Below are 70,979 nucleotides of genomic sequence, written 5' to 3' on the forward strand. Positions count from 1 at the left end.
AACTTTATATATATATATTTTTCCATCTTTCTATACATGCGAATAGGGTTTGATCAGTATTATTTATAGTGGCCAATGCTCATACTGATATATATGGAGAGCAGAGTACAATTTAATAATAACAATTAAGATGCTGAACTCTAGCTTTATACTATATTAGAATTCACTAAAATTGTTAAAAACAGAAATTGTGTGAAAATATGTAATGCAATCATACGTTATATAATTCTGTGATGTTACATTAAACATGGTAAAATGTGTGTGTACTTATATGCTTGACTGAAAGGATAATCAATTTACTCTGAATATGAATATATGATTAAGCAAATACACGAGGATCGGAAATGTGAATTATGAATCTGGATCAGCCAAATCTAGGTCAGTTAGTCAGCCTGGCCATTGTTTCGCTGTGTAATGTTTAACACATATGTGACCCTGGACCACAAAACCAGTCTTAAGTCGCTGGGGTATATTTGTAGCAATAGTCAAAAATACATTGTATGGGTCAAAATTATCCATTTTTATTTTATGCCAAAAATCATTAGGATATTAAGTAAAGATCATGTTCCATGAAGATATTTTGTCAATTTCCTACAGTAAATATTGAAACTTAATTTTTGATTAGTAATATGCATTGCTAAGATCTTCATTTGGACAACTTTAAAGGCGATTTTCTCAATATTTAGATTTTTTTTGCACCCTCAGATTCCAGATTTTCAAATAGTTGTATCTCGGCCAAATCTATCCTATCCTAACAATCCATACATTAATGGAAAGCTTGTTTATTCAGCATTCAGATAATGTATAAATCTCAGTTTCAAAAAATTGACCCTTATGACTAGTTTTGTGGTCCAGGGTCCCATATGTAGATTATCTTGAGTAAATCCCTGCAGGTAACGTAAGTATTTTAGCTGGGACATTTAAGAATTCAGGCTTTTGTTATATGATGATATCTGATCTCATGTCAGGTGTGTGGATCTCAGTGTGGTGACTGGTGCTGGCAAAGCCGTCAGGATGATGCGAGCAGGAGGTTTGTACCGTTTCTTTCAGTATGAACTCTGCCTAAGTATACATTACATGTAACCAATGGCAAATATTTGCTCTTTTGTCATTGACGATATGTTGTAGTAATGTATGTGTAATAGCAGTGCAAAAAAAAAAAAAGGTTTTGCTTTAAGACATTGAAAATTTACAAATTTTTTTGTGTGTAAAAGTGAACAAAATAGTTGAAATGAAGTATTATTTTTTTTTTACAGGCCTTTTGAAACTGGCAGTGCTGATTTCTATCTTATTTTTAGCTGTATTCCTGGCATTTGAGCTATTAGAGAGCAATATGAATTTTAATTTGGGGAAAGTACTTGGTGAGTTCATGCATGCATCCATTTTCTGCAACATACACAGAACATACTGATCTGAAACTGCACACGTCTTTTGTTAGTAAAGTAAGATAATACACTTGTTTGGTTAAGGAATGAGTTCGTGTTTTTCAGTGTTTGACATGGCACATTGCTATTTGCTAATCGACATATGTTTCTCTACAGCACGATACGCACCTGCAGAGACTGTCCGTGAGTACATAGTTTTTTTTGACTAGATGGAAAAAGCTCCTCCTGTATTTTTGATTAGAACTGCGTAGATATAAATGAGAAATTAAAAACATGTAACTTGAACCTGTGCAGAAATCAATCATTGGTTAAAGGTGTGCGTAGTTAAACTTTCCGGCAATGACATTAATAGCATGTAGGAGGTGTTAGATTCTTGATATTAGTTCCATAGTTGTCACATTAGATGTGTTGAGTTGCTGCCAGCTGCCATTTACTTTAGATAAAGTAGGTGTGTTTGGGTGTGATCTTCTTTTTACAACTTCAACCACTTAAGAAGTCTGTTGTAGATATAATTCAGTGTGAAGACACTTGTCTGGTATGTGTGTAAATAATATAAACAATTAATAAATCATGCAGACAGAAAAATGTAGCCCCCCCCCCTCTCAAATAGTTAAGCCATGTGTTAATGAATATATTGATGTTATTTTTAGCCACCAAGCCTCCACGCCACAAATGCAACCTTTCTAAATCATGTCCCGAGGACCATTTTGCTTTTAAGATCACCAGTGGAGCAGCCAGCGTTGTCGGCCCGAAAATGTGTTTTCAAGACAATGTGTAGGTTTTACACACATCTCTAATTGCGCCGTACTACAGACAAACATGAGAAGAATTTGAGTGCTGCTGTTGAACTCTTTCTTCTTTATCTTTTATCAGATTAATGAGTGGAGTAAAGAACAACGTTGGACGGGGTATAAACATTGCTTTGATCAATGGTATGCCTCCTTTTTTGTCTTTAGAAACTTGGAGATGGTGAAACCTTATAAACTGAACAGTTACCGAGAGAAGTTGGACTGCATTAATCTGCATTCTTTTTACAGGCAAGACCGGTGAGCTCACCAAGACTGATTCCTTTGACATGTGGTCTGGAGGTAAATCTGTTTCTAGACCTCATATCTAGTTTCCATTTGAAAATTTTGCACGTGTTATATTTGCATTGTATTAAAATCCGTCTTAGGTGTGATCACCTTACTAAAGCTGTTAGGTACACAGTCTTTTTGTCCCATTTTTATACACACATTCATATATACTCCGAAATGCATATGATTGCACATTTGTATTGTAATGTTGTCCTCTAAAAAAGTATTCATAGGAGAATTGTGGGTATTAATGGAGTCTCGCCTAACTGCATTTTATTCAACAGTACCCAAAATATTTTGGACTCAGAGGCCCCGTTATCCAACATTTGAAGGCCCCCATGTAGGCTAAGATATTTCAGATAATTCTGCTGTAAAGACAAAGCTTCTCATTTTCAGAAATTAGGATTGGCAATATATTAAATTAATTAAAATGATTGTAATACTTTAGTATAGGGACCAACTCTCACTATTAACTAGTTGCTTATTAGCATGCTTATTATTAACATATTGGCTGTTTATTAGTACTTATAAAGCACATATTCTGCATGACCATATTCTACATCCCTAATAATACCTAACCTTAACTAACTACCTTACTTAATATCAATAAGCCACAAATTAGGAGTTTATTGAAGCAAAAGTCATAGTTAATGGTTTGTTAATAGCAAGAATTGTACCTTAAAAGAAAGTGTGACCAAAATTATTTTAGAATTAAAATGAGAATCCTTAAATCCTTTCAAGAACTGATATTTATGACAAATTAATTTGCATGACAGGATAAGCTTTTTCTAAATAAATTTTACTCGCAGAGAGCAATTTTCTGATTGAATATTTAAAAAAAATAAAATTCTTCAATTCATTAATTCTTCAATTAAAATGACAGTTGTCAGGGGAAAAAAATTAAACTCAATTTTTAAAGTGTATTTTAAAGCTCCTTTTGTCTTAATTAAATAATTTTAAATGATCTCGTGGCCCACTTGGAATGAGCTGAGGCCCCCTAGTGGTTTCCGGCCCCATGGTTGTGTTTTAATTGCATGGCAAGAGACTAATTTTAATGCCAGTTGAAAACAGGGCCACTGTGTTACTGTTGTATTGTTAAGAGCTTGTTTGTATTTGCAAACTGGAGCGGGTAAAGAATTTGACCCTTTTTAAATGTTTATTCCTGTCTAGATGTGAACCAGCTTATCAAATTCTTGAAGGAAATAGAAGACGGAAGCATTGTCATGATGGCCACTTTTGATGATCCTGCAACAAAGTGAGTCACTTCTCTAAATATTTGATCAGACTTTTACAGATCTGTCAAAGCTTTTCTATTTAATGCTTTTTTTAAAATTACGAACAGGCTAAACGAGGAGGCCAGAAATCTGATAACAGAATTGGGCAGCTCAAGCATCAGCATACTGGGATTTAGAGATAACTGGGTGTTTGTTGGAGGCAAAGGGATCAAGACAAAGAGCCCCTTTGAGCAGGTAAATTTGCCTTGTTGCCTTTTCAGGCCGCAGCCCCTACTAATGAGAGGGCATGTCCTGCTCAAATTTTCGGTTAATATTTTAAATATCTAATTTAATAAACCATCTCTTATTTCTCCAGCACATCAAGAACAACGCAGAGACCAACAAGTATGAAGGCTGGCCAGAGGTTTTGGAGATGGAAGGATGCATTCCTGTAAAACATGAGTAGAATCCACCTCTTACTGTATTTCAGATTATTTAGCATTTTCATGTACAGCCTGGTGAGTTGAAGAGTTCAAAATTGAACATATGCAATGTTGCATTGTTCGATTAGCATTGACAATGATGCAAGTAAGAGTAGAATATAGACTTTAAATTTGTTGTTGGACTTCCTGTATTTTGAATCTTGCCATTAGTGCTCCTGAGCATTTGCAGCTCTATTTTTGTATTTATTTTACAGGGTTCCCACTACTTTTGACCAGTGAGTTTCCATTACTTTTCTTCCAATTGTCCATGTTCACTAAATGGATTGCACTCACAAAGACCAATATGTTGCCAGGTCAATATTTTACAGTTGAAAATCACTATAAAAAATGTATATTCACCATAGAAATATCCACAACTTCATTAATTGTTGTGAATTTTCCAGCCCTGGAGTTCAGTCTTAAAATTCCATGCCTGTGGGAGATCTGATTTGTAGGGTTTGTTTTAATAACTGGTCCATAAACAGAAAGTTTTTAGCCATTTGTGAGGTTTCAGTGTCAAAGAGAGATATTGAATCAAACGATTTACTGCATGTTTTCTTGTCTACTGTTTTTTTTTCTTTCCTCCAAAAAAATAAATGGAGAGGGTTTGCGCTCATATTTATCACTGCACTATGACACTCGAAATGTTGATCATACTGGATTGAAGTTAAATGGCTGAGGGCTGCTGTCACCAAAATGTATTTATTTCTTTGTTAATGGTAATATTTATTTTTCTACTGGCAAAGGTATTTTGACTGCTGGACTTTATTCCTGAAGGTAAATAACGAAGAATCTTATTTGAAATCCTTGAATTTAAAAACTGCCCATATTTGTGGTGTGTGATGGGTTGAGTTATTGATTTGTGTTGGTTTTTGACCGTTTGCTGTTTAACTACTGTTTTCAGCTTTATGCCATTTATCCTGAGCTTTTGGGAATGTTGTTACATATGGGAAGTTCAAAAATGTATTGTGTTGATAGTTTGTGTGGTTTCTGCACATTCTGAGATTATTTAAGCGGTATGTTTTAGTGTTTATAGCAAGCAATAACAATATATCATACAATATAACTGCTTTTATTCCTAATTGTGCCTTCTGCAGTGTCAATAATGTTGCTTTTCCAAGTAGTAATATGTACCATAATTATTAAGGAATTATAATTCAAAACTGATTTCTACTTGTTAATTTTATAATTCCCTGCACAATTTTAACTAAATACTGTGAAGTTGTGGATTGAAACTCATTCCTTTTGTGAGAAAACCAGTTGTGTGCCTTATTTACCACAATTATCAAATGATTTTATCTACTTTTTTTTTTCTTTTTTTTTTAAGAGTTTTGTGAGAAATCATTGTTGCTGCATGTCATACACATTAACATGTAAAGCTGTTTTAAGGATTTCTTTTAGTCTAAATGAAATTTAAATCAAGTAAATTGTGTGATTGCCGAGTCTTTCGTAATGGCTGTAAGATTTTTTTTTTGTAAACAAATGTTTCATATTAAAACGAAGCTGAGCAAATGGTTGTTGCTTTCATTCTGGGTTTTGTTTTACCTCTGTTTAGATTAAGGCTGAGAACCCCCAAGAATAACCCTAGCATCTGTTCTGCCTCATCAAAGCATGATGCACACATCCAAAATGGTACATGTTTATAAAGGACTTTGTAGATTCTTGGAAGGTGTCCATTCGGATCTCATTAGCCTAAGAAAAGACCAGAGTTTCAAAGCACACAGCTGCACAAGAAAGGGATGGTAAACTTCACTCTGCCATCTTAACTGATGAAAATCATTTCTCTCAATAACAGATTTATTCCATTCTGAAAATATCAAAATATATAGGTACTGATGTAGGCAACAATATAATGTACAGACCCAGTCTATACAAATGTCAATGTGCTGAGAACTACCTTTTATGCCATCAATGAATACCTTATATTCTGACAAACTCGTCTCAACATACTAATTCTCTAAAACGAATGACTAAGCGGGAAGTTGTGAACTTGAAGTGCTCTGAAACATGGTAATTCATTTATCCTGCAGCATGTGTCCTTCCCCTCCAACTGCTCAAATCCAGCATCATTATAATGGCATGGAGATATATAACCACTATTTACAAGTGCATGAAATACATCCATGAGATCCAATTAAGGTCACTGTATTCGTGGGAGAGAACTGTGGGGAGCTTGTACAGCTGTACAAATATTCCATTCCAGGTTCGATGCTATTAGTTACCAGATGATAATTTCGAGCTCTTTCAGTTTCTAATAAACAAAATTAAGGTTAACACTGTTATTTAAGACATTTTTCAATAGGACCACTGTTTGTCCATTTGTTCGTTATTTGCCAGGCAATTCTTGTTTACACCTAAAAAAACAAATACGCGAACTTTAAATAAGGATGTATTAAAATTATATTTACCTGAATTATGTCTTTTTGCTACAAGAGATAACAGACACAAGATGGCGCCATTTACGTTCTTGTATGACCTGTAAGTGAGCAGTTTCAGTTACAGTTACCCGGATGAGCGTTCTAATATACAGCGATTGGCCAACCAGAATCAAACATTTTGGGTTTATCGTACTTGTCCCGTATTATAATCAACACATCTAAAACTATACTTTAAAAACAGAAAGTGTACAAATTTATTCCAGAGCCGTGTCTTTAAGTTAACTTTCACCGTAAGTGGATGACTTGCTTGTACAATCTGAAGAACGAGTCAAAATTACGTTCGGTTGTAATAGAATCGAACCCGGAACATTCTTATTAGAATTAAAATAAATGTTTGGCATCTTTTGAAAACAACAAAACCAACATCTGTTAAATATCTATAGCTGTGTAACTGAGACTTCTCTTGGGAAAATAAATGAATACAAAGCTTCAAACTCCCAACTCCGCTGTAAATGTACAGACACAGTCCAGACACAGGAACAGAATTGAACAGAGCAATATTTTGGTTGCTGAAGATCACATAAATTAGAATCTCTACAATATGTAAAATAATATTGGTTAAAGTTAAAAATAAGATTTTTTAACAGTTAAAGAAAAAAGGCAAATACATACTTTTGGCTTTGGAAACAAACCTATTTGAACATGTCATAGATATAAGAAGCAGAGTCAATGGAGAATTTAAACACTCCAGAGGCAAAGATCATGAAGAGCGAGAGAGAGAGAAAAAAACACGGTGTTCCAATGCATGATGGGAGACCAGGTCTCCATACTAACACCTCAATAAGTGCAAAATAAATAATGCAATATCCCAATCCTGTAATCCAACAGATTTGGTACCATAGTAAGCTTGCAGAGATATGATACGTGAAATGTGATAGCCAAAAAAATTCCTGGAAGAAAAAATAATCACATGATGTTCAGGATGAAATATTAAAAGAGGTGGATCTTGGTATTTCCAACGAGAGCTACCGGAAGGTTCTGAGACAAGTCTGAAAAGTCTTTCTGACAGCATATAACAAGAGTTCTGGTTTAAAAAAAAAAAAAAAAAAAAACTGATGATGCATAACACTGTCCTGTGAAGTATTTCGTATTTGATATCATACTACAGAATTGGGGCAAATTATCTTGGACTCTGGGGGGAAAAAATCATGTGTGGCGTTGGCGCTGGACAGGGATACAAAAAAATATTGTGGGGGCGGTTTTTTCGAGACCAGCTGACATTTAAAAACAGACAAAAAAAAAGCCTGTTTGCTTTGAGGCAAACCCTTCTGTCCTTTAACAGGGAGGATTTGAAGGATTTGTAACTTAAGGCAAAGGTTATTACGATTACTTTAAGCTTTTTGCTTTAAACCCATGATTCAATTTTTGGAAAGCTTAAGCATAAAATGAAGAAAATTAGATAGAAACTGTTTAGTTGATCTGAGGGGAGGGGGGAAAAAACGGACAAAAGTAATTCAATACAATCAGAAGGTCTTGACTAACTAGCTAGAACGTTGTTGGGAAAAACAAACTGCTTGTATATGCTTGATAAATAATGTTTTGCATGCAATGAAAAAGTCCAAAAAAATTCAAAGAGGCACACCCCCACCACTAAATGTATAGTGTCCGAATGAGTCAAATTTAAATTAATTGACTAAACATTACTGCACAGGTGCCGACGTGGACACCGTGTCATACATTTCTGCCCCAAAGCACTTCAGAACATTCAAATACATGATTTAATAAGATTAGGCCATAATAATGTTTAAAAAAATCTTAAAAGTGAACTTGGCAGGGGCGGTGACCTGTGCAGAAATGTGTCAAGCATTACAGAACAATTCAGTTGTGCTTCAACATACAGTAAATTGTTGCAGAGGCTGTTGTCAGACAACAAGGCTTTCGATTTTGCATGAGGATGTTCAAGACGTTAAGCCGTGAAGGATGAGCCTGTGCTTTCCAATTAGGACCTTCACATCCTTGTTTTCTACCATCCAAGGCTGCGAGCGAAAAAAAAAAGAAAAGCGAATCCAGGAAAATTAAGGGAGGGACACAAACCGAGGAAAAAAAGAAGTCCTGACAGATCCTGTAATCACACGGTCACTGCTACATTTAAAACTGTGCATATCTCATACAAAGTTGAAAGGATTAAAAGACTAACACCTCTGAGCACTGTACTGGTTACTGGTTTGTTACATGCCCCTGGCTTCCTCCTCCAATTATGGGCTGATTGGCAGTATCCAGGACCAATAACATGGCAGCATTCTTTATTTAAACACCAAAAGTGGTATTGAGGTTTGGGGGTTCAGAATGGAAGAGGCGGAGAGTGGGTCGGACTCCTATTCAGAGCCTTCAAACCGGTCCGTTAGGTGTGATCTCAGCTGAAGCAGGTGCCTCGACTCTGTAGAGGTATAAGAGAGTAAGAGAGGGTGGACAGCGCTCATCTCATCTCTCAAATAACATCTGGTTAATACACATTCACATTTACCTTGTCTCCGTCACAGTGGTAGCGTCTGACTCTTCTGTAGACGCTGAAGACTCACTATTGTCTGTGATGCTGAGCTTCTCCAGAGCTTCAGTAGGCACCTCGCTACAGAGAAAAGAGTGCAAGAGAGCAGCACAAACGCTTACCACTAAATACTTCTAGTCTTTACAGAATCAAAATCGCTTTCACAATTACGACACTGAAAGTGATCACTTTTCATCATTAAATTGTTTAAAACTTGATTGAATCAACTGGACAAGTGGAGTAAGAGGCATTCTAAAGGTGCAGTCAACATTAGCAAAATTTTGTGGGCCAAAAAAACATCCACTGTCAATAGTATAGCGATGAAGCATCACAACAAAGTCACATTCAAAACAAGCAGCTTTCTGCTGGTCAAGAGCAAATTCACAACCAATTTGAACCCTGCAAAATCTTTCACCCTCACACAAAGTTTCCAATTGTGTGAATAACTCAACTAATTGAAATGACTGGATTTTGTCTGCGAAAAATCCCCAAACTAGGGTAAATTTGACCTTAAGTCATGGATGTACTTTGATATAGGGAAGTGTCTGAATGGGATTCACTTTTCAGTCTGGCCTGTCAAATTTTTCCTCCCTTTGAGTGGTTTGTTTAGAGAGCATAACTAAACAATCATCACGGTACAGGTCTTCTGTCATTGTTTAAAAATGGGGATATTATTCCCTTCCTGAAGTCATGAGAATCCTTTTTTCCTGGAAATATATTAAAACACTAATGCTGCAATTTCTTCGCAGTGTTCTTACCTCGAGGGTGCTGTTGTCTGGTTGGCAGGTGGTTTAGGGGAACCCTCTGTCTTATTTTCTCCCGGGTCCTCTTCACTGTCTGAGCCTCCAGACGAGCTGCTGTCTGAGGCCACCAGAGGGGCTTTTTGCCCAGGACTTCCTTCCCACGCTCCTGTAGCCGAACCACTGCCAGCCGCTAAAAAAATAAATAAATAAAAACAATTAAGGGTCTATGAGACAATTTCAACCTTCTTCTTAGTTAAGTGTTTTTTTTTTTTTTTAAGTGTATTCCATATTACTGCACCATGCCATCGCCATGTAAATGTAGGCGGTCATGCATTAATGTTTTGGAGTTTCTGATGTCAAGGACTTTAGAATGAATGCATTTCTGAATAGGAAGTTTTGTATTCTAAAAGTTTTTATAGTACTGAGAAGATGTGATTCCCCATGATATTACCACTTTAAACATTTCATCAGGCAAATTTAAGACAGAAAATTGGCTGTTGGTGGTCGACTACTTTCCACGTTGTGTATTAACAAAGTTAATATTCAGACAGACTCAAACACAGCATACTCACTGTTCTTCTCTTGGCCTTGTTGAGGTTGTCCCTCAGTCTGGCTGGACTCTGTGCTGTAATGTAAAAGCCAATGGATCAGCACTGATAAAGGTATTCCCATAATTCAAACACAGCCCAACCAATATTACCTCACTTTAACAAACATTCCAAAACAGTACCGTAAGTAGAATTATACAACTCTTTACCTGCTGAAAGGCTGGAACTCAGTGAAGGAGGCCCAGCTTGTGTCCTGTGGACCCTCACCTCCCTGCTGAGGGGAGGTACCCCAGGAGCTAGAGGAGCTCACCTCTGTCCCGCCAAAACTCGCCGTCCAGCCTGCATCTGTACACAAGCACAAAGAATGTTCAATAAACAAATTCATCTGAAAGATTCAGAGTTGTGGGTGATGTTATAGCACTCACTTTGAGTCTGAGCTGCTGCAGACTGCTGAGGACTGGCCTCTTCCTCAACTTCCTCTTCCTCAGAGGCCGACCCGCGGCCTCCACCCCCATTCCTCACTGCACTCTTGGGTGAACTATCTGAAGAAAGAGACACCCCAAACCTGGAAAGAATAAATAGAGAATGTGAATTCAATAAACAAAACAGGAGAATCTATTTTCTCAAGCATATTATCCATGTGCTGTACCTCGATCTGGATTTGATTTGTGTTGCATAGTTTATTTCTTTTTCATCCCAAATATCCTCCTCTTCCTCACAGTCATCGAACTGCTGGATTCTTTCTTTACAACACGCCTCAAAAGCTGCAGCATTGGCCTAAAGGAGCACAACAATCCGAATAAAGCATCAAAACACTTACAGCAGGGCTAAGTGACCATTTGAATAATGGACAGTGTTTTCAGTGGCAGACACTTACACTATGATCATCTGCATCTATATTGAAGTTAATTTCAGCAATTCGATCGAACGCAGCACTGCAAGATTGAAAGAGGTCTCAAAAACCATACAGACAATCTTTACCACAGAAACATATCAGCACAGATCAGTGCATGTCTCCGCAGTATTCTGATATATGGAAATACTTATCATTGGATCTGAGAAACATTTATAAATGTATATCTTCAGCACTCACTTGATATTTTCATCATGTTCACTGAACTCCTCATCATTAAAACCAAACTGATCCACAAAATTGGCGGTCATCTGCTGAATCTGGTAATCAGAGAACGCCTGAAAGCAAGAAAAAAAAAAAGCCAATCCAATCAGCTTTAAGGAGCTTAAAAAGCAGACTCATGCTGGCTATTTATTTGTTGATTCTTACCTGTTGGATGGACAGATCATTGGGGAAGGGGCTCTCCATGTCATCATCTTCACTAGATGAGTGTAAGTTATGGGTGCTCACCTGGAACACAGGATGAGAGCCAATCAGAAACCAGCATCAAACTATATAACATGCTCTGAATGAAAGTGAAAGTGACAAAAAAGACATTAAATAAAGTTCACGATGAATTGTGATAACTGGTTTCCTCTAAAGTAAAGATTTTAAAACCATTTTGACCAATTAGGGAGTGATGTTCTTTTTATGATAAAAATAAAGAAGCACTAAGCATCTCTGAAATATTTACTGTTTTAATCTATTACAGTGAAACATATCTTGAAAGGAGGGAAAAAAAACAAACATATGATTATTACATTGACTATTTAAATATCTTATCCAATATTATTCATCCGTCCAATGCAATGAAATGTGTGTAAATGCTTTCCTCACCAAATCCACTGTGTTTCTCCTGTTGGTCTCTCTCAGAGTCTCACCCACAAAACTCTCCCAGCGGCCTCTACAGTCTTCTGGCAGCTCTGTGGATATACAAGTGATTACGATCTCAGTTCACAAACTCTGTGGCTCTTTTGACATATTCCTGCACAACAAACCTTTAATTAGGTCATTAATTTGAGAGTGAACCAGCCCTTTCTCCAGGTTTTGAACCACAGTGTTTGCGATTCTTGTCAGGTGACCCATGTTTCCCTTTCGCCTTCCTCCTTCAGCCCTGGAGATTTAGGTAGAGAAACTACAATCAGCCAACGGCGGAAACAAACAGACAGACAACAAACATACTGACATAATGATGGGTATCAAGTTGAGCCTCATGGGACTATCACACATGCTTATAAATCAATGACAAATAAGAAATGAGAGGCTCTTACTGAATTTTGTCATTTTCCTCCCAAGCATCCAGAATCCTTTGCACCAGCCGGCAATGCTGGAAGAGCTGAGGAAAGCAAACAGCCAGACATTGAGAATAATGAACAAAAAGGAAACACAAAAGAGTGTAGAAAAAAGGCAGACAAAAAAGATAAAATATGTAAACGGACACACTTCTGCTCAACAAACCACATGACTTGAGATATCATTCAAGGAGGTGGATGAACCAAAGGTCATTACTTGGAGTCAGTGGTTTATTCAAATCCCTGAACCAAAGTGTGTGCAATACATTACCATTCAAAAGTTTGGGGTCAGTAAGATTTTTTTTTCATGAAAAGAACAGCATTTATTTGATTTTTTTTTTTTTTTTACTGTCACTTTTGATAAATTTTATGCATCCTTGCTAAATAGTAAAAAAAAAAATCTGTCTGACCCAAACTTTTGAAGAGTCATATGTGTTAAGTAGTGAAAATGATGCTTGCATTCATGAGCACCACTAAAAGGGCCCACTACCCTGTTTCCTGTAAGTCAGTATGAAAATAGGCACCAAAAGGAAGCAGTCATGATCGAAAACAGATATGAACTAAAGCAGATGACCTACATTGGCAACAAGAGCATCCTGAATGGGCGTGTTTGCTGGGTCTGAGGTGCTGTTCTGGTCAGGTGTTCCCTCCTCCGCTTGGCTGCCTGTGCCTGTTCTCTCCTCGTGGTTCTGCAGACCTGGGTTCTGGAGGTCCGCATGGGCAGAGTGGTTCAGGATGGATGCCACACACAGCTCCACTTGCAAGTGCAAGAAATTATTCCAGGTGTATTTAAAGAATAAATCCTGCAACCAGAGAGAGGTGGAGAGAGGAAGTGAGGAGGAGAGAAAAAAAAATTATGAAAAACAAGATTACCCACCCACAGCCAGATCATAGTGTTGAGTCTGCGATATTCGATGTGTGTGCGTAAGTGATTTACCAACAGCAGGTCCATGGTGTTGAGTCTGCAGATCTCTTGGCAGATGCTGAGGTCGTAAGTCTGCAGCAGAGAAGCCACCAGTCTGGCCACATGAAGGCGGGCGCTCCCCAGGGGCTGCTCCAGAACGCCCACTGTAGTGAGTATTGCACTTCTCTGTTCCACAGCAAGTGGCGGGAGATTGACACATTGTTAGAGGGCTGTCACTCTCAGCATTGCACAGTGATTGTTGAGACAGAAGCTCTGTTCCAGAACTTAGTGTGCTGCCAACAAAGACTGACACACTTTATGGCATCATTAAAATGATGCTCCTGAAGGCTGTTCCACAAAATTCAGCAGCAATATTATGTTACCTTCAAAGACTTAAAGTCACAATGCTACTGATTGTTTCTTTCGTATAGCAATGTATATCCAAGTGCAAAAGATTATTGAAAAAGGAAAAAAAAACAAAAAACAAAGGTAGGGCAGGAACTTGGTTCTGAGATGTGGGCATTGCACCCAAAAATTAATGTGAGCTTGCAATCGATTGTGAAGAGGAGTGGTTTAGCTAGAGAAGTCTGTCATTTCACAGGAAACCTGAGTTGACATTTTGATTTAAATTTTTCAAAAATTATGAAAAAAATGACATGCATGGATGAATCATTTGAATTAAGATCAATAACAGGCTTTTTCATACAGACTTTCCAGAGTGACACCGATGTAGAGTTTTCCAAATAAGTCACTTATGAGGTTTTACTTTAGTTATGAACACAGCAAGGCAGCTTAAGTTTGGAAAGAGAGCAACAAACTTTAGCTTAACACACACAAAAAAGTGGTTCAAAAGCCCTGAGATGACATTTATGCCCAGATGGAATCGCTTGTGAGTGTGTTTGCATGCTGGTACCGTAGGAGGGTTCAGTAGGAGCTGCTGGAAGTCCTTTAGATGAGGCTCAATAGCACGTAAAATACTGCTGTTGACAGTGTAAGACCTTTCACATCCCTGAGAATACAGGTCCATCAGACCCTCCAGCCTAACAACATCAGACACAGAGATAACAGAAGGTCAAAGAAAGATTAAAAAAAAAAGAAAAAAAAGGGGAAGAACAGCAAGCGCCCAGACATGGCTGTTTATTTTAGGATTAATTAGGCCCTGTAATGGATGAACTCACCCTGACCTTCGTGACTCCAGTAACGTAAGAAGCACTTGCGTTCCATTGACGACAGACGCTTCAGTCCTTTCCCCTTCAAACATGTTCTTCAAAAGCTCCGCCACATTCTCTTGTCTACAAAGACATAAACAAATGGATGAGATACAAAAACAGCAGTCTTTACAGAGTGTGTAAATTCTTACACATGGCCCACACTGTTACATGACTGTGATCTTAGCTAATCAGATTAGGCACTTACGACTCCAGGACAGCGAGTAAGGGGTCTGGTTCGGTGACCTCTGACAGCTGATTGGACTGGTCTCGACTAAGTCGAATGATGTCACAAAGAGTCTGGGATGCATTAGATTGTCTCTGCAGAACAACAATAATGTCCTTTTTTTTAAACTTCCATAACTGAAATCATGTGGGCTGGGGTTGAAAAGTTCAGCAGAGTGAGGGATATTTTGTACCTCTTCATCTCTCCCTGTGTGCATGAGCTCTGTGAGTCTCTGGATGAGTCTCTCCTCATTCAGCCACTGCAAATACATTCATTCACAGACTAGAATCACAGCCCCGTAATGATGAGTGAGGATTCAGCCAGGACTTGGAGGATAACAGTCAGGCTAAATGCAGGTCAATGTCTAATTTAAGCAACTAAATCACTTATTAATGTTCCTTAAAGGCATTATTTCTACAAATGCTTCAGGCTGCCAGAGGTAGATCAATGTAAAATGCTTTTGAACAAGATTAACCATCATATAATCCCCAAATTCACTTGTAGAGTCAACAACACATGAAATCATTCACACAGTGCATGTTATTGCATTTAGATATAGCTCAACAGAACACAGTTTAAAGTGCCCCTTTAAATTTGTTCATTCTCATTTATATATAAATATAAGTGTGCTTACATTGAGGACCTCCATCCTCAAGGGGGCAGGCTCTACACAGCTGATGAGGCGCAGCAAAAGGTCCATCATGGCCGAGGCATCAATGTGATTCAGCACCAGACTGATAAAGTTGTGTTTTTTCCTTAGGAAAGAGATTACCTGCATGTGCAATGACAGACAACTTACTAACTAGACAAATCAAACAAATAACCCCTATATTTTCTTTGTGCTATGTGTTCATATTCTGAGTTGTGTGGATCAGGTGTGCGTACCTGGTCTGTTTTACGTGCAATCAAGTTGCCGATGGTTTTGCTGAAGAAGGACGCCAGCAGGGGATTAAGGGGTGGCTCTTGCTCCAGAAAGTGGTAGAGCTTTTCCAAAAGGGATTCATCTCCACCCAGCTTATCATTGATAAGAGCCACATCAGAGGTCAGGAGCTCACAGGCTATGTTTGGAAACCTAGATAAACAAATCAAAACGTCTACATTAGTTACAAGTAACATGTGACAACACAATCAAACAGCAAATGCAACAGACCAAAAAAGGTCTATGGTGAATTGGCCTTTAGCATTACAAACTAAACCACTTTCTGAGGGTCCAATGAAGGCATTTCAAAACTAACAGAAAGTTGCTCTGTAGCACGACTTATCTTCTGTTACTCAGATAGCCTTAAAGTAATTACTGGTCAGCTTAGTGGTGCAGTGTTGTCTGAGCCACAAGAGAAGGTAAATAAACTCTGCGGCAGTGCATTACATCTTATTGTAGGATTCTGCATTTGACAAAAATATCATCAAGCTAAAAATCTGGATCATGGCTGCTGAGAACATATTTCACTCAATGTAATAACATTACAAAATACTTGGAGAGAAAAGACATTTTGAGTGAATCCGCTTGCTCATTTCAAGACAAATGATTCTGCCTCCTACACACAGAGAACCAAATGATTAGTTTTAAATGAACTCTAATGTCTTTCTCTCTCTCTAACCATATGGTCCCAACAGAGAGCGCTTAAACCGTTAGGTTTCAACCCTTCAGAACATGAGTTTTTCATATATTTTGTTAAACTGCACAACACTCACAAACAAAGCAACTCCGATTCAAAACAGAACACAAGAGTTTACACATCACCTTTCAACTCATTAATTTCTATTTTCCTGTTCCTCTTCCTTCATGTCAATTTAACTCCACTTCTCTGCACTTCTACATCTTCACTGTCAGTTTTATAGCCCTCCCGTAACCAGGAGCTCCAGACATGCAGGGCTACCAGTGAACAACACATATGTCCTTACCATCATAATTTAGCAATTCTCAGTACCAGTTGGAATACTTTTTACTGCAAGCCATATTTACATCTAGGCTACAAGTTAATTGCTGTGAATGAACATTTAAAGTGCAGTCACATTAGCGAAATTTGGGAACATTTTGCAAGTAAAATAGTACACTGTTTATTGTCAATAGTGTAGCAATGTATAAAGCCCAGCTCTTAAACCAAGCAGCTTTCTTTTGGTCAACACATCAAACACATGCAAAATCTGCACAGGGAACTTTTTCCCTCTTGTGCAAAACTCTAAATTGCGCAGTTTCTTATTTTGCTCATGAAATTTTGCTGGGCAACAGTAAATGTAGCTTCAGACACCCTGTCCCAAATTCAAGCAATTGGCTAAGCCAATGTTGCAGTGTCTGGTTGGTCAAAACTAGCAAAATATGGTGCAAAGACGTGTTTCTGTCTTACTTGAAGCGAGTTTTCTCCTCCAGGTCAGCTGGGGGCTCCTCCGTAATAAGGGTGACCAGCTCCTGCATACAGTGATCCTTGGAGAGGAAGAGCAGGAGCTTGCGGTTCTGTGCTTTGCACTCCTGCAGGACATCCTCCTCTTCCATCAACTCTCTCAGAGTCACTCCCTCTCGATCCAGCAGCTGGTCGATATGGGAGGTGTTGTTCAGGTCAAACTTCCAGAACATGATGGCGGCGGTGGCTGCTGCAGCAGGAAGCCCAGGCCTGAAGAGAAGACTTGAAAAGTGAGGAGAAATATCTATTGCAGAGAAGGTGATCCTAGACTGAGACTGCGATAAACCCAATGAAAAAAATCCAATGCACTGAACGAAAAGTAGACATGCATTTTTGACTCAAACGTCCCCCGTTATATCTACGTAAATATGTAATTACGTTTTTCTGCATAATTATGTCTTTAAACTTTTTTTTATTAACAGAAACTAGGAGTATACACAATTTTGTGTTTTCAGACATTTTTAAGAATCCTGTTAATGAAACAACAGTTATTGTTATATTTTTATTTAGAGTTAGATTATTTTAAAATATTAGTAATAATTTAAATGCTTTTTAGGGTGCTTTCACACTTGGTTCGCTTGCCTGGTCCGAACCCGAGTTCGATGGCTCCCCCCTACCCCCGTTGGACTGCGTTCATATTATTTTATTTGTGTCCGAACCGCGGTTCATTTGCATCATCAAGCCAGCAGCTGTTTACCCCGTTGCTTAGTAATGACAGCGCAGGAGAACGCGGAAAAATGCATAACATTGCTCTCTGCACTTTTATATATTGACGTTTTGAACCGTTCGTTTGGTTTACTAAGCTTCAGGGCATAACGGCACTTATGTCTGTCTTACGAATGTACTGCAAATGCTCTAAAGAACGCTGAAGGCGAACTGAAATGAGACATACAGCTTTCTGCTTGCAGTGCGTCAGTCACGCTCGTCAGGAAAATGAGTGAAACACACAAACACACATTTTTATCAAATAATACGTCATTAATAGCGGTTCACTTCCGCGATTTGGTACGACTGCGTTCACATCAGCAGCGAACCGTCCCGGAGTACACATGAACCGTACCCCAGACCACCCTTTTCAAGTGAACTGGGGTACGGTTCGCGAGTGCGCACCTGAGTTCAGAAGACAGCGTCATCCAAACAAACCGAACTCTGACATCAATCGAACCGGGGTGCGCATCAAAAGTGCTAGTGTTAAAGCACCCTTAATGATCTTGAATGACCCTTGGAAGTCTGCTGAAGCCCCTAGTGGGCCCCGGCCCCCTGGTTGAGAACCACTGTGTTCTGAATCAGTTGCTTATGAAGTTCCATTATGGTTAGGGAGTTGTCTTAAGAAGCAGCTGTCTACGTAGGCACTAGGCAGCCTAATAGGTTTTGGAACAAAGCTATAGAATGAGTGCGAGGGGGAGGAAGAATAGCGATGGAAAGCAGAACTAACAGATGAAAGAGAATCTGGAGAACAGACGAAAAGGAAAGGGACAGAAATAATTGATGGACCTTTAATGCATCCAACTAACACATCCCACTCAAAACAAAACATGAGGCAACTGGAACATGAAGAGCAACTTTCCTTCTTTCAGTACTGATTGAAATCACCTGGGCTGTGAAGATTTTCTAACAACTCTGGTCATGAACAAAGCAGACCTTTCCCACAAGATGACTGATACCCACGCATCACACCCTGGGCGATACATTTCGCACAGCCTGATAGGCTATGCTTGCTCAAAGAGATGTGATCTGTTAGTGAGCCTATATAAAAGACTTCAGGAATTTGAGCTCTGGAACATTAATAGCATTTGTTAAATAGATATATTTTTACCAGCTGATGAAACGTGTGAATCCTTAGTTACACCTCCTCCACAGGCAGACAGGCATTTGAGTGGCAGAATGCAGAGAGCACAGAATGACCTAGCATTAATCTGCATGAGGTCCACTTCCCACCAGGCCTTCCTCGAATACACGCCTCAGACGGACTGACACTGGGGAAAAGAAATGAAATCATGAAAATGCAAACCCTTCAAAAATAACGCAGGGAGAGGGTGAAAAACACTTTAAACCAAATGTAACAAATGATGCAAAGTGGGTATAATACATCAACAATGTATAAAAACACATTACATCATATAGTCTAGGAACCTTGGAGATAGGAAACACATAAACTGTGCAAGACTAAAATCAGCACTATGGAAGGTCTCGTGAACTGAAAATGCATTGTACAAACATCATTTCCTTATCAACGGTGAACAAATGCACAAACACTCTCTTCCTCAAATTTACCCGATACTGACTCTCTAGCAGACATGCAAAGAGTTATTTTAAGGGTTTGCTTAAACGGCACTACAGTGGTTTGTATAACAAATAAATGTGTCTTGAGATCAGACTTCAAGCATTAAAGGAACAGTTCACCCAAAAATTTAAATATGCTGAAAATGTACTCATCTTTAGGCCATCCAAGATGTAGAGGAGTTTGTTTCTTCATCAGAACAGATTTGGAGAAATTTAGCATTACATTACTTGCTCACTAGTGCATCCTCTGCAGTAAATGTGTGCCATCAGAATGAGAGTCCAAACAGCTGATAAATAACCACAATAATCCACACGACTCCAGTCCATCAATTAATGTCTTGTGAAGTAAAAACTGCATGTTTGTAATAAACTAATTGATCTTTAAGAAGTTCCACCCATTTCTTTCACCATACATAATTTTGCTTTCTCATGTCAAAAAGTGATCTTGTCTGAATCAAGAGATAAAAATGCTCATGATAAGCACTGTTTACAAATAAAAATTGTCCTAAACAAATATATTGGTGGATTTTGATGTGAGATGACAACAGGGGATGGAGTTTTTTCTCTGGAAAACGTGTTATGGATTATGGACTCGTATTTTATACAGAAGTGACAGTTTAAAGTTAAAATGCCTTAATGATGGATTTGATTCTTACAAACACAGAGATTTTCACTTCACAAGACATAAATTGATCGACTGGACTATGGACTGGTCTATTTTTATCAGCTGTTTGGACACATATTCTGACGGCACCCATACACTGCAAAGGATCCACTGGTGAACAAGTGATGTAACAAATTTCACAAAATCTGTTCCAACGAAGAAACTCTTTTACATCTTGGATGGCCTGGGGGTGAGTACATTTTCATTTTCACAAGAGGTTAACATTGAGGTTCACAAGAGGTTCAAGTTTTCACAAGAGGTTAACATTGAGGTTCACAAGAGGTTCAAGTTTTCACAAGATTTCACAAGAGGTTCAAGTTCAAGATTTACCGCATTAACAAACACATGGTGATTTGAAAAAAAAAAAAGCTTCATTCTACTTTATCACTACAGTACTGACTATAGACAATGGACCTTTTTAGCTGGCAAAATTTCACTGATATTTTGACCTTGAAACCAAATTCTAGGAAGTTAAAATAAAAGGTGCCACTAGACGCACGTTCTTCCTAAATGAAATGCACACCTACTGCACATCTCGTGCGCATATGGCACACTCAAAACAGCAGCTGGTAACAGCTTCTTTAAGCACTACATACTCATCTGATGACAAATGACACAGAGAACACATACCGGAAAGAATATCTATCATTGATCTGCAGCTGTGCAAGCTGAAGCACTTCTTTCATTTTTGAAAAAAATGGCCAAAAAATAGACAAGAGGACTTGTTTCCTTCTTTTCTGTGGACATGACTGTGTGCACGTGCAGAGATTACTGCGACAATAACAAGCAGAGAACTCCCCAGTGAACTCTACACAGGAAAGCAAATGCCTCTGCTCTACAATTCATCAAAAATAGTAACAGGCAGCAGCATTTACACACAATACAAGCTGCCACACACAGCAGACACGAGCGGGGATGTTGCATGAGATCCCTGACAGCAGCTGAGGTCAAATAAGCTGGCATTGATTGCACAACTGTCCAGAAGCTGCCTACTTAGGAAGTTGATCCAGCAACTTGTGCTGACCCCTGGACCCCCAGAGGGGGTGTTCCTGCATTACAAAACTACAAATGAGATTGCATTCGTCATACTGAACGATCGTGTATTACAACTCAATAGTTAAATAGCCCGAGAGGATGAACTAACTTATGAATTACTCATGTGGCAGCTAATGACAACATGATTTGAATCAAATGTTTACAACAGACGTCAATAACATACCAGAGCATTTTTCACACCTTATAAAGCCAGGACGGGTAAAGAAGACATACTACTATTAAATTCACACACAGGACGATGATTTTAAATGCAGAATAACAGTTTCAGCATAAAATCTCGGCGGCTGCATGTTTACAACTGGGCCCCGCTAGCAACTGTTAGCATAAGCGGCTAATATTAGCGACAAAACTGGTTTCCGTATTTTCAAAACAACCCCAAACTCGACCGAAACAACTCAAATAAACACTCATTTATAACTCAAAACGGGTTACTAGAGATGTAAAGCGTTATTTAACGCTAAAGAATGGGATGTTTTCGGTTTGTTTGCTAGCTCGTCTGGCTAACTTCAGCTGAATCTCTCTTACAGAAGTTTCTTCCGATCTGAAGAGAATAAAAACGACACATTTTCTAAGCGAAACATTTCGAAACAAGCATGGTTTGGCGTGAGGCAGAGAGGGTCGGCCCCAGCAGTGCTATCTGCGCATGTAAACAGGCTGTGCATGTACGCTTACCCCCGCTGTGAGTGTCTTCAGACGGGCTGCTGCTGCCCCGCGCGCGCTCTGTGAAACCCCGCAGCTGCCACGAGACCGTTTTCCTCTCAACTATCTGCCCAGAGCGCGAGCCATCGTCCTCACTAAAGTTGCTTTTCTGCTCTCTCTTATCGATAAATGAGTTTTCAGGAAATTATTCTGCTCTTAGTCACAACGCAGAGTTATCTCGGCCGCTCACGCGCAAGGCGAGGGAAAGGGGGGATCGGAAAATAAAAATCGTTCATATGTTTGTGTTCAAAATGGCGAAACTCTGTCACAGACGCGCGCGTGCGCGTGCTGTCAGATCACTGTGCCTGCGCATCGAGTGCGCGCTTCCTCTTGTTCATTCCACTAGCATTAATGAACGTAGATTAAAAAGATGATGATAACAACAACAACAACAACAACAACTGGAGTTTGTTGTCATATTTTTATTAAAATAAACTAGTGGCTACGTTAAACAATTTATTATAATTAATGTCAAGATTTTTTATGGATTTTTTTCCAGGCACAGTCTATTTAAGGATAAACAACATGAAAATTTAAAGAGACAAAATAACAAGCATGTTGACGGGCTTTGTACTATATTAGTACTAATTCATTCATTTAATTTGGGATTATCCTTTTTGCTTGGTCTTTTTGGAGTAATGTTAATGCATGTCCATTTTCATCTGACTTTATCTTATAGACATATTCTTTTGTTTGTTGGTTGGTTCTTAGGGCTTAGGGCTAGGGCTATATATATATATATATATATATATATATATATATATTTGAGAATCCTCTTGAGAAAAGCACATATTAGCTGGTTTAGAAGAAGCTTAAGAAGAAGAAGTAGTACCCCTCTTGAGAACATGAGTACTAAGTCATTCCTCCCCGCGGGAGGGCGCTGTTCAGCCTCAATGGTTCCTAAACGATGACCGAGGACGCGATCATTCACAAAAGCAAGCGGTTCTCAAATGGATTTTTAGGTCACAATGGATCCATTTGAGAGCTCCGATGCTCTGGAAGGGCCATCAAAGGCTGCGGCGACAAACACAGAGGTACCGGTGCCGTGGTCGCGCTTCTCTGCCTGGCTCGAGTGTGTGTGCGTCGTAACCTTCGACCTCGAGCTCGGACAAGCCATAGAGGTACACAAATTACGTGCATGTACCAAAATCCGATTGTGAAAAAAATGCAGTGACAGTGCAAACGTTCTGATAGCACCACTGTAACCACAGCAACAGCAGCATCACTGTGTATCTTTAACATTCTTTCTCTTGTTATCAGCTCGTTTACCCTCACGATGTCAGACTCACAGAGAAAGAGGTAAGATGAATTTGATTTACATATTTGATTTATTCGTTTATTTTCCTGCAGTATTATAAATATATAGAGCTAAATGTGTTACAACGATTTTCAAAACACTCATTTCTTTCTACAATGCCTCTAAAACCCTTCACTTCCTTCTGTCTTTTAGAAAACAAGCATCTGTTACTTATCGTTTCCTGACTCATACTCAGGTAATGTGCTGGCACAGGCTGATCTGATCAGCGCTTTCATGATAAACAGCTGAAACATGAGCATTAATCACATGAGTGTGGTGTGTGTGTCTATCCCAGGATGCCTCGGGGACACTCAGTTCAGCTTCAGACTGCGGCAATCAGTGGGCCGCAGTAGCTCTTGGTTTGGGCAGGAGGATGTGTACAACAAGGATGCACCTGTGACCCTGCAGGTTAGAAATAGACTTGCTCTGATTAACACATTTCCCAGCATCACAACTGATTGATATGTGCTTAGAACCAATAAATTCCATAAATAAGGTGTGCATGTAAATGACCGTACTGTCTTTCAGAAGGAGCATGCACATTTCCACGGGTATGTGTATTTCAGGCAAGTGAAAGATGCGTCTGTCAAAAGGGGCTACTTTCAGAAGGTGTGTAACTGAAATGAAAGATATACATGTTTGTCACAATGAGCTTTTCCAGTCTGTTTAGACTTTACACTTTGATTGAATGTATTTAGTCAAGGTCCTTGTGGGTAAATAATATACTGGAATAAATGACTGTTTTGTGCTGGAAATGATTTCAGTATTTCTATATCCCTAGTCTCTGGTGGTGGTGTCCAGATTGCCGTTTGTGAACCTTTTCCATTCGCTGCTGAAGGTCATTGCTCCTGAGTACTTTGAAAAGCAAGAACCTTGTCTTGAGACAGGTGAGACCAGCTTGACTTGGGAAAAAAAATGTATATATCCATATGAATATTCAGATATATATATTTTTTTTTTTTTTTTATGAAATTAATACTTTTATTTAGCAAGAATGCATTAAATTTAACAAAATTGACAGTAACATAAATGCTGTTCTTTTGAACTTTGTTCATCAGAAATATATCTTAAAAAATATGAAGCACCACAACTGTTTTTAACATTTATTTAGCAAAATTTTTCTTGAGCACTAAATCAGCATATTAGAACGATTTCTGAAGGATCATGAGACACTGAAGACTTGAATAATGATGCTGAAAATTCAGTTGTGCCATCATAGGAAAATAAATGACATTTTAACATGTATTAGAAAACAGTTATTTTAAATTGTAATAATAGTTCACAGTAGTACTGTTTTTTTTTTTAATTGTATTTTTGATTCAGTAAATGCAGCCTAAATTAGCATGAGAGACTCAAAACACTTTTGGAAAAAATCTTACTTGCTCCAAATTTGGAACGGTAGTTTATATAATATATGTGTATGTGTATGTGTATGTACATAAATCAACTGGGTAATTCAGTAAAGATTTACATAAACATGAAAACCACCCATGCCAGCATTCATATACTGCTTTTAAAATATCAAACAGAAAGCTCAAATCCTCAGTCATATTGATTAATATCTTTCAGTCTGTAATGAGATTGACCAATGGCCGGCACCAGTACCAGGACAGACACTCAACTTACCTGTGATGGGTGTGGTGATGCAGGTGAGATGATTTTGGATGGAAAAACTCTTCAGAAGGAACATCATTCTTATTCATTTTAGTACAATTCCACTTACAACATGTTAGTTGGTGTTTTGATGTCTTATCTAATTTTGTTATTAATCTAGATTGATTTTGGATTTGCAGGTCAGAATTCACTCAAAAGTCGAAACGCCAGCTGGAAGCCCTGTCAAACAACCACAAACAGAGGTGCCTACCTCATTCAACTATGACAATCATGCACACATGCTTTAATTTTAACATATGCTTGCATTTTTGCAGAATCTGCTCCTTGCCCCCACGGTTCTTCCATCAGTTCACGAGTTGGATCTTTTCAAGTGAGTATTACACCGGTTGTACATGTTATCTGTAATTACTAAACCATCTGTTGATTTTATAGCCCTCGCTAATAGCAGCCCTAATTGACCTTCATGTAATCAGATGTTTCCAGTCAGTCCTGATTCACGTGCAGATGCTCTGGGAGCTCGTGTTGCTAGGAGAGCCTGTGGTTGTTATGGCACCCTCTCCAACCGTCTCCTCAGAGACTGTGTTGGCCCTGGTCAGGTATGGATATTGCGTTTTTAAAGCTCTCCTTCTAGAAGCGCATAAACAACATTAAGTAATTACTAGGAACTTATAATAATGACAATAACAGCTGATAGGGTTTCTATTGGTCTGTTTCTATTAGAGTTTATGCCTATGTTTATTCATCAGCAAACTCCAAACCACACCATTTCAGAACTGTTTGGATGTTTATTTACAATTATGGTTTTTGTGAAATTGCAAAAGCTTTTTAAACATGTTAATTAGTAAAACACATTTTTAACAATTGATAGGATTGTGTAGTTTTGCATATATTTTATATGTTTTATGTTTACTGTTTAGCACTATCGCCCCACTGCATTACTGTGGTGATTACAGACCATACTTCACCATTCATGACAGTGAATTCAAGGAGTACACAACCAGAACTCAGGCTCCGTAAGCAAAAACTCACATGCCACCCAAAGTCTCTCTTTAAAGGATAATTTCTTTAAAAATTCTGTAATTGTTTACTGACCATCATGTCTTTCCAAACTCATGCTTTTCTTTAACAAAAGATGAATTTTTGAAGAATGATCGAAGCTATTTTTTCGTATAATGAAAGTGAATGGGGACTGGAACTGAAGAAGCTGCAAAGTGACACAAAGGAATGTAGCACACAAATGTATGGACCTCTGTTATTTAGTAGTTGACCAAATTGTCAGCAGCCATGATATTCTTCAAAAATTCACCTTTAGGTTTGGTCTAAATGTGAGCTACATGTGCACTGTGTGTTTCCCTGACTCTTCGGTCTGTTTTCTGCTTTCAGGCCCAATGTGATACTTGGTGTCACAAACCCTTTCTTTATAAAGACCTTTCAGTGCTGGCCACACATTATTCGCCTCGGAGACCTGAAGATGTCTGGTAAATTATGCTCCATTTTTGCAGCAACGCTCATCTTTTAATAACATATGATTTTGGCATGTTGCACGAGAGAGGTCTGAATGGAGTTTCTTTGCAGGTGATTTACCAAAGCAAGTGAAGGTCAAGAAACTGGCAAAGTTAAAAACACTGGATACTAAAACAGGTACGCAAGTAATCTTTGCGATAATCTCATGTGCTGAATAAAACGTGTGTGTGTATATATATATATATATATATATATATATATATATATATATATATATATATATATATATATATATATATATATATATATATATATATATATATATATATATATATATATATATATATTTTTTTCTTTCTCTTATACCATAAAGGTATATACACAGCATACAAGACCTTTCTACACAAAGATAAAGCCCTCATCAAGCGACTCTTAAAGGTAGGCTGCAAATGTTCATTCTTGAAAAATAGTAATATTATAGTAATATTAATATTATTATAATAATTTAAGTTAAAAGTAAAATTACGTCGAACTGTGTTTTTTTAATTTTTCCTTTTAGGGTATCCAGAAAAAAAGGCCGTCAGAGGTTCAGAGCGCCATTTTGAGGCGGCATCTGTTGGAGCAAACGCAGAGTTTCATTCTTCCGCTGGTAACAAGTTTAAAAAACATTTTTGCACCTTTGTTCAGAGCTTAATGATTTACTGTTTCATTTTATTCACTAAGCAGTATTGAGCGCCACACCCATTCTTTTCTTTAGGAACAGTATCTGGAAAGTCTCATGCCGCCACAGAGATCTATGTCTCCATGGAAGGTTGGTAAATCAGATTAAGGAGATATGAAGTGAAGTCTTGTGATTCAAGTGACAATGAAACAGTTGTATATGTATGTATGTCTCAGACCCCTCCTCAGATCCGGGCTTTCAGTCAGGATGAGTTCATGAAGACCCTGGAGCAAGCAGGGCCACAACTAACTCTGAAAGGAGATTGGACAGGCCTGTACAGGTAAAATGCCAGGGCTGCATTTCCCAAAAGCATCAAACCCATTGGCATCAATAACCTGTTCAGTATATCTAGGCTTATGCTCCTTTGATGAGAAACACAGCCCAGGACATTTGGGAACTAAAGACTGAAACTTCCTGCTAATTGTGCTTATAATAAATGTTTATATGTAGGCGTTTCTTCCGTTCACCAAACTTTGATGGCTGGTATCGGCTCAGGCACAGAGAGATGACACAGAAAGTGGAATGTCTTCATTTAGAGGCCATCTGTGCGGCTGTGAGTATGATATTGGATCTGGATTTGGTCTCTGTTTATATCACTATAATCCTTAAATCTTTCTTCTTATCAGTTCAGAATGTGTATGCAAATAAAAGAATGTTTAAAGGATTCGTTCACTCAAAAATGATACGCTCTCAAGTCGTTCCAAACCCGTATGACTTGTTCTGTTTAACACAAAAAGAGGAATTTATTTGAGGAATTGAACTGGTCGCTCTTTTCCATGCAATTGCCATGAATGTAAACAGAGGCTTTGAAGCTTCAGAAAGGATGCAAAAGCACCATAAAAAGCATCATAAAAGGATAATAAGAGTAGTATATGTACCTAACACTACCGTTCAAAAGTTTGGGGTCAGTCAGAATTGTTTTTCTTGAAAGAAATTAATGCTTTTGTTTGGTAAGTATAGATCAAATTGAAGAAAATGACAGTAAACACATTTTATAATGTTAAAAAAAAAAATCTATTCAGCAAAAAACATCCTAAACAAAAGAATTAGAATGATTTCTGAAGGATCATGTGACACTGAAGACTGGAGTAATGGTGCTGAAAATTCAGCTTTGCATCACAGGAATAAATTACATTTGAAAATAGATTTAAAAAGAGAGCAGTTATTTTAAATTGTAACAGCATTTTTACTGTATTTTTTAAGAGCATTAAAGCATAATAAAAACTACTTCTCCCTCAGTCTGCTGTTAACTTCTGTGACTAGATTATCCAACCATTTTGTGAACGAATCATTCAATGTTTTTAAAACTGAAACCATTTATTAAAAAAACTCAAAGGAAAGATTGAATAACATCTACAATTCATGAACCTTAATAAACACACCAAAGAAATGAAGATCTGAAGATTTTTCAATGAATAAAGACTTAAATTTCAGTCTGTTTTTAGTTGCATGGAAAAGCGGCCAGTAAAATTCCTCAAAATCCTTCTTTTGTGTTCCACAGAAGAACGAAAACTGTACGAGTTCAGAACAACATGAGGGTGAGTTAATAATAATAAGTCATTTTAAATGATGAATTATTCTTTTAATGGCTCATTTAATTTGTTTCGTTTCCATTAATTCAGGATCTGCTGACATGGACCAAAGACAAATCAGAAGTAGAGATTGTTGACCTCATCCTGAAGCTTCGGGAGAAACTGGTGAGTTCAACCACATTTTGAGTATGAAGGGGATAAAAGTGAATTATTTGTGTTTTACGTTAAAACATTTGCCTGAAGCTTCTATCTCTTATTCTATATGTCCTACCCAGACCAGAGCTCGAAAACACCAGCTTCCAGTTAAAGAAGAACTCCTGGAGAGATTAGAGCAGTCCATCCAGACCATCATCAGCTCCTTGCCAGAGGATCTACAGACATTATTACACAGACAATGACAATCAGACCCACGTGAACAACACTGACCAGCAGATCCACTGATACATACACAGAGACTGTCTTTCCAGAATATACCAGCTATATTTGAACCCATAACACCTGCACAGGTATCAGCCCACATTTCGTCTTCTGGTAAACCCATACACTACCTGAGAGGCCTTTCATTTTGGATGTACAGTACAGGAGAGAAACAACAGATACTGCTGCTATACAGGGTCCTAGATGACACACGAAGAACACAGAAAACATTGATACTTTGATTAAACTCATTTGAAGTCCTCAGCTAGACTTCACACTAGATTTTAGATGTCTGCTAAATTGCATTTTAACATGCACCAAGTATTTAGAGCCTGCAGTCAGTTAGGACTGCATGAACGAGGCATTTATTTTATAAATCAACGTTTAGTCAAATAGATTAATAAAAGGATCAACAAATTGGCTTTTAATTAGCATATGCAGCATTTTTTTGTTTTTTTGCATATGCAGTGAAGTTCATAAATATGGATGACTTGTTCGTTTAAGATGCTTTTATGATTATCAATGCTTTTATTTCAGTGATGTTTGTTATTATTTAGGGACATCAAGAAGCACATTAGTAAATACACAGCAGCGCTTTTGCCTATTATTTATTTATTTTGTAACTTATTTACACCTTACTTGACCTTTAACCTTTGCACAGGAGCACCTCTACTGCATTGATTGACCTGTTTATATTATTTTTATGTTAGAAGCTGATTGTCTAGTCTTTTTTGTGTTTGTTTGTTTGTTGACAATTTAGATTTGATCTTATTCAGAGCTAGATTAACAGACTCTGGATTAAGATTTATCTAAAACTAAACCGATATGTCGAGTTCAGTGTCATTAATACGCAATACAATCATGTATAAGCTACTCAGTCTGTATATATTGTGTTTGCAAGTCACAAATGTTTCTTTTTTTGATCCAGCCTGAACCTTACTTACCATTTACTTGCCATTTAAGGAAATGGTTGTTCTTTTTATTCGTGCCATTTACAGTTGTGAACCTTGCACTGCACTTTACATATTTACTTTTTCCATTTGTAGTTTGTGTTGGTGCTTTTTCTGTTTTTAGTTTTTTTTTTTTTTGTTAAATGGTTGTAAGTTTCATTTGAAAGTTTGCCGCTTCTGCAGTATTTTAAAATGTTTATTTGAAAGAGCCATACTATGTTTTTATGGTTGGGACTGTATTATTAAAATATGTTTTAACAAACCAGCAGTAAGACTTCAGCTCATCTGCCCGTTAGTAGAGCTCATAAAATTGATAAAATGAGTGTATCAATGGAGCCACATACAAAATGTGCAGTTTGGAAAATCCTATTGAAAAATACTGAATTTGTATAGCATACTATTCTTATTTCTCTCATATTTTTAAATGGCAGAAATATTAAGAGTAGTGTTCTATCTCAAATTCAGCCACTGTCTTAAATGATGGAGCACCTATCTTTTTAATAAGTCCTCCGATTTTTCTTTTTTATTATTGTTGCCATATAATTATTCCAACCAATATTTTTATTGTTAAAAAGTTGCTTATGCAGTGATGTATTTTACAAATCATAAACTGAAGATTAAATGTTTTTAAATATATTGTAATAATATACTAGCATAAAAAATAAAATGCTGAAGAGAGCAAATTACTTTGTTTTGGTCAAGATTGAAAATATTCATTTACCTGACTGACTGATAAAATTTACTTACAAGACATACCAAAACAACCATGAAAATTATCTGTAATTAGTTTTCTCAACAACACAATGTATATTCAGCTTATATAAAGGGATAACAGTGTAGCCAACAAATGTCAAGGGAAAAATAGATCCAACCAAAATCTATCCAAAAAAAAAAAAAATCCTTCTTAAGTTAAATACAAACTGCTGTTTACAAACTCAAAGCAACTGATGATTTTTACATTTATTTTTTAATTGATGATATATTCCCATTAAAAACCCTGGAATTAGTTTTGTGTGTTAAATATATACATGGATTTCATCATGACAATATATGAAAAGTGCTGCTGTCTGAAGGCATTACTTGCTAGATTCCCTCTTAAAAGCCTGTTGGAGCTTTTTAAGAGCATTTTCTTTGGTATAACCCATTCTGTATATGTTAACCTTTCAACTTAACCAAATAGTGTTACATTACATCTCCAGTTATTATACAAAATCAGTAACAACAGTTTGGTGCACCCAACTCTGTTGATACAGATTGAAAACACAGTGTCAAGATTTAATATTATGTTTTGGATGATTGGTCAACTGTGTTACATGATCCAACACTGGATTCAAACCATTCATAAACTGTTTAGTATCCTGTCATGCAATAGCTGGAGTATATATGTCATTATCAGAAACATATCTACATTGTTGCTCCTGTTATTTGGTACCTTCTCACACTGCACACAAAAAGTGGTCAATAAAAATAAACAAATATTTTTCTCAGCATAGTAGAACTGTAAAATCGCTCTTCTCAACTCGTTTGCATCATCTCATCCCTGCCGTCCACCAACTGTGTTGCTGCTGCTTCAGCACAGCCTGTTTCTCTTGAGGACTAAAGTGCAAAATGGTCAAAATGGCCATGAGTGTCTGCTGGCGCCCTCTGGTGTCTTGGAGCGTGAGGAACCTATAAATGACGTTCTTGAGATACTCAAGGTTGGCCCCATCTCTCCCCTGGTCCCGAACACGTTTGTCCAACTGGCCCCGTAGCTCAGCGACCTCTTCTTCATGCCTCTCCCCATTAGCAATCAGCTTTCCTTGTAGTTGATGCAAGTCCTCCTCTAAACGATGCTTTTGTTTGCGCAAGGCGGCCACTTCCACCTCCTTGCGCGCCAGCTGTTCGGCGTACAACAATAAAGTTGGCTCATTGGGTCCAGCTAGTTTTAGAGCTTGAGCGATAATGTCACTTTCTTCTTGTTCTGGGTCAGCTTCCTCTGGGTCACCTCCTTCTATTGCTGTGCTGTTATTTGTAGCGTGTTTCTGATGGCTTCCAAAGCCGATAACCGTTGCCGCCCGGAGTCGCTCCAGCTCTAGGTCTTTTTCTGCAAGAAGAGCCATTGTGCGATCTCTCTGTTTGTGCAACTCTTCCTCAAGCCGCAAGAAGTTCTCCCTGTGTTGAACCTCCAGCCTCTCGACTTCCTGTTTGTGGGTCTGCTGGAGCGCTACAAGCGCTTGTTGCCGCTCCTCCAGGTCCCGTTTGTGCCGGACTTCCGCTTCGTCAGAAATGATACGAAGGTTGATGTACTTCTCCTTCAGCTCAGCCAGCTGGTCACGTGCTTCTTCTAACTCTTTGGCCTGGCTGCCATCTTTCGTGTTCTTGTTTTTCAGAACACCCTGCGCCCTCATTTTGTAGCGCTCAAACTCCTCCCTAAGCTGCCGGAGCTCTTGTTGGTAGTGAAGCACTGAAGTCTTCTCGCTCTCTGAGACTTCCTGGTTCTTTTCTCCTCCAGTAGCCTTTCGATGTCCAGACTCTGGTCTTGAGATCTTTGCGCAGCCAGGAAGAGTAATTTCTTCACCTTCTCAAGTTTGTTCTTTAACACATCCACATTCAAGTTGTTGTCATCGAGGTTTAGATCGGAAGTCGTTGACCTGTTTACTGCTGCGATGGCGAGGGTTTTGTTCTCGGTGTCGAGTTGAAGGATGCGTTCTCTCAGCCTCTGAGCGTTTTGTTGGTCCTTCTGTCTGGCCTTCTCACAGGCACCCAGTAGTTCGGAGAGCTCAGACACTCGCTCCTCAAGGCTAGCAACTCGTGCTTCCTCCATCTGTGCCTGTTCTCGGAGACGCTCATCTGCTTGCGCCACCTTCAAAGAAGAAATGAGAATAAATGTTTAGATCAGCAATAGACCAGGGGTGTCCAATCCTGTTTCTGGAGGGTGACTATCCTGAGTTCTGAATTTAACACACCTGAACCAACTAATGAGGGTATTACAAGAAATCTACTGGCAAGTCTGCTGGGGCAGGTTGGAGCTAAACTCAACAGGATGTAGGGTGCTTCTCAAATGGAGGGACGCATCCTAGTAAATCTGCATATCTAAGCTGCCACGTCATAAAACTCCATCAAAATCATCTCAATCTGAAGGATCCTTAGTAGACGGACTTTGTTTTGCATCCTTCATTTGACTGAGCTTGTTCAATTTCATTAAGTGATGCAAGACAAAAAAAAAAAAAGAAAAGATTTTTGAGGTGACGGCATTATGTTTTCTTTTGTTTTGTTATAAATAAATCACATAATGGTAACCACTAGGAGACCACTCTTGCGAATGGAGGTGGAGACTGACCTGGAAGAGAAAAAAATTGTTGAATAAAATTGTTATTTTTGTTTTCTTTGTGCACAAAAAGTATTCTCATAACATTACAGTTGAACCACTGATGTCACATGGGCTATTTTAACAATGTCCTTACTACCTTTCTGGGCCATGAAACATCTCAAGTTGCGTTGCAGTCTACGCAGGGTCAACAAGCTCTTGGATTTCATCAAAAATATCTTAAATTGTGTTCCGAAGATGAACGGAGGGCTTATGGGTTTGGAACGACATGAGGGTGAGTAATTAATGACAGAATTTTCATTTTTGGGTGAACTATCCCTTTAATTCTTTTCATGTTATTGGCAATAACCAATAAATGGCTGATATCAAAATTTGAAAATAAATAAATCTAAATTTATATAAAGTAAATACAAAATCTAAGACTTACGTAAATCATTTTGAATACTTTTAAGCGAATTTAGGAATTACAACATTATGATGTACATTATAAAAATGGATATTCATTTTGAGATTTACTAAAGATACCAATATTAAAGTCAGTATAACATGAAAATTCAATCAATAAAAAATACATTATTATTATTATTATTATGCATTTTCTTAATGCATGCTATTAATCTTATTGTGAACAATTCATCCATACACGTTTCATTTTTATTTACTTTTATTTTTTTAAATCAAAATGTCATAAAGTGATCTTCTGGTGAAGACTTCCGGTGATGTATTCCCGACATCTCAACAAGGTTTAGACCACTTAAACCTCGTCCCTTTCTTACAACCGACCGCAAATAATTCAAATCTGCCTCAACAACCAATGGACTGAACCAAGTCTCCTCCCAACACTTCACTCACATGTCAGTACGTCACAATACGGAAGAAAGATCTGTTCTTCTGCTATATGTGCTACTTGCTTTACATTGCAAAACAAAACAGCCAGTTAAATGAAGTGAGGAGACAAGAATTAATGTTATGAACCTAACGTGGATTTCAAGACAAAATTGCAAGATACGTCATCTTCAAAACATACCTTTCTGATTTCCTGCTGAAGCTGCTGGTTGAAGTGAGCTTTGAGCTCTGCAATCTCTAGCTGGAGCTCCTCGACTCGTGGATCAGGTTTGCTCTTCTCCACCGCTGCAGCCTTCAGGCTCTTCCTCAGCTCCTCCCGTTCTTGAGTGATCTCTTTCAGCTGCGTTTCACAATCTATCCCTCGGTCTGCCGCCTGCATGGCTTCAGCCAATGCCTCACGCGAATCCTCCAGTTTGAGTTCGGCGTCCTGTCTCAGTCCCCTCTCCTCCTGCAGGAGTTTCTGGAGCTCTCGGAGCATGAGCGCGTGATCGCCCTGCTCCTGCTCCCGTTCGTGCTGCTGGGTTATGACACGGGCTTTGCTCTCCGCCAGCTGCTCCTGCAGGCTCTGAAGCTCCACCCGGTGCTGCTTCTGCTCTTCCTCCATCCTGGCCTGCAGCTCCTCCAGCTCCAGCTTCATCTTGCGCTTGTCCGCCTGGAATGAAGCTTCCATTCTGGACTTTTCTTGAGTGACGGTGGCTAAGGAACTGGTCAGAGTGGACAGCTGCGTTTTTAGTTTGATAACACGACGGTCTGTGTCCGCTGCAGGTGGTGGCGGCTCCGTACATCCACTGCTGCTGCTGCTGCTGATACCACTTTCAGACCCACTTGCCTCTTCAGATTGCCGAGGCAATGCATTTGCTACAGTCCCAGCGGTGGCTCCATCTACAGCACAGCTTTGGTCCTCCTCTATTTGGTCTCCTTTAGTGCTGTTGCTGGTCACGCTAGTGGCCGTTTCAGCAGAGGCCGCTGTATCCAGGCTGTCTTCGCTGTGAAGTGAAGATCGGTCATCCCCAAGGTCAGAGGGCAAAGTTCGCTCAGCATCTTCCGTACCTCCACCGAATGACAGGTTATCACCACGCTGGCTTAAATCGACCTCCTGCGAAATGGTCAGTACTTTCAGGCTGGCTTCCAAGGCCTCTTTTTCCTTGAGTAGGCTTTGGTATGCTCTGACAACATCTTTAAAGCGTGTCTGATACTTCACAAGCTGTTTCTTCTGCACTTCGATGGTTTCCAGCAGCTCCTTCTTGCCTGCGCCTCCACCAAAGCTCATACCGAACTTCTCCATGTTGTATCAGTGTCAGTCAGGTTTCATACTCTCTGCTGTAATATCCACCTGCAAAGTAAACACAGATTTATGACTGAGAAATAAAGAAGGGCAATGTGGAAAATCATTAAGCAGCATTTCACAGTATTTGGAGTTTGCTTAAACCTAAACATTTCCAAAATGCTTTTGTGAATGATGTTTGTTTTACACTTTAGTATTCTCAATGGAAAGCACATATAATAAAATGAAAATAAAACAAACACTCATAATTTGACTTTAAACTTTTTCGTGTTTTGTTGTTAGTTAGTGCTTTTTCCCAGTATTTTAAGATAATACTGAATATATTTATAGCTCATATCGGTGATTGTTGTCTTTAGCTAATTAGTTAGCAAGTTGTAAAGGTGTGAGAATACATACATTACATTAAATCCCACATTATGACATTTATGTATAAAGCACTGTGCAAAACACGTTAACCGAACGTGCTCTTAACAACGTTTGGTGTTCATATAAGCGTATTTAAAATAAATAAAAGAAATATCGTATTACCGGAGTAAGTTACGTGTCCTGTTTGCTTGCAGCCGTCGCTTCCTGGTCAGGAAATGACGTTTGACTGAAAATTAAAAGTTTAATTTTAATTTAAAATAAATATTACAAGTGCATTACAAATCTGTTTTATATGCCAGCTTATTCGATTTTTAAATATCATCTATAAAAATATGCATATAACAAATATGAATCGAGCTGGAAAAATGTATTGTCCATTGATTTCACTTCTTTGTTTGTTGTGGTTAATGCTGTTCTCAAACTTAAACAGTGACTACCGCCATCTATAGTTACTGTAGAATAAGACTGAAAATAGTAGGCTACATTACTTTCAAAATCATTTAATACACACACGAGGTTACGTACTCTTACACCACAACAAAAGTGCATACTTTTATGGCATAGTATGCTATTTGATAATCGGCTGTGGCATGTTAGCCATGTTCAAAAGTAGTATTTTTTTTTTACTTGTAATGGGAGTTTATCAAACCTTTAGACAAAATATAAAACCTTGCTTTTTTGTGTCATATTTGATATACATCAGGCTTTTATGGCCCATATACTGTGAGAATATAGTGAGATACTTGAGAGAGAACTCAAGGAGAAAACTAAAATACCTACATTTTATTCAGAAACCCAAGCCAGTTTCATTTTTGTAACATTTAGATGGTATTTTAGTTTTTATTAAAATTTTGAAATAGCTTTCATTTTAGGTTTTGTTTTCAATTTAACTTTAGTTTAAATTTGAGACATTTTGTTTTGTGTTTTTGACATTTCTATACTTTTATTTTGTTTTTTAGTTATTCTCCAACTGGCTGAAGTATTGGCTTTTGTATATTTTATTTTAGTTTAGTTTATGTTTATTTTATTTCAAGTAATTAAAATATCTATTAGTCTCTCATTTAACTATAATAACCCTGGCCAAAATTAGCAAAAATATGCAATTTGGTGCAGTTGTTATTATGGCAAAATGTAACCTAAGAAGAACTTCTGATAGCTTTTAATGTAAATCACTGAGATCTTTGTAACCGCATACATAAAATGCATATCAACGTCAGCTGTCACTATATATCTCCCAATATGTCCTAATATTTTAATGTTTCATTTTATGATTATTATTTTCATTGTGGGATAATGCAATGCAATACAATGATGACTGAGAGATGTACAAATAAGTGGACATATTTAGAATTAAAAAGGCCTTTTATTCACTAAAACAGTATGAACTATCAATTAGATGACAGAAGGAATGCAGATTGTGTGCAGCAGATTTTTCAGCAGTGTTTCATGTTGATAATGTAGAGGCCTTGGAATGTATCAAATATGGTACAATATTCCAATAAACCACAACAGCATTTGAAACATGTATATTTTTTCATTGTTCAAGTATAAACAGATGACTCTTCATGGATATAACCATTATCCATTAAATGTTCTCACTCTAAATGTAACAAAGTAAAACATTGTTTTATTTTTTGCAATACTATTTATTTTTCTGTAACCAACCCAAACCAAAAAAAATAAAAAAATTCTTCCAGTGTTGAGCAATGTGTGTTTTTTTTTCTATGAGTCTGTTGACCACCTAATTGGCTGAAGCTCTTTCCACATGATGAACACTTGTAAGGTTTTTCTCCAGTATGGATTCTTTGGTGCTGTTGCAAATAATACACTTTAGAAAAGCAATTCCCACACACAGAGCAAACATGCTCTTTCACACCATCATGTAATTTCTGGTGCTCTTTCAAACAATCCAACCGTGTAAAACTCTTTCCACATATAGAACATGAGTACGGCTTCTCCTTTAGATGAACCGTCTGATGTCTTTTCAGCTCATAACCCCAAAGAAATGTTTTTCTGCACTGATCACAGCTGAGTGGTCTTACTTCTTTAAGAAATAACAAGATCCCTGATACTAACATTTCTTATCCGCACTCAGCTCTTCATTTTCCTCTTTCACTTCCATATTGGCCTAAAATGAAATGATGAAATAATCAAAAACCCATTGACACCTTGCAAACCTCTAGGTCTAGGAAGTATGTTTCTTTTTCCCTCTTCTTCTTTGTTTTGTTGAGGAGCGATTCGCAAAGTTAAAAGTGCACTACCGCCTCCTTGCTGTAACTGTGCTTCCGTAAAAATAATACTGGAATATTTCACATCAGAGTGCTCTTAAATTATGTATTAAAAAAAAAAGAAAGAAAACTACATGATATCTAATATCAATTTATTATCAAGTGATTTGTGTTATAACGTCTGATACTTTCTAGTAAACTGTGCACAGTGGCACTGTTTTGAAAAGCAGGAAGTTGAACTGTGCGAGGCAGAGCTGCTTGTGTTTGCAGACAAACAAGTCCTTCCCAATGCCATGACAGTGAGTGACCTGACAGACAAACTAAAAAACTATCAAACTATTAAGAACAGAGAATTACTAAAAAGTGCTCGAGCAGAAATCAGATGCTAATAAATAACATATGAGATGCCAGACGTGCCTTGCATACAGGACATGTCGAAATCCTCTGCTTGTTCCAACTTCACATTCAGGACTTTGTAATCAGTTCCTGTTCTAACGCACTCTTCTGTATTTTCCATCCCCATTTCTTCTCCTTTGTCATCCATTCTTTTCTTTTTTTAAAGCCTCATCATCTTATTAGTCATTTAACCTTGTATAAGTATGTTTTGCTATAAAACAAAGATTAAAGATGAAGGTATTGTACTATTTTAGGGGTATACAGAGATAAAAGCATAAAGGAACGAGTAAGATTAAGAATTTCCAAAATTACTCTCATAAAGCATATCATTCCAGACTACGAACAGGAAAACCATTTTCATCTAGTGTATGAATGACTATTACATTTTAATATAAAGTAACAGTCATTCAGTCAAGATTATGACAGACAAAAGCACTTTTGTCAATTCAGTACAATTTGTAAAAGAAAAATTAATCTTGTTCTACATCATGCTCATGAGTGGGATCCTTCAACGTATTTATATATATATATTTTACTTCAGGAATTCAGTATAAAATGTAAAAAATAGTTTTTGACAGTATATATATATATATTTAACTTTATGCACAGTAAGACCATGACAGACATACTGTTTAAGCTCTAAAAAGCTCTAAAGGCTGTAGTGCAATATTTTATTATTCAACATTTATTGTATGTAACCACAGTTAATTCAAGGCTTATTTTTTACAAACCAAAAAAACAAAGTAAAATATGCATAGTACTTTATTTAATATATTATTGTTAATGCAATTATTCAAAGATGTGATTTGAAGCCTGTTAATTGAACACATTTGGAAATAGACTGCAAGATGCATTCAGTGCACTTAAATTTCTGCTTTCACAGATCCCAGGGAAAATAACTTATTATAACACCTTACTACAAGGTTTCACACTTTACGCTAAAACTGGAATATGAAATTTATAATGAAATTATAACACCCAGTGTAACATCATTGGAGAAAAACTGCTTCCGTGGCTAATGCATGTGTTTGTATACATAATTCGAGTCTATTATGATTCCTGAATAAAAATAGGATAGTCCTTAAGGTCGTGTATTTGTATGAGGAAACCATAGGTTAATGGATTGAGAGGGTTAAATGTAAATACACCCATATAATGAACTCCAGTAATACCTTAAATGTGACCATTCAAGCATAAATGGGGGCTAAAGTATTGATAGCATTTACTCCTGCATTAAAAGACATAAGATGAATCTCTTAACCAGTCTGTAACATTGTATTCATACAGGAAAAACACATTAACTTACTCTGATTTAGGTCTAACACCTGACACCACCCCCAAATCGGTGTAATAAAGTCTTTTACAAAAGAAATTGAGTGTGATTGTGCTAAACATCAGATAGTTGTAATGGCTGGGTCATTTCAATGTGAGGGCACCATTTTGAGCTTGTAATAATGGGTAAGATCAGTCCATATTGTCCTCTTTACTACACATTAACAGGTTCCCGCTGGTTGTTCTGCCTTTTGACTACAAAAACTTTCTGTCCGGAGATGGTCACAGCATAAACGTAGTCTTCGAGCATCACTGTAAACAAAAAACACAAAATAACATCACAATTATATTTATTAAGTAACAGATTTACGTAGATTTTGAAAACAATTTACTGCAGTATAGAAATCTAGACAATTGTTTTAATTACAATTAAACAAGCATCATTTTGTTTTATATATATATATATATATATATGTATGTATATATATATAAACAAAATGATTTTAATGATGTAATGAAAGTAATGCAAAATATGTAAATATATGAAATATATGAAAATGCAATGCAATTATATATGAAAATATATTAAACCGCAAAATACATAATTTCTTAATATTAGGATGAAAAATTCTAAACATTTCTGACAGGCTTTAAGAGATTCAGTTAGGTGGGATGTAGAGGTCCAGGTGAAAATATATATGATTCTTACCTGACATGCGTTTGAAAGGGGGCTCAGCTGTCCCATGCAATCTGAAACGACAAGCTGTTCTGACCATCTGCATGATCACTCCTGCTGTGTGCTCGTCATTCTCTAGCTCTCCTGCAGACTGTAACAGGACAAGATTTATCTATCCATCTATCGTATCTCGCAAAAGTGAGTACACCCCTCACATTTCAGCAAAAATTTTAGTACATCTCTTCAAGGGACAATACTACACAAATGAAACTTGGATATATTTTAGAGTAGTCAATGTGCAGCTTGTATAGAAGAACAAATTTACTGTCCTCTAAATATAACTCAGCATATAGCCATTATTGTCCAAATAACTGGCAACAAAAATGAGTACACCCTAAGTGAACATGTCAAAACTGTGTCCAAAGTGTCAATATTTTGTAGGGACACCATTGTTATCTAGCACTGCTTTAATCCTCCTGGGCTTGGACTTCACCAGAGCTGCGCAGGTTGTTGCTGGCATCCTCTTCCACTCCTCTATAATGGCATCACGGAGCTGCTGGATGTTAGACACATGGTGAATGCCCCATATGTGCTCCATAGGGTTCAGGTCTGGAGACATACTTGGCCACTCCATCACCTTCACCTTCACCAGCAAGGCAGTTGTCATCTTGGCGGTGTGTTTGGGGTCGTTATCATGTTGGAAAACTGCCGTTCGGCCCAGTTTCTGAAGGGAGGGCATCATCTTCTGCTTCAGAATGTCTCAGTACATGTTGGAATCCATGGTTCCCTCAATGAACCTCAGCTCCCCAGTACCAGCAGCACTCATGCAGCCCCAGACCATGAAGCTACCACCATGCTTGACTGTAGGCAAGACACAATTTTCTTGATACTCCTCACCAGGGGATCGCCACACATGCTGGACACCATCTGAGCCTCATCAGATCAGTCTCATCTATATTAGTCTCATCAGGACATGGTTCCAGTAATTAATGCTCTTGGACAGGTTGTCTTCAGCAAACTGTTTGCAGGCTTTTTGTAAGCCAGCTTCAGAAGAGGCTTCCTTCTGGGATGACGGCCATGCAAACTGACTTGTTGCAGTGTGCAGCGTACGGTCTGAGCACTGACAAGTTGACCTTCCGCTTCTGCAACCTCCAAAGCAATGCTGGCAGCACTCATGCATCTGTTTTTTGAAGCCAGCTTCTGCACCTGACGCACAGCACAAGGATCTAACATCTTTGATCGACGCCAGCGAGGCCTGTTCCGAGTGAAACCTGTCTTGGAAAACCTCTGTATGCCACTGGCCACTGTACTGTAACTCAGTTTCAGGGTGTTACTGATCTTCTTATAGCCTCGGCCATCTTTGTGGAGAGCAACAATTCTAATTCTCAAATCCTCAGAGAGTTCTTTGCCATGAGGTGCCATGTTGAACATCCAGTGGTCAGTATGAGAGAATTGTACTCTAAGCACTAAATTTTAACTGCTGTAATATAAGATACACAAATTTGTATAGTCCTATCAAGCAGACAAAAACATGAACATGATGAATAGGACATGTGGCTTTGCATGGCTAAACGACGTATAGCTGTTATCACTTAGGGTGTACTCACTTTTGTTGCCAGCTTTTTTGACAATAATGGCTGTATGTCAAGTTATTTTCAGAGGACAGTAAATCTTTACTACTATACAAGTTGCACATTGACTACTCTAAAATATATCCATGTTTCATTTCTATAGAATTGTCCCTTGAAAAGATAGGCTATACTAAAATGAATGGCGAAATGTGAGGGGTGTACTCACTTTTGTGAGATACTGTATATCTATATCTATACACATACATATATACACACACACACACACACACACACACATTAAAATGTCCTATGTGTTAGGGCAATTCTATTGGAATTTGCTCTTCAGAACTCAAGATTCTTTTTCAACACATTTCATCTCATTATGTCAAGGGGTTGCAATATATGATGAACTTTACTGCACATGAAGTGTTTAATAACTTACCGCAAGTACACCTTCCTCACTAACAACCAAATACCCAATCTGATCGGGTATTCTCTCTAAACCTTGGGTCAGAGCGGTGGTCTGCAATTCAACACAAGATAATGCAGGAAATAAACATTAGCAGAGCTCATCTGGCAAATAGTTTCGTGTAGCCTAACAGTTACTGCTTTTTATCGCATTATTTATCATCTGTATCACTTTTCTGTTTTCCATACGCATGCGCACACCACATCAAAAGGAAAATTAAGCTGGACGAATGCTCCCAAATTAAACATTATATTTACCATTTTTAGGCAGAGCAGATGAGTTTACACTTGTCTTCCTTCACGCCCCGCCTCACGTGACTGACAAGCGAGCGTCGCGTGTTTATAACGTCATATCACAAGGCAGATGGGTTTTCCTGTGAATTTGACATCCCTTATGTTTTTATGCCACAACCCGTGATAAAATCCGCAAAACGATCAGAATGTTTTATAGTTACAGAATTCTGCCAGTGTTTAGAGTGTTATCGCACTCAATCTGATCCAGGATCAGATTTACTGTCATAATCAGCACATTAACACGAGCGGCACAGACTCCGGATCAGCTGACTAAATAAAGCGCTTACGGTTTAGTCAAAGCGGAAGTGCAGTAGTCAGCTGATTAAAGCATATGATCCAGCAGGACGGAAAAACATTTCATCCATTCTGTCTGTCATTTTAGCAAATATAAGATAAGATAAAATGCCCGGACGGGGGAAATTAATCGCCGTTATAGGTGATGAAGACACATGTACCGGATTCCTCCTCGGAGGGATCGGAGAGCTGAACAAAAACCGAAAACCCAATTTCTTGGTGGTGGAAAAGGACACCAGCATCGCAGAGATAGAGGAGACCTTTAAGTAAGAGACAGGATTTGAAATTGCTGAATGATTTAAGACCAGATATTACAATATGAAAGCTTGCCTATATAACCTACTATATTAAGGTTTATCATTCACGAATAAAATAGAGCGCGCGCGTGTGTGTATGTGTGTATATATATATATATATATATATATATATATATATATATATATATATATATATATATATATATATATATATATAAATATAAATAATGTGTGTGTTAAGTAATAGGGACATAATAGACATCATATGTCTATATGAAGAGTTCAGATGCAAAATCTTCTAAGTGCCATTTGAAATTTTCTTCTAAAATGAGCATTTTTCTATGTTTATGTTCAGTTGTTTCACTTTATGAACCTATTTATTGTCATTAAAGTGAAATTACTGAACCTACACATAGGAGCCTGATAAAAATGCTCATTTTAGAAGAAAATTTCAAATGGCATTTTGCTTTTGCATCTGAAGTCTTCGTATATGTCCCTATTACTTAAGCATTTAGAGTTTTCAAATAATCCCATTTTGACTGAGAATAGTAGTTTGCATAATTTATAGTACGCAGGTAATTTTTAAATTTGAATATTAACATTAATTATATCTTCATTTTCAGGAGTTTTCTGGCTCGCAGTGACATTGGCATCATCCTCATCAACCAGTTCATTGCAGAGATGATTCGTCATGCTATAGATGCCCACATGGAGTCAATCCCGGCCGTTCTGGAGATTCCTTCAAAAGAGCATCCTTATGATGCCTCCAAAGATTCCATCCTGCGACGGGCCAAAGGCATGTTTTCAGCAGAGGACTTCCGATAAGCTGATACCCCCGTGGGGTCACGGTCTGGCCTTGGCAGGTGTGAGAATAAATGAGTATTACTTCTTGATCTCATCCATCTTGCTGAAGCTGGAACCCGTATTAAGAAGATTAAATAATGATGTGTTGTTAATGTGATGTTCTGTGATTTTTGCCATTCCCAGGTTTGAAGAGGAAATTGTTTGTCAGTGCTCCTAATAATAATTGTTTAAAGTTATATAATATAATTAATTATATTATACATAAAAATGGCAAAAAAGGATATGTGTTATTTTACCCCTTGTGCAAAAGACATTATATACCACAAGAAATTAAGTTAAAAGAATTTATTATATAGTACTGTCTATACCTTTTAACATTTAAGTTCTTTCATCTCAAAGCTGACAATATTAGACTGCAAAGCCACTGTTCCCCCATTTAAATCGGTCTCAAATAACTTAAAATGCTAACTGGACATCTTTGGATCTCTGACATCTGTAACTGTAATATGATGTGCTATAAATGCACATTTTGTCATTGTATTGGCTGTCACTTTGAGCTCTGCAAAGAGCTTTAGGCTACATGATGTGATGTGATTAAATGTGTTAACTTATGTCTTCAGAACTGTGACTTGCAGTTTATTAAAATAAATGGAGTCTGACACTCTTTTGCTTTTGTGTGATGAATATCTGATGTCTAAAAAAATATTATTTTACAATATATTAGTATATTGTTTTACAAAATATTAGTATACAATAAAAAATATTTTAAAAAGCCAAAAAGTACAACAAAATAGTAATAATAAATATTAAAAGATAATAGAAAAAGAATTTTTTTTAATGAACTATACCACATGGATTGCAAGAAACCAAGGTGAAAAGTTCAATCGAGGTGAAATATATTTTGTTTGGCTTAATATACTAAATACATGCTCTTGCAAAAAAGTAAGATACACATTAGGATAATCAACCATGTGTAAAAAACACACGAGGTAATAATCAGAAGAAATGAGAGATAAACTGCTTTGGCGCTAGTTCCTGGAAATCATATTATCACCGTGTTGTCACACACACACGGAAGTCTAACAGAAACCTAAAAACTGATATATCTAAGTTTACTGTAGGTCTAAGAATGACAAACACTGTGAAGAGAGGAGGTGATTCATCTTTCTGTGGTTTCTTACACAATTACTATCAGCTCCCAAATGTTTTCAGAACATTGATAAGGTCCCATCAGTCTTCTGTCCCTGTCTGATTCAAGGACAAAACCTACTCTGGCTTGTGGGAATCGCACACAACTCAAATCCCTAAAAGATGAAAGAGATTTTGAATGATTAGGGAATTGTATATAAACTTAAATCAGCTCTGATCGGCTTCATTCATATTCACTGTGTTCAGTGCTGCTGATGAACAGCATGTTTCTTGTCTGGACTCTCAGCTTTCTGATCCTCAGCTACACTCTTGGGTTTCCCATGTTTAATGGCACAAGGTAAGATATTTTCATGCATACCTATGAGTTTATGTGTATATTTCCACAAAAATATAATGTAAATGTATTCTTTTCAACAGTGTATCTCACATGGAGACTTTTCCAAATGTTACAGAGAGCAACTCCACAGATTATATTAAGACCAATCTGACAAACAGGTATAGAACATTTGGAATCCCATAGAATCCAACTGAATGCTAAAACAATTCTCTCATCTAACCCAAATGTATTGACTTTTCCTATATATCTGAAATAAGGATTCGAAAAAGGCCTTCAGCGTAAGTCATGCATTTATTTATTTATTTATTTATTTTTTAAATAATGCATGCAATACAAATATTATATTATATTTTTGTATGTGTTAACGTATAAACATTTAATATAACAATGATCACAATAATTCTCCTTGTATTTAAAAATAAAGTGTGTTAGTTAAAGGTGTTAACATTTGCGTTTAAAATAATGGAATCATTCTTCACATTGTAGTGCATTAATTCGTTTATTAAAAGGGTTAGTTCACCCAGAAATGAAAATTATCCTGTTATTTACTCACCCTCAAGCCATAGGTGTATATGACTTTCTTCTTTCAGACGATTTTAATCTGAGTTATATTAAAAATTGTCCTGGCACTTCTAAGATCTATCATTGCAGTGGGCGGGTGTTTTTGTTCAACAGTCCAAAACACATTAAATAAATCGCACGCATCCACAACAAAACGTGCCTCACACGGCTCCGAGGGTGAATCCATGCGTTTTTGTAAGAAAAATATCCATATTTCAAACGTAATAAACACTTTTCTATCACTTCCGCTAATGTATGCTACCCCTATGAAATAGCATAAAGACAAATAGCACAAAGAATGCTTGTTTTGTTCATAATCACACTGATAATAATTATATTCTGTTAGACCACACTAATCTAAAATGGATGCATTCATGACAGCTTTCATTAATCGCTTTCACACAGAAATCAAATCTTAAATGACTAGTGAAATGTCACCATAAAGAAGAACAAATAACTTCCTGTCTCATTCCAGTGTCATTTTCTGTATCACCTTTATTCTTTTTGACTCGTATTCCAGCAAATGGCCTTTAAATAATTTCCTTACTGACAAAAGGACAGAATATTTCATTTTAAATTCTCATTCAGTATTTCTAGGTGCCTGAAATTTTCTCTTTTTTCAGCCGAAGGCTTTGTCTTCTGTCCACTTGTTCCTTGTGGAACCTGGGGTCAATGCTACAGGCTGGAAATGAGATTGCTGGGGACGTGACCGGTGATCCAATGGGAATTGGCAAGAAATGAAGCATGTTCCTGAATGATGGAAGATCCAGTGGCGTTTTGATTGACTATAAGAAGAAGTTGCACTAATGCATTACAATGAAGTGATGTGCTCGGTTATCTTACGTTTGCTGTAATATTCTGTGATTTATTTAGGCATGCTGTGTTTCGGCAAGATATACTCTTAATCTTATTGTCTTACAGTAGTGTTGTGATGTTTCTGTTTTAATGAGAATAATTATAGTGTAACAAATCGGCCAGGCCCAACTCTCCACCAACCACAACGCTCCACCTCACCTGAGTACTAATTTTATGGGTACATTGGGTCTTACTGTCAATGTTGTTGCATCTGATTTTGAGGCACTGCAGGTGAATATGGTAAAATAAAATAACAATTTTCCTATGAAATTTGAGATATTTCTGTGTAACTGCAAAGTGATTTTTCTGTGATAAAAATATTTTTATTTTACAAGTTGATTAAAAACACACATTACAACACAACAATATCGAATGGAATACCAATTGTTGTTGTATAATAAATCAGGAAATATGTAGGCCTAAGTTCTGTAATACAATTCATAACTTTCAGTGTCACTTTTCATTTCATTGAGTAATTGTTTGTTGAAATTGTGTTTCCTTCAATTTAGTTCCTGTCTACTTAGTTACAGTTATATGCTTATAAGTACTCGTTTTGTTCAGTTTGCAGTTGGTTATTGTGTGGTTTGAGTGTATGTTTTCCTGTGTATTCCTGTATGTGGATTAAAGACTAATTAGATTACATTTTTTTGTCTTCGACACTTCTTGTCATTGTCATCTGATCTCTAAAAGGTTATCTCATTATTTCTCATCTCATTATTTGATTATGTGAACAAACATTATGTTAATTGTTATCATAGGAGACGTACTGTATATGAGAACTGATTATGAAAACATCACATTTGCAATTCTGTAAGAGGGACATTCATATATAAAAGGCTATTGAAACTCATACAATCTCATGTATCTATAGCCCTGAAACAACTGATTATGGCAGGCATAATGTTCTTTCTCAATATAAAATGTTAAAAGCAAGCTTTGTTGATAGACCTGTTAAGTAAACAAAATATCCACACACACTTCAGACAAAAATCAGACGTTTTCAACTTTGTAACTCCTCAAACTGATTTATTTATTATACGTGGTGACTTATTTTCTCTCTTTAAACTACAAAACATTGATAAGGTCTCATCAATCGTCTCTGTCTGTCTTTTAAATGTTTGTCTCTGTCTTTTTCAAGGACAAAACCAACTCCTGCCTGTGGGAACCACACACACATATGCTTAACATAAAGAGCATTTGAATCCTCTGAGAATTAAATATATAGTTTAACCCTCTCTGATCTGCTTCATTCACATTCAGTGTGTTCAGTAAGTCATCAGTGCTGCTGATGAACAGCATGTTTCTTGTCTGGACTCTCAGCTCTCCCACATTCATCATAATTGTGATGCATTGATTTTCAGCAATGGATCTCATATGGAGAGTATTCTCAATGTCACAGTGAGGAACTTCACAGAGTATATTAAGAAAATTAGAAGAGGTATATATATATATATATATATATATATATATATACAAAGCCAAATAGACAAATCAATACACAAATACATGACTTCAGTTCGGTGAAATCAAAATTTAGTTTTTGACTGAATGTTGTTCAAATGATTCAGCATGACATAACACAAGTAAACATATGCAGTGACCCATTTTAAATTGTTATTATCCAATGAAAGGTTAGATATTTGTGAATTTCTTTAATAAAAGATCAAAAGGATTAACAATACAGATTAATTTTCACAGCCTTCTTTGATCATATTTACCAAGAGTTCCGATATTTTTGGCCATGACTGTATAAGAAATATGTTGCCTGTTTTATCATACATAAAAATATGGCTAATAATAATTGAAAAATAAATAAATAAATAAATAACAAATAATTAACCAAAGTAACCCAGTAACCCAATATAGGTTTCACTAACATCTACAACCCCCTAAGTCAAAATCTGTCATACATACAGTTTATATATTTTCAGAAGTATTTCATTACTTACAGTGGCAAGGGTGACAAGTCTGTAAGAAACAAATACATTTGTCTACTACTATCTGCAGGCATAACACGTTCAGAAATGAATACTTTATGTATTTTATTTTATAAGCAAACTGGATATTTAAAACAGTTTGCAATTATTATGTATGTGTGTGTTTGTACGTGTATGTATGTGTATGTGTCTGTGCATATTTATGTGATTTATGAGGACACGAATTTGTATATTGACATGGGTATTACCCTGGTATAACAACATAAACATATTTTATGAGGACATTTTTTGAGTCCTTATAATTAAAATATTTTTAAAAATACACTAATGTTTTATTAAAATTTAAAAATGCAGAAAGTTGTGTGTGCTGGCTATAGGTTTAGGGGTCGGGTTTGTGTAGGGGGTTAGTATAAAAGTATAATAGTATATAGTAGTAGTATATAGTATCAGTCATCTCTTTCTGAGATCAGGTATAGAAAAAGTGACTGAACAGAAAAAGTGTGAATGATGGGTTTTTGGGCCTTGGGGTCGGAAAGCAACTGTCACGAATCCAGATTATGAACTTCTGTTCACTAACCACCAGAGATCACCCGCTCACCACATGGACTCTTACACTACACTACTGTTGCACTTCACCCCAGACTACAGTTCCCATCATCCATTGCACTGATGACACACACAGCTGATTCCCTTCAGACATGCTACTTAAGCCATGGACTTCTTCATTCAGATTGCCGAATATTGTATAGCGTATATCACTCTCCTAGCGATATAGCTACTCTATGGAGCCCACTTATTTGCCTTGCTTTGCCCTTGCCCTTGCCCTTCCCTTCCCTTCCCTTCCTTCCCTTCCCTTCTTGTGTTTTGAGTCTTGCCCGTGTTTCCTGGATTAACCCTTTATCTTGCCGTTCGGACTCTGTTTGCACCTCGATTGGACTATTGCTCGTGTACCTGGATTATCTCTCTGCCTTGCCCTGTTGGATATTGTTTGCCGATCGAAGACCCACTCTTGCCCTAGGATCACTCTTTGTCTTGCCTGTGTTGTACCTGTTTGCCATTGCATGAACCTTGCTTGTTTTGTGACCACGTCCCTGAATAAAAGCCTTGCAAATGGATCTGCACACCTCTCGTCTCGTCGGCTCCGTAACAGCCACAGCCACAAACCTAGACCTTGAATGCAAATATGCTGAATACAATATGTCTATGTTAAATAGAATTTGTTTCAATGTAGCAAAAATATATTTGATGTATCGTACAAATTGATGAATTGTTGTTCTTTTTCACACTGAAATTTTCAGAATCAGAATTCTAAGATAAATGCTCTTGTTTATTTCTAATAACTTTTATTTTCTGACAGACAAAAATTACAGCCAGAATATTTTACAAATACCATGTGAGTCATTTTTTTTCTAATTCTCTCCATGGGAATTGCTAATTAGTCCAATAATGTGCTGCTGTTTATGCCAAACAAATCTCTATGGATCCTGTGTATTCTCTGTCTTTATGTTTCTCTCTTTGATAAATTCAGACAGCAGCTTGTTTAGTCATTGAAACAATTTGCAATCAAAGAATTCAGCATGCTAAATTCTGAGTGCATTCTTTCTTTCTTTTTAGATCAATTGATGAGTTAATCAACTGAGAATTTATAATGAACATTATAACATTCAAATATGAATTTGCCTGTTCATAAATGGGTTCATGAGTAGCCTAATTTCTTCTAGCAAAAACTATGGCATCCAAATATTAGCTAATATTCATCTGTATTTCAAAGGGCAAAAGGGCCAGGATGTTCTTTGGCTACCTGTGCCATGCAAAATCTGGGCCCCAGGATGCAGACTGGGGACGAGAAAGCAGGGGACAGTGCAAATGATGCATGGGGGACTGGGGAAAAAAGAGATGTTGTCACGGATCCGCCCACAACCTCACCTACACCAACCATCAACACCCGTTCACAATCACCCGAATACTGATTACCACCTGACTCCAATCACCAAACACCCTACATAAAGTCACTCACCACAATCCTTCGTTGGTTGGTCTCAAGGTCGTAAGCTCATCATCGTCTCTCACTTACCTCTTGAATTCCTGGACTCCTCCGTGCCGTAAGCCTTGCACTCAGACTGGTTTGAAAAGAAAGAAGAATGTCTTTATGTTGGACTCACCTCTTATGTTGAAAACGATTCCAGCACTGTTACTACTTGGTTCTGTTATCCTTCGAGATCTGTTTACGTTTGCAAAGAAAGAATTAAAGAAAAGCAATTCGACTCACCTGTGTTCGTCTCTCAGTCCAACCCTGACAGAAGACCAACCCTAAGAGAAATATTGAGACGTGGCAGATCTGAGATGGAAGGTCAAAATCTCCCAACGCCGGATCCATTCGCCGAGCTAGTTCACGCTCTCCGTGAATCCCTGAAACCACCTCCAGCCCAGCCACCTCCGTCTAGGTGCCCCATGGCTAAACCTACCCTCTACTCAGGCGAGGCGGCCACCTGTCGCGGCTTCCTACTTCAGTGCTCGCTGTACTTCGAGTTTCAACCCCACCAGTTCCTGAATGATCGGGCGAAAATCGCCTTTATCATGTCCCTGCTGTCCGGAAGAGCCCTACAGTGGGCCGAAGCGCTCTGGAATTGCCACAATCCGTTAGTACGGTCCCTGGATGCCTTCGTCGACCACTTTCGGGAAGTATTCAGCCAGTCAGCCTCCTCCATTTCAGTTCATGAAGAGCTGTTTCAGCTGCGACAAGCAAACATGTCCGTTCACGACTATACCATACGATTCCGCACTCTGGCCGCTAGCAGTGGGTGGAACGAAACGGCACTTCTCGCCGCCTATCGACGGGTTTGGAACCAACCATCAGACAACAATTGTCGGTCATCGAGGATTCGTGGGCTTGGAGAGTTTGCTTCAAAAGGCGTTACATATCTCACAACAGTTAACGGCCTGCCGCTCAGATACCACCCGATAACTACCTTCCAGAAACCATGTCCAACTGCACCAGAGCCCATGCAAGTGGACCAGTACCATCTCTCTCCGAGGAACGGTCTCGTCGCCGAACGCTCAATCTGTGTATGTACTGCGGCTCAGGAAGTCACGTTCTGGTGTCCTGTCCCGTCCGACCCGCGAACTCAACGGTGAGTACAGTTCACCTTCACCCGGATGTTTCTGAAATTCCTCATAGTCATGCTTTGATACTACACCTGCACCACTCCTTCCCAGTAAAGGTCCTCATCGACTCTGGAGCCGCGGGAAATTTCATCTCTTCGCTTGCCTTTCCGTATTCAGTTACCCCGGCTCCGAAACGACACCTCCTATCGGATTTCCACCATCCAAGGCAGGCCACTGAGTAAGGGGCTGGTACGTCACTGCACCCCGGAGGTCACGCTCCGCATGGGGAACTTTCACGAGGAACCAATCTCTTTCCTTATCCTGGAGGATGCCATTGTGGAGGTAGTGCTGGGACGTCCCTGGTTAGCAAAGCACCACCCCGACTTGCACTGGCGCTCAGGGGAAATCCTTCGGTGGAGTGCTTCGTGCTTCGAGAAATGCCTCACCGGTCTCCCAGTGCCTCACCAGTATGTGCCATCTCTCCCACTCAACTCGACCACTATAGAGAGTCCTACCACACCTACCTCAATCCGTATTCCCCAAGCTTACCTCTCTTATGAAGATGTGTTCAGTAGAACGGATGCTACCCGCCTTCCTCCACACCGACCATGGGATTGCGCCATTAACCTGTTGCCCGGGGCCAAACTGCCTAAAGGCCACGTCTATCCCCTCTCGATCCCAGAACGTGCCGCCATGGAGGAATACGTGAGAGAGGCACTGCAGCAGGGGTTCATCCGTCCCTCCACATCGCCCGCAGCATCCAGCTTCTTCTTTGTCGCCAAGAAGGACGGAGGCCTCCGTCCGTGCATAGATTACAGGGCGCTCAATGCCCAGACGATCAAGTTCGCCTACCCCTTGCCACTGGTGCCAGCAGCCTTGGAAGAGCTTCGTGGGGCCCGAATCTTTACTAAGCTGGATCTCCGCAGCGCCTATAACTTGATTAGAATACGCAAAGGAGACGAGTGGAAGACAGCCTTCATTACACCTACCGGCACTACGAATATCAGGTTATGCCGTATGGCCTTTCCAACTCACCATCAGTATTCCAAAACTTTATGAACGAGATCTTCCGGGACATGCTCAACCGATTTACCCTCATTTACATCGATGATATTCTGATCTACTCAGCCACCCTTGAAGAACACCACGCTCATGTCCGTCAAGTCCTCCAACGCCGCCAGCACCAACTATACCTTAAACTTGAAAATGCGAGTTTCATCAGACCCAGGTTCACTTCCTAGGGTACATTATCGACGAATGGGGTACAAATGGACCCGGCCAAGGTGGAAGCCGTAAGGAACTGGCCTCAACCGTCCACTATCAAGGAGCTCCAACGGTTCCTCGGCTTCGCCAACTTTTATCGGCGTTTCATTGCCCAGTTCAGCCATTTATCAGCCCCCTTAACCTCTCTCCTTCAAGGGAAACCGAAATCCTCACCTGGACGCCCCAAGCGGAACTCGCTCAAAAGTTAAAATCCTCCTTCTGTACCGCCCAATACTCACCCATCCGGATCCCGATCACAGCTTCGTGGTAGAGGTGGATGCTTCAACAGTGGGGTGGGGGCAGTGTTGTCCCAAAGGAAAGGCGAACCCCAGTACTTCACCCTTGCGCCTACTTCTCTAAGAAGATGTCACCGGCCGAGCAAAACTACGACATCGGGAACCGCGAACTACTGGCCATCAAGCTGGCGCTGGAGGAGTGGCGGCACTGGCTGGAGGGCGCCCAACATCCATTCAGGGTGATTACGGATCATAAAAACCTCCAATACCTTCGGGAAGCCAAACGCCTAAATCCCCGACAAGCCCGCTGGGCCCTTTTCTTCACGAGATTCAAATTTACCATCACTTATCGTCCCGGCCATAAAAACCTCAAAGCCGACGCTTTGTACCGTCTGCACCAACCAGACCCCTCACCTGAAAACCCAGAGCCAATCCTGCCGCCTAACATCTTTGCTTGTCCCATCATCTGGAAGATGGATGACCAGATCCGTGCCACCACTCAAGAGGAACCTGCTCCTCCGGAAACTCCCGAGGGGAAGCTGTATGTCCCAACCACTCTTCGAATCCCCATTCTAGATTCAACCCACACGTCTCCAGGTTCAGGTCACCCAGGCCGCACACGCACTCTCATGCTCCTCCGGAACAAGTACTGGTGGCCCAACATGAAGCAGGATGTGGCCCGGTATGTTCGAGGCTGTTCCGTCTGTGCAATCACTTCAACCCCCCGTCACTTACCTGAGGGCAAACTGCTACCACTACCCATTCCTCGCCGACCCTGGTCCCATATCGGGGTTGATTTTGCCACAGACTTACCCCCCTCAAATGGATCAACTACTATTCTGGTTGTCGTCGATCGATTCTCAAAGGCTTGTAAAATAATCCCATTACGAGGCTTACCCACGGCCCTCGAAACGGCGGAAGCCCTCTTCCAGCACGTCTTTAGGAACTTTGGCTTACCCGAAGATATTGTCTCCGACCGAGGGCCCCAATTTACCTCCAGGGTTTGGCGCAGTTTCTTCCGTCCTGTTGGGAGTCTCAGTAAACCTGTCCTCCGGTTATCACCCGCAAACCAATGGCCAAACAGAACGGAAGATCCAGGAGATTGGACGTTACCTCCGCGCCTATTGCCATTGACACCAAGACCGATGGAGCCAATACCTTCCCTGGGCCGAATACGCCCAAAATTCAATGCGGCAGGAAACCACCGGTCTAACCCCATTTCAATGCTTCCTCGGATTTCAACCACCTCTCTTCCCTGGACCGGAGAACCCTCCGAAGTTCCTCTGTGGACTTCTGGTTTCGAGAGAGCGAAGGGTATGGAACTCTGCCCATGTCCACCTCCAACAAGCAATACGGAGACACAAATTGCATGCGGATTCTCGGCGCCGCTACCCGCTATACCAACCTGGCGACCAAGTTTGGCTCTCCACGCGGGATATCCGCCTCCGTCTACCCTGCAAAAACTAAGCCCTCGCCACGCCGGCCCTTTCCCCATACGAAGACAAATCAACGAAGTCACCTACGAGCTCCAACTCCCCCAACTTACCGTATATCACCTACCTTCCATGTGTCGTTACTGAAACCATTCACTAACCCGTTCTCCCTCCATCCACAGAGCCCAAGTGCCTCCTCCTCCCGGCCGAACCCAGTGAAACCATCTACCGAGTTAAAGAGATCCTAAACTCCTGGCGGCGGGCGGCCGACTCCAATATCTAGTGGATTGGGAGGATTCGCCCCGAGGAGAGGTCATGGGTGAACCGAGAGGATGTACTGGACCCTTGCTCCTTTCCGACTTTCACCAGTCACACCCCAACTGCCCAGCCCCAAGAGGACGCGTCGCCTCGCCGCCCGGACCCGGCGCCGGGAGACGCCCATGGGGGAGGGGGTACTGTCACGGATCCGCCCACAACCTCACCTACACCAACCATCAACACCCGTTCACAATCACCCGAATACTGATTACCACCTGACTCCAATCACCAAACACCCTACATAAAGTCACTCACCACAATCCTTCGTTGGTTGGTCTCAAGGTCGTAAGCTCATCATCGTCTCTCACTTACCTCTTGGATTCCTGGACTCCTCCGTGCCGTAAGCCTTGCACTCAGACCTGTTTGAAAAGAAAGAAGAATGTCTTTATGTTGGACTCACCTCTTATGTTGAAAACGATTCCAGCACTGTTACTACTTGGTTCTGTTATCCTTCGAGATCTGTTTACGTTTGCAAAGAAAGAATTAAAGAAAAGCAATTCAACTCACCTGTGTTCGTCTCTCAGTCCAACCCTGACAGATGTATTGGAGAATAAAGGTTACTTGAATAAAGAACACTTGTTATTTGATTGCTTTGAAAGCACATTTAATAGTAAAATATCTTTCCATTGAGCCTTGCTTAGATTCAATAGCTCTGTCTGCCTTTGAGAGCAAAATAGAAATGTTATCAACACAATGACATTATAATATCATCTCTTTATACAAATGAAAAATAAAATCATTTATATGACCATACATTTATTCCTTTCTTTATTTTGATGAAGAAACATACCAAAGTCGCATAGTTTCATAAATATGGGGGATGTAAATGTGTATAGCTACAACTGCATGTGAGTACCACACACTATTAGATTAACACGCATTCAGAAAAGAATATATAATATATTACAAACAATGAATATAAATATACAGTGCTGTAAAAATGTATTTGCCCCCATCCTGATTTCTTCAAATTTTATGTACAATTCAAAGTAAACAGTTTTAGATATTTCAACAAAATACACCAGGTACAAAGGCATCCTGAATAAACACATACAGTTTTTTATGTCCATGGACATAATGTTCCTTGACAATATAAAAAGTTAAAAACAAACTTTGCTGATAAACCTTTTAAGTAAACTGAAACCGGCTATCTACACAAAAGAATATCCACAAACACTTCAGATAAAAATCCGATGTTTTCCCATGATTATTGTCCAACATTGTGACTCTTGGAATTGATTCATTTATTATACATGGTGACTTATTTTCTCTCTTTATACTAAAAAACATTGATAAGGTCTCATCAATCGTCTCTTTCTGTCTTTTAAATGTTTGTCCCTGTCTTATTCGAGGACAAAACCAACTTCTGCCTGTGGGAACCACACACATATTTAAAGAGCGTTTGAATCCTCTGATAATTAAATAGTTAAATCAGCTCCGATCGGCTTCATTCACATTCAGTGTGTTCAGTAAGCCAGTGCTGCTGATGAACAGCATGTTTCTTGTCTGGACTCTCAGCTCTCTCATCCTCAGCTACACTCTTGGGTTTCCCATCCTTAATGGCACAAGGTAAGATATTTTCAAGCATATTTGAAACATTGTCCACAAAAATGATCACATTCATAATTGTGATGCATTCATTTTCAGCAGTGGATCCCATATGGAGACTTTAATCAATGTCACAATGGGGAACATCACAGAGTTTAATGAGACAAGTCAGATCAGGTATATACACACACACATGCTTAATAATGATTAAATAAAACAGCGTGAATGATGTTGACAGACTGGGGTGGAAAAGCAATGGTCACATACTTTGACTTTGGATGCGAATATGCAAACTTTTGACCATCTTACAAATGTTGGGCTCTTTATTTATTAAATCAGGTAAGAAAAAATTCTTCATTTATTTATAAAACATTATAAAATGTCATTTTTTTTGCTCTTCTACTCTTTTCATATACAGTGTTTCATCTGTCACTGTTATCATTGGGCTAATATTTATAATAATTTACTGCTGTTCATATGTAAGTATGTCAGTCATGACAACCATCTGAACAGTGTTAGCACATTAATGGATATGACAATAGATACACAGACACACTGCTGCCAGCTTATGAGATATGCTACTGCTGCATGAATAGTTATATATAAATCCCATAGCAGATCTAGACAGGTGGAGCTGGTGGAGGTGGAGGGTTTAAGAAGATCTTTGATAGAAGATCTCTGAAGAAGATCTCAGCCAGAGATCAATGGGAAATGGCAAGAAATGAAGGAAGAATGAATGAATGAGAGAATCTCAGTGCATTCTTTATAGTTTTGCTGCATTATAAAAAACAGGAATGATTTTGGCACGTTGGTATCAATATATGCTTGAATCCTCATTGTACATGTGGTACTCTGAACTTTTGAACGTTTCTGAACGTTTTATGTGACTGAATTTGTCACGGTGCTTAAAATGTAATTATACTTGTGTGTCTTTTATCATTTTATGCAAAGATTTTTGACGTCACACAACGTTGTATCATATTTTAAGACAGCAAATAAAGTACCCAGAAGTGCATATGTTATGTCATGCTGAATCATTTGAACAACATTTAGTCAAAAACATAATTTTGATTCCACTTAACTGATACAAAGTAATGTATTTGTGTATTGATTTGTCTATTTGGCTTTGTTATTTGTTATAAAGATATGCTAGTAATATTGGTCTTTTTGTTTGCTTGCTTGTTTGTTTGTTTGTTATTTCTTTCTTTCTTTGTTTCTTTCATTTTAGGCCAAACTTCGTCCCCATAGGGTGAGAATGTATAAATAACATAATACAACTGAAATGTGAACTTACCTATAAACGAATGAGTTACACATGAGTTTCACATTCACATGAGTAGCTCGGTTTATTCTATAGGAAAAACTATTGCATCCAAATGTAAGCTAATATTCATCTGTACTTCACAGGGGCAAAAGCCAAGGATGCCGATTTATTCCTACCTGTGCCATGCACAATCTGGCCGACCACTTGCAGACCGGGGATGAGAAAGCAGGGAAGAGTGCAAGTGACTCATGGGGGCCTGGAAAAAAATAAGGGTTAAACGAGGGTTACTTATTTGATTGTTTTTAGTTACATTTAATTGAGCCTTGCTTTGATTCACAAGTGCTAACTTTCAGTAGACATTTTATTATTTATGCAAAGAGAGCAAATATAGAAATGTATGTTATCAACACATTGCTAATGTCATCTCTCCACACCAATGAAGAATAAAATCATTCTTATTTCCATCCATTGACTCCTTTTCTTTAATTTGAAGATAAAATATTATCAGTATATAAGAAATATGTTGCCTGTTTTATCATACATAAAAATATGGCTAAAATAAAAATTAACCCAAGTAACCAAGTAACCCAATATACAGGTGCTGGTCATATAATTAGAATATCATCAAAAAGTTGATTTATTTCACTAATTCCATTCAAAAAGTGAAACTTGTATATTATATTCATTCATTACACACAGACTGATATATTTCAAATGTTTATTTCTTTTAATTTTGATGATTAGAGCTTACAGCTCATGAAAGTCAAAAATCAGTATTTCAAAATATTAGAATACTTACATTTGAGTTTGAATAAATGACCATCGCTACAGTATAAATTCTGGGTATCTCTTGTTCTTTGAAACCACAATAATGGGGAAGACTGCTGACTTGGCAATGATCCAGAAGATGAACATTGACACCCTCCACAAAGAGGGTAAGTCACAGAAGGTCATTACTGAAAGGTGTGACTGTTTACAGAGTGCTGTATCAAAGCATATTAAATGCAAAGTTGACTGGAAGGAAGAATTTGGGTAGGAAAAGGTGCACAAGCAACAGGGATGACCGCAAGCTTGAGAATACAGTCAAGCAAAGCCGATTCAAACACTTGTGAGAGCTTCACAAGGAGAGAACTGAAGCTGGAGTTAGTGCATCAAGAGTCACCATGCTCAGACGTCTTCAGGAAAAGGGCTACCAAGCTTCTGAACCAGAGACAACGTCAGAAGCATCTTAACTGGGCTGTGGAGAAAAAGAACTGGACTGTTGCTCAGTGGTCCAAAGTCCTCTTTTCAGATGAAAGTAAATTTTACATTTCATTTGGAAATCAAGGTCCCAGAGTCTGAAGGAAGAGTGGAGAGGCACATAATCCATGTTGCTTGAAGTCCAGTGTGAAGTTTCCACAGTCAGTGATGATTTGGGCTGCCATGTCATCTGCTGGTGTTGGTCCACTGTGTTTTCTGATGTCCACAGTCAACGCAGCCATCTACCAGGACATTTTAGAGTACTTCATGCTTCCTTCTGTTGACAAGCTATTTAAAGAAACAAATAAATTTGTCTACTACTATCTGCAGGTATAACACGTTCAGAAATGAATACTTTATGTATTTTATTTTATATGCAAATTAAATATTTAAAACAGTTTGCAATTATTATGTATGCGTGTGTATGTACGTGTATGCATGTGTATGAGTCTGTGCATATTTATTATTTGACATAGGTATTACCCTGGTATAACAACATGAACGTGTTTTATGAGGACATTTTTTGAGTCCTTATAATTAAAATATCTTTAAAAATATACTAATGTTTTATTAAAATCTAAAAATGCAGAAAGTTTTGTGTGTGGGGTAGGTTTAGGGGTCAGGTTTGTGTAGGGGCATAAAAGTATAGTAGAGTAAAGTAAAAATACAGTATAAAAACCATTACGCCTATAGAGAGTCCCCATAAAACATAAAAACCAGTGTGTGTGTGTGTGTTTATTTCCTCCTTTTATATTTCAATGCATTGATAAGGTCTCATCAATCATCTCAGTCTTAAATTAGTTATAGAAAAGTGACTGAACAGAAAAAGTGTGAATGATGGGTTTTTGGGCCTTGGGGTGGGAAAGCAACTATCACAAACTTAGACCTTGAACAAACCCGATTCCAAAAAAGTTGGGACACTGTACAAATTGTGAATAAAAAAGGAATGCAATAATTTACAAATCTCATAAATTTATATTTTATTCACAATAGAATATAGATAACATATCAAATGTTGAAAGTGAGACATTTTGAAATGTCATGCCAAATATTGGTTCATTTTGGATTTCATGAGAGCTACACATTCCAAAAAAGTTGAGACAGGTAGCAATAAGAGGCTGGAAAAGTTAAATGTACATATAAGGAACAGCTGGAGGACCAATTTGCAACTTATTAGGTCAATTGGCAACATGATTGGGTATAAAAAGAGCCTCTCAGAGTGGCAGTTTCTCTCAGAAGTCAAGATGGGAAGAGGATCACCAATTCCCCCGATGCTGCGGCGAAAAATAGTGGAGCAATATCAGAAAGGAGTTTCTCAGAGAAAAATTGCAAAGAGTTTGAAGTTATCATCATCTACAGTGCATAATATCATCCAAAGATTCAGAGAATCTGGAACAATCTCTGTGCGTAAGGGTCAAGGCCGGAAAACCATACTGGATGCCTGTGATCTTCGGGCCCTTAGACGGCACTGCATCACATACAGGAATGCTACTGTAATGGAAATCACAACATGGGCTCAGGAATACTTCCAGAAAACATTGTTGGTGAACACAATCCACCGTGCCATTCGCCGTTGCCGGCTAAAACTCTATAGGTCAAAAAAGAAGCCATATCTAAACATGATCCAGAAGCGCAGGCGTTTTCTCTGGGCCAAGGCTCATTTAAAATGGACTGTGGCAAAGTGGAAAACTGTTCTGTGGTCAGACGAATCAAAATTTGAAGTTCTTTTGGAAAACTGGGACGCCATGTCATCCGGACTAAAGAGGACAAGGACAACCCAAGTTGTTATCAGCGCTCAGTTCAGAAGCCTGCATCTCTGATGGTATGGGGTTGCATGAGTGCGTGTGGCATGGGCAGCTTACACATCTGGAAAGGCACCATCAATGCTGAAAGGTATATCCAAGTTCTAGAACAACATATGCTCCCATCCAGACGTCGTCTCTTTCAGGGAAGACCTTGCATTTTCCAACATGACAATGCCTGACCACATACTGCATTAATTACAACATCATGGCTGCGTAGAAGAAGGATCCGGGTACTGAAATGGCCACCCTGCAGTCCAGATCTTTCACCCATAGAAAACATTTGGCGCATCATAAAGAAGATGCAACAAAGAAGACCTAAGACAGTTGAGCAACTAGAAGCCTGTATTAGACAAGAATGGGACAACATTCCTATTCCTAAACTTGAGCAACTTGTCTCCTCAGTCCCCAGACGTTTGCAGACTGTTATAAAAAGAAGAGGGGATGCCACACAGTGGTAAACATGGCCTTGTCCCAACTTTTTTGAGATGTGTTGATGCCACGAAATTTAAAATCAACTTATTTTTCCCTTAAAATGATACATTTTCTCAGTTTAAACATTTGATATGTCATCTATGTTGTATTCTGAACAAAATATTGAAATTTGAAACTTCCACATCATTGCATTCTGTTTTTATTCACAATTTGTACAGTGTCCCAACTTTTTTGGAATCGGGTTTGTACCATGTGAGTTTTTTTTTTTAAAATTCTGTCGATGGAAATTGCTAATCAGTCCAATAATGGGTTGAATAATGTGCTGCTGTTTATGCCAAACAAATCTCTGTGTATTCTCTGTCTTTGTTTTATGTTTAGTCATTGAAACAACTTGCAATCAAAGAATTCAGCATGCTAAATTCTGAGTTCTTTCTTTTTAGATCAATTGATGAGTTAATCAACTGAGAATTTATAATGAACATTATAACATTCAAATATGAATTTGCCTGTTCATAAATGGGTTCATGAGTAGCCTAATTTCTTCTAGCAAAAACTATGGCATCCAAATATTAGCTAATATTCATCTGTATTTCAAAGGGCAAAAGGGCCAGGATGTTCTTTGGCTACCTGTGCCATGCAAAATCTGGGCCCCAGGATGCAGACTGGGGACAAGAAAGCAGGGGACAGTGCAAATGATGCATGGGGGACTGGGGAAAAAAGAGATGTATTGGAGAATAAAGGTTACTTGAATAAAGAACACTTGTTATTTGATTGCTTTGAAAGCACATTTAATTGTAAAATATATTTCCATTGAGCCTTGCTTAGATTCAATAGCTCTGTCTGCCTTTGAGAGCAAAATAGAAATGTTATCAACACAATGACACTATAATATCATCTCTTTATACAAATGAAAAATAAAATCATTTATATGACCATACATTTATTCCTTTCTTTATTTTGATGAAGAAACATACCAAAGTCGCATAGTTTCATAAATATGGGGGATGTAAATGTGTATAGCTACAACTGCATGTGAGTACCACACACTATTAGATTAACACGCATTCAGAAAAGAATATATAATATATTACAAACAATGAATATAAATATACAGTGCTGTAAAAATGTATTTGCCCCATCCTGATTTCTTCAAATTTTATGTACAATTCAAAGTAAACAGTTTTAGATATTTCAACAAAATACACCAGGTACAAAGGCATCCTGAATAAACACATACAGTTTTTTATGTCCATGGACATAATGTTCCTTGACAATATAAAAAGTTAAAAACAAACTTTGCTGATAAACCTTTTAAGTAAACTGAAACCGCTATCTACACAAAAGAATATCCACAAACACTTCAGATAAAAATCCGATGTTTTCCCATGATTATTGTCCAACATTGTGACTCTTGGAATTGATTCATTTATTATACATGGTGACTTATTTTCTCTCTTTATACTAAAAAACATTGATAAGGTCTCATCAATCGTCTCTTTCTGTCTTTTAAATGTTTGTCCCTGTCTTATTCGAGGACAAAACCAACTTCTGCCTGTGGGAACCACACACATATTTAAAGAGCGTTTGAATCCTCTGATAATTAAATAGTTAAATCAGCTCCGATCGGCTTCATTCACATTCAGTGTGTTCAGTAAGCCAGTGCTGCTGATGAACAGCATGTTTCTTGTCTGGACTCTCAGCTCTCTCATCCTCAGCTACACTCTTGGGTTTCCCATCCTTAATGGCACAAGGTAAGATATTTTCAAGCATATTTGAAACATTGTCCACAAAAATGATCACATTCATAATTGTGTTGCATTCATTTTCAGCAGTGGATCCCATATGGAGACTTTAATCAATGTCACAATGGGGAACATCACAGAGTTTAATGAGATAAATCTGATGAGGTATATACACACACACATGCTTAATAATGATTAAATAAAACAGCGTGAATGATGTTGACAGACTGGGGTGGAAAAGCAATGGTCACACTCTGACTTTGGATTTTGACCATCGTGTGCATTTTGGGCTCATTTTTTTAAAACTTAAATCAGGTAAGAAAATGTTCTTCGTTTATTCGTAAAACATTATTAAATCTACCTTTTTCATAAACAGTGTTTCCTCTGTCGCTGTCACTGAAACGTATTTTTTTGGTCCTCTGTTAACTTGATCCGTGTCAATCCGTTCGAGACTTGGCTAGAGATCCAATGGGAAATGGCAAGAAATGAAGAAAGATGTAATAGAAAATGAGCACGATCCTGAACGAGAGAATCCCAGTGTATTCTTTATAGTTTTGCTGCATTATGTAAACAGGAGTGATTTTGGAATGTTGGTATCAAAATTAAGATTGAATCCTCATTGTGGTGCTCTGGTCTTCTGATATTTTTATAATAAATAACTCTTGAACTAAATCAGTGTTTTAAGTGAACGGATTTGTCATAATGCCCAAAAACTATACACTGTAAAAAGTGATAAGTTGACTTAACTTAAAAAAAATTGAGGAAACCCGTTGCCTTACAATTTTTAAGTAAATGATAATTAAAAAAATAAGTTAACTGAATTGTCAAGTTCACTTAACTTTTAAAAAAAAAATGATTATGTACTTAATAATTTTAAGGCAAAGGTTTCCTAAATATTTTTTAAGTTAAAGGGATAGTTCACCCAAAAATGAAAATTCTGTCATCATTTACTCACCCTCAAGTATTTCCAAACCTGTATGAATGTCTTTGTTCTGCTGAACACAAAGGAAGATATTCTGAAGAATGTGGGAAACAGAGCAGTTCTGGGGCACCATTGACTTCCAATTTTTTTCACCTATGGAAATCAATGGTGCCCCAGAACAGCCTGGTTACAAACTTTCTTCAAAATATCTTCCTTCGTGTTCGGCAAAACAAAGAAATTCATACAGGTTTGGAACTACTTGAGGGTGAGTAAATGATGATGGAATTTTCATTTTTGGGTGAACTATCCCTTTAAGTCAACTTTCACTTTTTACAGTGTAGCATCCAAATGTAAGTTAATATTAATCTGTACTTCACAGTGGACCAGGATGTTCTTTGGCTACCTGTGCCATACAAGATCTGGTCGACCGCATGCAGATCGGTGATGAGAAAGCAGGGGACCGTGCAAGTGATGCATGGGGGCCTGGGAAAAAATAAAAGATGAAGAGAAGAAAGAGGGTTGCTTATTTGATTGTCTTCAGACACATCTATTTGTAAAATGTCTTTCCTTTGAGTCTTGGTAATTGTAATTAGACATTTTATTATTCATGCAAAGAGAGAAAATATAGAAATATGTTTTCAACAAATTGTTAATGTCATCTTTCCACACTAACGAAGAATAAAATATTCTTATTTCCATCCATTGATTCCTTTTCTTTTATATGAAGATAAAATATGATCAGTTTATTTAACAAATATGTTGCCTGTTTTATCATACATAAAAATATGATATAGGTTTCCAATATAGGTTTCATTAACAACTACAACCCCCTAAGTACCTTAAAATCTGTCATACATATAGACAGTTTACATATTTTCAGAAGTATGTCAATTACTTACAGTGGCTTACAGTCTGTAAGAAACTAATAATAATTGTGCAACTGCAACTGTTTTATTTTATATGCAAACTGAATGAAAATTTGTTCCACAAGACAAAAAAATTATAAGCTGAAATTATTAAAATAACCCCATTCAAAAGTTTGGGAACCCTTGGTTCTTAATACTGTGTGTGGTTACCTGGATGATCCACGACTGTTTTTTGTTTTGTTTTGTGATGGTTGTCCCTTGTTTGTTCTGAACAGTTAAACTGAGCACTGTTCTTCAGATTCTGTCCTGTGGAATCTTCATTTTTTCAGCATCTTTTGCATATTTGAACCCTTTCCAGCAGTTACTGTATAATTTTGAGATCCATCTTTTCATACTGATTGTTTTTTTAGATGGAGTTAATTGTCTTTACTTTGAGCCTTGCTTTGATTCAAAAGTGCTAACTTTAATTAAACTATATATATATATTAATTCATGCAAGCAAATAAAGAAATACATGTTATCAACACTTTGGTAATCTTGCCACACCAATGAAGAAATCATTTTTATTAGTATCCATAGTCTTTTTCTTTACTTTCTTTCTATTTTTGTTTTATCATACGTAAAACAAATAAATAGCCTTTCTTTCTTTCTTTCTTTCTTTCTTTCTTTCTTTCTTTCTTTCTTTCTTTCTTTCTTTCTTTCTTTCTTTCTTTCTTTCTTTCTCTCTCTCTCTCTTTTACAAGAATGTAGGTATACATGCATCTATGTTTTGAAAAAATTATGAATGAACTCTGTCAAGCATATCTAGATTGCATATTTTCATAAATATATTGGTTAGTTTCAGTAAAACTTGTCACTCACAATACAGTGAAATAATTTGGTGTTGGATTTACTTTGAAACCATTTGCACTTAATTGCTAGTAACATTCACAAATAATTACAAAGAAATGGCAAGCAACACCCAATTAAACATGAGACTTTGAAGTAGAATTATTATTATTTTTTTTAATAAAACTTAAAAAAAAAAAAATAATATTGTTTTACCATGTAAGACAAAATAAATGTCTAGCTGCAACTGCACGTGATTACCAAAAGAGGGCCCCATAATATTAGAACACAAGGATAACATACAGGTTCAGATTATAATATAATATAATATAATATAATATAATATAATATAATATAATATAATATAATATAATATAATATAATATAATATAATATAATATAATATAATATAATATAATATAATATAATATAATATAATATAATATAATATAATATAATAATGCAAAAATATGTAATTTTATTATAGCCTGTTTACAACTCAGAGAAAAAATATAACAGAAAAAGTAATCGTGACTACACAGTATCTCACAACTGTTACTTTGTATCTCATTATTGTGACTTTATATCTCACTGTATGAACTTGTATGAGCACTGTATATGAAATATAATTTTATTTCTCATATTTGCACCTATATTTCTTGTAAATTGTTGACTTTTTGCTCAATTTTATATTTAATACTTGATATCATACTTTATACTATTTTATACTTGAGTTTATATCTAACAGTATCTTAGCATCTCACAATTGCAGCATTATGTCTCCTAACTGCAATTTTATATCTCACAAGTTTTTTTTATCCCCAACACTTTACTTTTTAAAATCAGAACTCGGAATTGTGACTTTATTTTTTGGAATTGTCAATTTATATCTTACATACTATATATATATATATATATATATATACTAGATATATATCAGTCACATAAAAATATATTGATAATGCAAATTTAATCCAACAACACAATTTTAATTTGTATAAAGTCTTTAATAACCAGGTATTTGCCCCTCATTTTAAAGTCAAGTCAAGTCAAGTCACCTTTATTTATATAGCGCTTTTAACAATACAGATTGTGTCAAAGCAACTTTCCAATATCAAAATAGGAAAATTGTGTCAATAATGTAAAATGACAAGATTAAACACTAAATTTTCAGTTAAAAGCATTTCATTATTGAATTAAATTATGTCATCGTCCAGCTCAGTTCAGTTTAAATAGTATCTGTGCAATCAAGTCAACGATATCGCTGGAAATGAAGTGTCCCCAACTAAGCAAGCCAGAACCAAAAGTCCATCAGTGACAGAATGGAGAAAAAAACCTGGGGAGAAACCAGGTTCAGTCGGAGGGCCAGTTCTCCTCTGGCCAGACGAAACAGCAGTTCAATTCCGACTGCAGCAAAGTCAGATTGTGCAGAGGACTCAACTGGTTCCCGTGGTCTTGTCCCAATGGCCGTCTAGGTGACGAGGTCTTCACTGGGGATCTGTCTCTGGGGCTCATCTAGACTGCCTAGGTAAGACACAAGATCCCAGAGCATCATAATGTTTTTGAACTGTCATCAGACTCCAGATTTGCGAGAAAGAGCGATGTGGAAGAATGAGTTCTGGCTGATTAGTTCCACCCCCTTTCAACCTTCTGAACGATTTCAATAATTCTGCTGCCACTCACACGCTGAGGACCAGGGAAGAGGCCAGCAGATTTACTGAATATTGAGTTCTCAGAAGGGAAAGACACCATTACTTTGAGTTAATCACAGGGTCTTCATCATCAGATCCACTCGTCAATCAAAGGTGAACGTGACACGTCAAGTTGCTTACGATTATCAGCTTGCTATAAATGAAAGAAAAAGAGCCTCAGGTGGTTAATGTGTCCCTGGAAGAGTAACGTATTCCACCTACATGTTCGTCCTCTGCAAAGGGCAGCTCTGTCACTGACTGTGGCTCACACACACACACAAATGTTTGTTTTGTGAAAAGTGGGGACATCCCATAGGTGCAATGGTTTTTATACTGTACAAACTGTATGTGCTATCGCCCTACACCAACCCTACACCTAACCCTACCCACTTACAGGAAACTTTGTGCTATTTCAGATTTTCAATACACTCCATTCTTTGTGATTTATAAGCGTTTTGAAAAGTGGGGTAGTAATGTCCTGAAAAGTCACCTTCTCCTTGTAATACCTATGTCATACCCTTGTCATTATACAAATTTATGTCCTCATTTGTCACAAAAATGTGCACACGCACACACACACACACACACACACACACAAAATGATATGGATGCTGTACTGAATCAACCTGATGGTCCTCTGACATTTCTGCAAATAATCATATAATAATAATAATATTAAATCAGCAAGTGAACTGACTCAGGCTGAATAAAGACACTGAGCTGATTATAGATGCATTAAACTTGTTTCATAATTCATTAACATTACACAGTTATTGAACTGAACAAGTACGGAAGCAGAATAAGAAACTTGTCTTTTCAGAGCTGCTTTACAGCTCTTTACATTGGTCTAATGTGAACAGTTTCCATCCATGTACCTTTTCTTGTGCCCCTTTCATTCTCTTTTTTAATCGTTTCTTTCAGTAAACCTAAGAGTAGTCTGCTAGATTTTAATGGTTTGGATTACTTTCCTCTGTGGCAAACAACAGCTTTTCATGCCACAGTGAGGTCAACACAAAGTGGATTAAGACAAAGTGAAGCTCTCATGCTGTGCTACGAAAGTGGACGACTGCCACAAACAGGCACCTACTCACACATAATAACCACTGAATTTTGGAGTCGCACTTAACAGCCGGGCCAATTTCACGTCATTACTGAAAATGCAGATGAAAAGTCTTTCAATATTTTTGAATCCTGCCATAAGGCACTCTCAAGAGTGAAAGAAAAACGGGTAAGCAGAACTTTCTAGAAGTTTCTTTCACTCACCCACTCCTATACACAACATTTCCTCTCCATGGTTGTTTTTATGTAATCAAGGGTTGTTAGTTTCAGATTGAGATGCCTATCACTGGCTCATTACAATCTCTTACTGGCCAATCACTTGAGTTGCCCAAGTATTTCCTCTCATTTTAAAAATAATCCTGGTCGATGGTCCTCATCATTGTCATCTCTACCCTATCAGTCCATCCTTCTCCCCTTATCTTCATCACTCACTTCCTGATGGAGCAGTCAATGTAGGCCGATCATTAGGGGTTATAATGAGAGTGTACCTGTCTCTGCTCACAGCCACTGACCTGCCTCTATCCACGGTGACTCATTGGAGGCCTCTTCATTTTCTGAAGAACAAGCCAGCCCTCTCTACACCCACGCAAGGGCAAGGTGCCCAAGTCCCTGTCATTATTCATGTGTATTGGATTGTAATTTGCCATTGAGCAGATGCTTCTATTTTAAAGCAATTTACACAACACTTACAGCTATTGAGAAGCATGTAGATAAGTTTCGGATAAATACATTGATGATGGTTTATACAGCTCATCTCCATTCATCCTCCAGCTCATCTCAGTCGTTCTCTACTCAGCTCAGCTCCATTTGATTTAATCTCATCCTCAATCTTGTCTCAACTCCATCTCACCTCATCCTCTATTTCATCTCAATCACATTTCATTAGAACTCAATCTCACTTTATCTCCACCTGACCTCATCCTTAATCTCATCTCAATCTAAATCTCAGTCACATCTCATCCTCAGTTTAACCTCATCCTCATCCTCATCTCATCTCATCTCATCTCATCTCATCTCATCTCATCTCATCTCATCTCATCTCATCTCATCTCATCTCATCTCATCTCATCTCATCCCATTTTATCTCATCTCATCTCATCCTATCTCCTCCCATTTGATCTCATCATCCTATCTCTTCCCATCTCATCTCTTCTCATTTTGTCTCATCTCATTATCTCATTTTATTGCATTTTATCTCCTCTCATCATCTCATTTTATCTCATCCCATCTAGTCTCATATTATCTTATCTCATCTCAATTGTTATGTCATTCAACTCTCCATCTCATCTTAATCTCATCTCAGTCTCCACCTGATCTCACCTTCAGTCTCATCTCAATTTAATTCACATCTTCAACTCATCCTCAATCTCATGACATCTCCTCAACTGAAGCTCATCTCCATGACTTTAATTGCACGTACCCCCTCTGTTCTGTCTTAAACCTGGACTATCAGTGGGGTAATTATGTGAAAGATGGAAACAAATTACAGTTCATTTCTGCAAATGAATCTCACAGGCAGCTGGCTGTCGGCCACCCTGGCAATGATTTCACATGGCTCACAATCAAATGACCAAATGCCTTCACACTCCCTACACGCACATCCGTTGCCAACCGAGCCTCCTCTGTATTTGGGATGTAGTCTCTCCCACATATGAAATATGGCAAACATTATACAGTGATACAGAGGAGAGCCATATGCCCACAGAGACTGTTGGAGTGTTAAATCCTCCGCCAATATGTGAGCAAGTTAACAGGAGAACTTATGATGAAGGTTATTAATGATTAGAAAATCAAAAGCAAAAAAAAAAAAGAAAAAAAAAGAAAGTCAAATGAACTTAAATCCTATTACAGGTCATTCACTGCTAATTTAATACACAAATCAGATTGTAAAGTGCAAGCTTATATAAAGGATAGAACAAATATTGGACCATGTCACCTTCCTGTTACCTTCAGAGGACAAGAGCTGACATAAAGCGACTGCAAATTAGAAATCCTTGATAAAGTAAAATTGACATGTTTTTATGCTCATAGCCAGGCCATTAACTCCATAATACATAATCCCTTTTTCATTTTCCCTGCATCTCTTCATTTATTTCCCTCCCATTCATCTGTTTTTCACACGTTATTGACTCATTTGCTTTAATACTCAGTTACTCTCTTCGTGCTGCGCCTGTGGCCTCTCTCCCAATCTCTATCTTTTGTGTGATGTCCCTGTAGAGCCCAGATGAATATAAATGTGAAATGTCAGGGTGTCACCTCTCAGCTGTGTTGGGCGACTTTTGTCACTCTGCTCTGCCAGAGAGCAACGTTCGCCTGCTCCCAGCTAGATATCTGCC

General features: G+C 38.0%; 7 protein-coding genes across 9 annotated transcripts in view; 4 read left to right on the forward strand and 3 right to left on the reverse strand.

The window, feature by feature from the left end:
• fam3c (FAM3 metabolism regulating signaling molecule C) overlaps positions 1-6,141 on the forward strand; it is a 6,608-nt gene extending 467 nt beyond the window's left edge. Inside the window, exons 2-10 of the mRNA XM_058772723.1 lie at positions 969-1,030; positions 1,257-1,361; positions 1,542-1,568; positions 2,036-2,159; positions 2,259-2,317; positions 2,423-2,473; positions 3,632-3,716; positions 3,804-3,930; positions 4,052-6,141. Coding sequence (XP_058628706.1) covers positions 1,015-1,030; positions 1,257-1,361; positions 1,542-1,568; positions 2,036-2,159; positions 2,259-2,317; positions 2,423-2,473; positions 3,632-3,716; positions 3,804-3,930; positions 4,052-4,141 — 684 coding nt within the window. The 5' untranslated portion in view covers positions 969-1,014 and the 3' untranslated portion in view covers positions 4,142-6,141. The remainder of the gene's footprint in view (positions 1-968; positions 1,031-1,256; positions 1,362-1,541; positions 1,569-2,035; positions 2,160-2,258; positions 2,318-2,422; positions 2,474-3,631; positions 3,717-3,803; positions 3,931-4,051) is intronic.
• Positions 6,142-7,075: 934 nt separating this feature from the next.
• On the reverse strand, positions 7,076-22,303 carry ppp6r2a (protein phosphatase 6, regulatory subunit 2a). Its single transcript, XM_058772722.1, has 24 exons — positions 21,968-22,303; positions 19,109-19,268; positions 17,239-17,502; positions 15,779-15,965; positions 15,528-15,665; positions 15,087-15,152; positions 14,876-14,988; positions 14,638-14,751; positions 14,373-14,499; positions 13,493-13,645; positions 13,134-13,358; positions 12,535-12,599; positions 12,262-12,377; positions 12,101-12,186; positions 11,654-11,734; positions 11,465-11,562; positions 11,249-11,306; positions 11,021-11,148; positions 10,797-10,936; positions 10,581-10,716; positions 10,396-10,448; positions 9,839-10,013; positions 9,060-9,161; positions 7,076-8,972 (listed from the first exon to the last, which is right to left on the reverse strand). Exons 3-24 carry the CDS (start codon positions 17,463-17,465, stop codon positions 8,924-8,926), a joined length of 2,637 nt encoding a protein of 878 aa, XP_058628705.1. The 5' UTR covers positions 17,466-17,502; positions 19,109-19,268; positions 21,968-22,303; the 3' UTR covers positions 7,076-8,923.
• Positions 22,304-22,841: 538 nt separating this feature from the next.
• On the forward strand, positions 22,842-30,251 carry dennd6b (DENN/MADD domain containing 6B). 2 transcript variants are annotated; one of them, XM_058773462.1, is made up of 21 exons: positions 22,842-23,115; positions 23,255-23,293; positions 23,445-23,487; positions 23,587-23,699; positions 23,820-23,900; positions 24,073-24,178; positions 24,861-24,940; positions 25,085-25,147; positions 25,220-25,275; positions 25,379-25,501; positions 25,823-25,918; positions 26,289-26,383; positions 26,481-26,546; positions 26,743-26,807; positions 26,929-27,018; positions 27,127-27,180; positions 27,267-27,370; positions 27,541-27,643; positions 28,592-28,628; positions 28,713-28,787; positions 28,898-29,036. In XM_058773462.1, the coding sequence occupies exons 1-20, from the start codon at positions 22,963-22,965 to the stop codon at positions 28,757-28,759; spliced, it is 1,614 nt and encodes a 537-aa protein (XP_058629445.1). In that variant the 5' UTR covers positions 22,842-22,962; the 3' UTR covers positions 28,760-28,787; positions 28,898-29,036. The 2 variants fall into 2 exon arrangements, with proteins under 2 accessions (XP_058629445.1, XP_058629444.1); XM_058773461.1 differs by lacking the exon at positions 28,592-28,628 and having other exon boundaries at positions 22,845-23,115; positions 28,898-30,251.
• Positions 30,252-30,752: 501 nt separating this feature from the next.
• On the reverse strand, positions 30,753-36,126 carry gcc1 (GRIP and coiled-coil domain containing 1). Its single transcript, XM_058773460.1, is given in 4 exon segments — positions 30,753-32,468; positions 32,471-32,831; positions 34,324-35,475; positions 35,956-36,126. Coding segments are annotated over 3 exon segments (2,415 nt in total). The 5' UTR covers positions 35,428-35,475; positions 35,956-36,126; the 3' UTR covers positions 30,753-31,518.
• Positions 36,127-39,161: 3,035 nt separating this feature from the next.
• Positions 39,162-42,876, reverse strand: lamtor4 (late endosomal/lysosomal adaptor, MAPK and MTOR activator 4). The gene is made up of 4 exons (XM_058774323.1): positions 42,663-42,876; positions 42,379-42,459; positions 40,399-40,516; positions 39,162-40,001 (listed from the first exon to the last, which is right to left on the reverse strand). Exons 1-4 carry the CDS (start codon positions 42,663-42,665, stop codon positions 39,904-39,906), a joined length of 300 nt encoding a protein of 99 aa, XP_058630306.1. The 5' UTR covers positions 42,666-42,876; the 3' UTR covers positions 39,162-39,903.
• Positions 42,877-43,000: 124 nt separating this feature from the next.
• On the forward strand, positions 43,001-44,714 carry atp6v1f (ATPase H+ transporting V1 subunit F). Of its 2 annotated transcripts, XM_058774322.1 has the most exons (3): positions 43,001-43,258; positions 43,873-44,112; positions 44,237-44,714. In XM_058774322.1, exons 1-2 carry the CDS (start codon positions 43,101-43,103, stop codon positions 44,072-44,074), a joined length of 360 nt encoding a protein of 119 aa, XP_058630305.1. In that variant the 5' UTR covers positions 43,001-43,100; the 3' UTR covers positions 44,075-44,112; positions 44,237-44,714. The 2 variants fall into 2 exon arrangements, with proteins under 2 accessions (XP_058630305.1, XP_058630304.1); XM_058774321.1 differs by having other exon boundaries at positions 43,873-44,714.
• Positions 44,715-45,448: 734 nt separating this feature from the next.
• On the forward strand, positions 45,449-46,869 carry zgc:193726 (uncharacterized protein LOC561161 homolog). Its single transcript, XM_058774320.1, has 4 exons — positions 45,449-45,539; positions 45,620-45,697; positions 45,797-45,817; positions 46,724-46,869. Exons 1-4 carry the CDS (start codon positions 45,457-45,459, stop codon positions 46,839-46,841), a joined length of 300 nt encoding a protein of 99 aa, XP_058630303.1. The 5' UTR covers positions 45,449-45,456; the 3' UTR covers positions 46,842-46,869.
• The last annotated feature ends 24,110 nt before the right edge of the window (positions 46,870-70,979 follow it).

Source organism: Onychostoma macrolepis, chromosome 04 (assembly GCF_012432095.1).
Source record: "Onychostoma macrolepis isolate SWU-2019 chromosome 04, ASM1243209v1, whole genome shotgun sequence".
NCBI classification, from domain to species: Eukaryota; Metazoa; Chordata; class Actinopteri; order Cypriniformes; family Cyprinidae; genus Onychostoma; species Onychostoma macrolepis.

Coding starts and splice junctions, on each gene's coding strand:
- ppp6r2a (XM_058772722.1), bottom strand. CDS start 17,465: ATGTTCTGGAAGTTTGACCTGAACAACACCTCCCATATCGACCAGCTG. Junction 14,752..14,875: donor TTACTCGCTGTCCTGGAGTC/GTAAGTGCCTAA, acceptor ATGTCTTTGTAG/ACAAGAGAATGTGGCGGAGC. Junction 12,378..12,534: donor GAGGAAAATGACAAAATTCA/GTAAGAGCCTCT, acceptor CTAAATCTCCAG/GGCTGAAGGAGGAAGGCGAA.
- dennd6b (XM_058773461.1), top strand. CDS start 22,963: ATGGATCCATTTGAGAGCTCCGATGCTCTGGAAGGGCCATCAAAGGCT. Junction 23,700..23,819: donor ATGCACCTGTGACCCTGCAG/GTTAGAAATAGA, acceptor ACTGTCTTTCAG/AAGGAGCATGCACATTTCCA. Junction 24,941..25,084: donor TGATGGGTGTGGTGATGCAG/GTGAGATGATTT, acceptor TTGGATTTGCAG/GTCAGAATTCACTCAAAAGT.
- lamtor4 (XM_058774323.1), bottom strand. Junction 40,517..42,378: donor GTGAGGAAGGTGTACTTGCG/GTAAGTTATTAA, acceptor GTCCTGTTACAG/TCTGCAGGAGAGCTAGAGAA. Junction 40,002..40,398: donor CCCTTTCAAACGCATGTCAG/GTAAGAATCATA, acceptor TTTTGTTTACAG/TGATGCTCGAAGACTACGTT.
- atp6v1f (XM_058774321.1), top strand. CDS start 43,101: ATGCCCGGACGGGGGAAATTAATCGCCGTTATAGGTGATGAAGACACA. Junction 43,259..43,872: donor GAGATAGAGGAGACCTTTAA/GTAAGAGACAGG, acceptor CTTCATTTTCAG/GAGTTTTCTGGCTCGCAGTG.
- zgc:193726 (XM_058774320.1), top strand. CDS start 45,457: ATGAACAGCATGTTTCTTGTCTGGACTCTCAGCTTTCTGATCCTCAGC. Junction 45,540..45,619: donor CCCATGTTTAATGGCACAAG/GTAAGATATTTT, acceptor TCTTTTCAACAG/TGTATCTCACATGGAGACTT. Junction 45,698..45,796: donor AAGACCAATCTGACAAACAG/GTATAGAACATT, acceptor ATCTGAAATAAG/GATTCGAAAAAGGCCTTCAG.